Source organism: Lissotriton helveticus, chromosome 7, assembly GCF_964261635.1.
Source record: "Lissotriton helveticus chromosome 7, aLisHel1.1, whole genome shotgun sequence".
In the NCBI taxonomy this organism is placed as follows: Eukaryota; Metazoa; Chordata; class Amphibia; order Caudata; family Salamandridae; genus Lissotriton; species Lissotriton helveticus.
The window spans coordinates 1257141322-1257213410 of NC_136068.1; positions in this window are offsets into that span (position 1 = coordinate 1257141322).

Sequence of the window (72089 nt, forward strand, 5' to 3'; positions counted from 1 at the left end):
AGGAAAAAGTTTCTTATTTAAAGTAATCACCACTTATCTACAGAAAACAACTGAGTCACATTTGGCTTGTGTTGTAACTGCTCCAACTGGGTTAGCAGCACACAACTTTAAAGGAATTACATTTCATCGTTTACTGATGCTACCTGTGGAACATGAAAACAAATTGGAATATCACAAGCTATATGGAGAAGCTTGTTGTGAAGTTTCAAGAGTGCTGAAGAAAATGAAACTCCTGATTATTGATGAGGTGAGCATGGTCTCAAACGTAATGCTTGCTTTTGTGCATTTAAGAATGCAGCAAATTCTTAAATCAGAGTATGACGTGTTATTTGGAGGAAAACATGTCATAGTTTTTGGAGATCTACTGCAACTTACTCCCGTAAAAGGACAACCAGTATTTAAAACACTTGCGCATGAAGACACCAGAAAGTCTCTGGGTAGTTTTGGAAATGTAAACATTTGGTCATATTTTGAATACAAGGACTCATTACAAATATGCGAAAGGCAAATGATGTTGATTATGGAACTATTCATCAAGATGTAAGAATTGGCATACTGACAGAACATGGCAGAGAAGCTTTGCAGAGTCAATTACTTTCCAATTTGTTTCCAAATGAAAATTTTGTTCCTGAGAAAATATATATGAAAATTGCAGAATACAAGTCTGTAATCTGCTTAATGCCAACTCTGCGTGAGTGGTCTATATTCAACTAGCAAGTTTTGAAGCTGGAAAATGAAGAAATAATAAAAATGGAAGCCATTGATAAAATTGACCATGAAGGGATCACTATTATTTTGACAGAAAAGTTGAAAACAAAATTGGATTCCTTAGAAAAATCAATATCTAAAACTGCTGGTTTAGAAAAGAATTTATATGTATGTAGAAACTGTAGAGTAATTCTAAGGCGTAATTTGGATGTAGAAAAAGGTTTAGTTAATGGTGCAATGGGCAAAAGTTGTGGACTTTGTTAATTATCTGAATAAAGATGGTATTGAATTACTAAAAAATAAATTTGATCAGATTGAAATAGTAAAACAAATTAGTCGTTGTTCAGTTCATTTTTTGCTTGTTAAAGATTTATATGTCTGTAGAAAACAGTTTGCAGTTTCTCTGGGATATGCAGTGGCTATTCATAAATCTCAAGGTTTAAGTATAGAAAGTGCTTTGGTGAACATTGAAAATACTGTGTTCAAAGAGGGTATGGCATATGTTGCTTTGTCATGAGTCAAAACTTTATCTGGTTTGTTTTTGATTGATTTTGATGACACAAAGGTTATTGCAGATGCAAACTGTGTAAAAGAGTATAATCGGTTAAGAAGAGTTCATGCTCCTAATTTAGGTCAACATTGTGTATTTGAAAAGCGTGTAGTAGGAAGAAAAAGAAGATATGAGAACATCTGTAGTGAAGGTACAGAGAAGGGAAAAAAACAAGATAATGTTGTGATTGCAAGCAAAAAGAAAAAGGACACTGTTGAAGAGATTGTTGGTTATCAGTTTGAAAATAGTTCAGGTGTCAACTGCTATGCTAATGTAGTGGTCAATGTTGTTGTTTTTCTTGACGGTTTGCAACAGTAAATTATAGAGAATCGGGAAGAAAGATTTTGTTCATTGTTGCATTGCATTTATGAAAAATTGAGAACTGATAAAAGTAAAATACAAAGTGTTTGTGATATTTATACAGAGATATGGACAATATATAATGTTAATGATGCAACGTTGTACAGCTGATATAAGAAAATTAGAAAGTTTAATAAAACATTTTGTAGCAAGTCAACTATCAATATCAGGAAGGACTTTTGTAGCAGTAGCAATAATTTTCCATGACGGTCCTTCCACAACATGTGAACATTACACTGCCTATCTAAAATGTGGAAAAGGCTAGACACTTTGTAATGATGCTCAGTTAGTTTTTAAACAACGTTTTCCAAACGAATTACCTATTTCCTACCTAATATTTTTAAAGCCAAAGTTTTAGGAACAAAACTTGGCCTCTGAGGAATTTATTAATATGTATTAATATGATTACTGTTGCAAAATTTCAATATTACGGATTTCAAGAATACCATTTGGCCTTGAGGAAAGGTGTTTATTTGAATTACGGACTTTTTCTTGCACATTGTCTCGGCGTATAGTTTTAAGCAACAGCATTTACAGTGGTTATAAATTTAAGTTCTAAAATGTTCTTACCAGTAAGCATTTTATATATGTGTTATTTGTATTTTATGGTATTTTATTGAGGATGGATTTTTGTTTTTTTTAAACAATCTTATTGATTGTTTTTTTTGTTTGCCCGCTGTTATGTGATGAGTACGATTGAAATCACTGTTTCTAGTGAAATTCAATATATTCTAAGAACAGCAAAAAAGCTAAGAAAATAATTTGTGAAATGTAAAAATTATTCTGTTTTCTAAAAAGTATAGTACTATGTATTATAACTGTAGTTTTTTCTTCTCTTTTACAGATTCTAATTCTAAAGTATCAAATGTATTCAAATTAATTTTATTAAAAAAAGTCTAGCATTTTTTATTTATATTATTGTGCAGGTAAATTTACCTAAGTATTAATTTGCACAATCATTTCCCTGCACAAGGGGAGTGCGACAGGGTTGCATCCTAGCACCCTTTCTGTTTTCGCTCTACATCAACAACCTAGAGCAGGCGTTGCTGGCTCTAAACTCGGACTGTCCAAAAGGAGGATTGCGTCATATTCCGGTGCTTTTGTACGCGGATGACGCGGTCCTGCTTGCACGTACCCCGAGGGGCCTGCAATGCCTAATCGATGGTTTTGTAAAGTTCATGGGGAGTCTGGATCTGTCGGTAAATTTGAGTAAATCCTTCGTGATGTTAGCAGGCTCTAAACCGTGTAAAAGGTTCTCATATAGGATAGGGAACCACACACTAGAGAAGGTGAAGTATTTTTCCTACTTAGGGTTATTGTTCGACGGGGCACTAAAATTCAGATCTTTAGTGGAGGACCGTTGCTCAAAATTAATCTCCACAAATGGTGCCATAGCAAACTACGGACGTAGGCTGGGTCGTTGGTCTCCTGAACAGATCTTGAACCTTTATATCTCGATAGGTTGTGCAAGAGTAGTGTATGGGTCAGAAAGTGGGGGTTATGTGAATGTGGAGCAATTGCAAGTTGAGGAAAATAAATACATGAGAAGGATTTTAAAAGTCCCTCAGTGTACCTCAGCCGCAATTGTACACAGTGAACTGGGGAGTCCATTTATTGAGGACCAGATTAAGGGGCTCATTAGGATGGTGGTTTTCCCGCATCCTCCGGGCCGTTGGAAGCCACCGACAGCCCGGAGGATGCGGGAAAACCGCCGGGGAGGCACAAAAGACCCACCGCCAAATTAGCATGGCAGTGGGTCTCAAAATCGGTCCGCAGCTTTTCCGCCGCGGTCGCCTTCCGACCGCGGTGGAAAAGCTCTAACATGGCTGGCGGTGTCTATCAGACACCACCAGCCATATTAGGATGGCGGAAAATAGATGCCTTTCCACAGCGGATTCTCCGCCGTGGAAAGGCATACGTGATTTCTTTCGGGGACCGTTGCGGGCCCCCAGGGTTATTGTGTGGGTGGGAGGTGCACATGGGGGGTACCTATGGTACCCCCCTGCATTTGCATGCATGAAGCGGCAGGCACCGCGCGGTGCCTGCCGCTTTGTGCATGCAAATGCTAAGCATGCATATTTAACCTTGCGGCGGGTGCTGCTTCAAGCAGCACCCTCTGCAATGTTAAATATTGAGTATGTGACCGCCAGCCTGGCGGTCACATCCTAATTGCACTGGAGGGACCACCGCGGCACCTGCGGACGGTCCCTCCTCCTCTAGGGTGGCGGACGGACGCAAGTCCGTCCGCCATCCTAATGAGCCCCTAAGTTAAGACCCGTATTGGCATGGTTGAGTACCTGGTCAAATCCCGAGGCAGTCTTAGGTAGACAAATCTTGGAAGACTGCTTGCATAGGGACAAAGGGTTACATATCCCCTGGCTAAATTATGTTAAGATCACCCTGGAAAGCATTGACCGGAAGGATTTGTTCATCAACCCTAAGCTCATTTTACCCTCGGATAAATAAAAAATTAAAAAATGATTATCCAATCATTATGTAAAACGCATATCAGCAGGGGAAACAACTAAACAATCTGTAGCTGCCCTTAGTCTGATAAAAAATGAGGGCATGGACCCATACTTGTATCTGGTACATAACTCACATGATAGATTTCTGATGACCCGCCTCAGGTTTAACCTATTACCACACTTATTAGCGGATCCTGCAGGATTTACATTAACAATTGCGCAGAAGGGTGCTTGCGGCTGCGACAATAGGTCTCCGCAAGACACCCTTTATTTTGTACTTCTGTGCCCCTTTTTTAAATATCCCCGGTGTAAATATTTGGTACAAATTTTAAAGAAGGAAAAATGTAGGCACGCTAAAATGGCTTTACTCTATCTGCAAAGAGCTAATGACCCATGGACACTCTATTGTATTATGAATTTTTTTAGGCTTGCTGTGAGGTTAAGAAATACTAGAGGAGTTAGCTAAAATTACGTGGTTTTTAAGTATGTATCCTTTTTACTCTTTTATCTGTTTGTATTGGTAATTCTAGACTATTTCCAGTTGTAATCCTATTTTACCTTTGTAAATATATTATACTTTTATGATGTTTTTTTTAATCATCGAATAAAGAATTACTAAAAATATGCACAATAGCCTGTGTTTGCACACAGGTGAAGAAAATGGAGAAGGACGGAGTAGATATATGTGGAAAGATGCACTGTGGGTGTTTTAAGTTACAGGATAAAATGAACATAAATACTGAGGGGCATATATAGAAGAATTGCCGCAGCGTGGCACCGCAAGCCCTTTGGCTGCACCATGCGGGAGCACTTTCAGAGCACAGGAATGAGTCATATCTACAATGATATGTCACATTCCTGTGCTCTCCCCTGCGCTGGGGCAGAAACTGCTGCCAAGCGCTGGCGCAGGCATCCTTGCACCATGGTGCAAGGATGCCTGTGCCTTGGGTAGATTGTTTTTGTGCAGGAAGGGCCACCTTCCTGCACAAAAACAATCACTAAAAGCTGTTTCCTCTTTCAATGCTTGCTATAAAATACAGCACGCTTTGAAAGAGAAAAAAACATTTCTCCTTGTTGCGCCTCCCTACGCCATCTCTAGGGTGGCGTAGCATTCAGACACATCTCCAGATTGACGATTTCTCGTAAATCTGGAGATGTGTCTTATTCCATGGGTGTTGCCACCCACAGCAACACCCATGAAACGCCCAATCTCCGCAAAGTGCTGTGTGTGAAGGGGCCATATTTACAAGGAAAGGAAAAGTCATGCAGGGTGACTTCTTCTCCTTGTAAATATGGAGGAGCCTCCTGTGCCACCAGTACGTCATGAAAAGTGACGTACTGGTGGCGCAGAGAGGTTGTAAATCTGCCCCAGAGTGTCATTGGGGACCAACTAACCCAACAGATATGTATAGAAAGCATCCTATACCAACAATATGTCACTTTTTGTAAGTAATAGCGTTAAAAAATCTTTAATATTTACAAGGAGAGGAAAAAGCATTCTGTGTACCTTTTCTTTTCCATGTAAATACGACTTCATCATACACACCACTTTATGTTGAACGGGCGTTCTATAGATGTTGCTGTGCATGTTTGCAGAGAACATTCACAAAACAAGACACTTCACCAGATTTATCAGAAATGATAAGTCTGGACATGTGTGTAAATAATGCACCATCCTCCAGCTGATGTAGTGATGCACAACAAGGAGAATTCTTATTATTTCTCCTCATTTTTTCTTTTTCAATATATGCTAATATGCACACCATACATTGAAGGAGACAAATGTGTTCATTGATTGTTTTTGTGCAGGAAGGTGAGCCTTTTTATTAAAAAATAAAGTACACATGACACAGATATTCTTGCACCAGGGTGCAAGGGTGCCTATGTCACCACATGGATGTAGAGTACGTAGCAGTGCAGAAAGAAGTACAGAGTTGCAATATATTTATGTATATATGTTGCATTCCTGTGGTTCAGAAGTACCTTAGCATGAGGTAGGTAAAGAACTCACAGTATCATGCTACAGCACTTCCTTATAGTTCTGCAGTTATACATCCACCATACACCATAAATGCATTCTTTCACTCAATCGTGTAGTACATATACATTCATATAAACTTTCTTATACCAGCATACAAATGTAGCTTTTTCTATAACCAGAGTAGTTAGTTCTGAAAATAACTTTTTTTTTGGTACTTTTATATATTTTTTTGAATTTTTGAACATTGGTGAGGCCCCAGAGTTACTTGGTATTGCCGGTGGTGGAGGTGCATTTTGGCACAGTCTTCTAAATTCTTCGTGAGCATAGTTCACAGGATGCAGGGATTGGAGGTGCTTGCGCATACTAGCAGTGCCACAGGAGTATTTTTTATTAGGATCTCCTCTGGACAGCACTGCCTGGCAAATCTTGCATGTCACCTTCGTGGCATTACATTTCTTTTGCCCCTCCTGAAAAGTAAAATATTTCCATACGATGAATGTGTACCTTTCGGGAGGGGAAGGTTGTGGTAGAAATTGTTCTGCAACAAAATCATCAGAATCAGATGATTGTTCCAGCGGTGTAGCCATTTTTCTTTCCAAAAAAGAAATTCAGATTTCCAACAAAGAAAAAGTGAGGTTCTTCTCAGAAAAGGTCTTCTCCTAAGGAAGGTCTAAGAAGAGTAATTGAAATGGGTGGGGTTCTTCAATAGTTAGAAAAGTAAGTGTTATAAACCAATCAAATCTCTTTTTTTTGGTCACATGGGATCCGCGTTGAGTGCGTACACGCAACACGCACCTATCGTGACTCTGCGAAATTGCATTTAAAAGTAATATAAGTGTCAAGGAGTCCCTCGCACCCACGGTTGAGCGGCTGCTACACTTGACACCAGCTTGAACACCGCGGTAGAGTGCCCGACTGGGCATTCCCGCAGTCACCTGTGCAGCACCAAAGCCTTATTACACACGTGCTGTTTCCAGGTTCCAGAGGCAACCCCCCCACCCCCATTAGCCACATTCGAACGGTATTGTCGGCCGTTGCTTTGCACAGTGCCCTCCGTTGGCGAATACCGGGACCTGTATTCATACGGAGGACGGTTGGAGCAGAAACCCTACCAGAGAACACTGGCGGCTAATGGGTATTGTTATCTAAACTATATTACTTTCATCCCTGGTGAACTATTGGTCGTGGGGTTACCACGCAATAGCAGGACAGTTGTTTTCTGGTTTATTTTACTTTCCTTTTACCTGTGAACCAATAAATCTATATTGGGGAAAACATCCATTGGTCTAGCCTTGTTGTAGTGTTTTCTACTGTCTCCCCCGATCCCGAGAACACACGGCAGATTACAATAAGTTTATTAAAACTAAAAGAATAGTCTTTTTTTGCCTTAATATTTGGCGGAAGTCGCGCGCCCACCGCGTTGAAGATGTAGATGACGTCATGCGGAAACGCGCAAACATGCCGTGGCGTGATACGTATATGTCGCATTTGCGCTTGAAGTCGCGTACGGTTCGCATAGCGATTGCACATGAAAATACGCATCCATTGCAACCCCTACACGGATCCTACAGAACAATTGTAAAATGGCGGCTACGTTCCGCGCAGTAATCGAGAGAGGTGCTCTTTGGGTGCGGGACTGCTCAAAAAATGTTTAAAAAAAGAAAATATTATAAAAGTATTGTAAAAATATAAAAAATAAATGTATTAAATATTTTTTTTTTAAATATTAAAAATGTGTTATGTAATGTAAAAAATAAGATATCTAAAAATAAATGGATTAAAAAAAATGTAGTAAATCAGTACCAAAGAAATAAATATAACAATTAATATACTAAATATTGTCATTGAAAAAAACTTTGAAATTCACTGAAAAAACCATAGGTTTCACATATGTTATAGTTAGGAATTATCGTTTTAGAAATTCACTGAAAAAACCATAGGTTTCACACATGTTACAGTTAGGAATTAGCATTTAAAAAACCTTTGAAATTCCTTGAGCGACCCTTGACCCCACCAGGTAGGTCTCTCCCCCCCGCACAGCACAGCTTGTGTCTCCCTGCCCCAGCTGCCACTGCTGAGGGAGTTTGAGGCCCTCCACCACCAGCAGGCTACCACCTGCGCCTCATCCCTGGTGGCCAGTGGTAGGCCGTAGGTAGGTTTGTTCATCCTCCGCTTTATTGCTTTTATTGTATTGCCTGAATTTTCATTGTTGTGTCTGTGACTGCTGTTGTCTGTCTTCCCCCGCTGCCTGTACGTGGTCCGTGCCCCTTTTTCTTCCCTCTATTCTCCTCGTTGTACCCGTGCTCACTCTGCCCGGTCTTTCCTTCTGTACCCCTCGCTGCCCCCATGTCTCTGCCTGATTTTCCCTACTGTTCCCCTCGCTGCCCCTGTGCCTCTCTGCCCGTTCTGCCTTCTGTTCTAGCTGCCCCTGTATTTCTGTGTTCTGTATTTTGCCTCTGTGCCACTTGTTTTTCTGGTGTTTCTGTGCCCTTTTTTTTCGTTTTTTGTGCCCGTCTGCCTTTTGTGCCCCTCGTTTTTCCCTTGTTTTTGTGCCCCTTTTGCCTTCTGTTCCACTTGTTTTTGGTGCCCTTCTGCCCTCTGTGCCACTTGTTTTTCCCTGGTTTTGTGCCCCTTTTGCCTTCTGTTCTACTTATTTTTTGTGCCCTTCTGCCCTCTGTTCCACTCATTTTTTTGTGCCCTTCTGCCCTCTGTGCCACTTGTTTTCCCCTCGATCCTGTGCCCCTTTTGCCCTCTGTTCCACTCGTTTTTTTGTGCCCTTCTGCCCTCTGTGCCACTCTTTTTTCCCTCCATTTTGTGCCCCTTTTTCCTTCTGTTACCTTCGTTGTACCTCACTGCCCTCGCCGCTGCATCTCCTGCGGCCCCGCCCCCCTGACGGCCCACTGCCCATTCGCTGCCCCCGCCTCCCGCCTCCCAGCTGCTCCTCACTCCCACCTCCTCATATATGTCGGCCGAATGCGCGCCTAAGGCAAGCCCGTCTGCGCCCATCCGCGCCTGGACTGCGCCCAGCGCCAGAACCCCTGACCCCTGCACCTACCACGACGACCGCCTCCACTACGACACCAGCACTCTGTACGCTCTCAACTCCGGACGGAGCCACACCTGCTTCAAGGCTGCCCCGAAACGCACACACGGCCCCTTCACCTGCCAGAACTGCAGCTACACCAGCCTCAGAGCCGACGAACCACCTGCCAAGAAAGACCCCAACCACCACAAAAGAAAAGGGTATTACGTATACGGGATCTCTGGGCGCTCAAGCAGTATTAACGTATACATTTCGATTGCAAGTTTAACATTTATGGTGCTGGCAGGGAGGGGGGACACCTAAACCCCTCAATTTAGTTGTGCAAGAAACACATCTAGAACATAAGCATAAGTCCTGCGCACTCAAATCAAATAACGACAACAGTGTGAAATATACTGTTGTCCTCCAAACACGTGGTTACCCTACCGGGTTGTAATTATCACCGGACGTGGGCCCAAAAAGTACTAAGGGTTCAGCCTTGGAGCCCTGAAGAGTTGTAGTTACTGTGTGTGTACGGACCTACAACGAAACACGTGTCGGCTGGCTGTAAATTTGTCAAATGATCTGATGACCGAATAAAAGGAGATATGAATGAAACTTCAAGAACCAACGTTGGACACAATTCTTTTTGAATACAATTTCTCACTGTTGTCGTTTTGATTTGAGTGCGCAGGACTTATGCTTAAAGACCCCAACCACCTCCGATGCATACTATTGAACACCCGCTCCACACGCAAACATGCTGTTGAGCTCTGGAACCTGCTCGACACAACAACCCCGGACGTCGCCTTCCTGACCGAGACCTGGTTTAACGACTCCTCCACACCCAACATCGCCGTAGCCATCCCAGACGGCTACAAGATCACCCACAAAGACCACACCAACGGAGTCGAACAGCATCAGGGTCTTGACTAGCACCAACGATGAGCACAGCACCGCCGAACACATGCATTTCCAGATCCACATAGACCCTAACTCCACCCTCAGAGGCACCCTCGTCTACCGACCCCCAGACCCTGCCCCCAGTTCAGCGACTCCATCGCCGACTTGATCAGCATGCACGCCCTGACCTCCACCGACTACATCCTCCTCGGAGACCTGAACTTTCACCTTGAGAACAACAACGACAACAACTCCACAACCCTGATGGATAACCTAGCCAACCTTGGACTGAAGCAACTCGTCACAATGCCCACCAACTCCGCCGGCCACACGCTCGACCCCGTCTTCTCTTCAAGCCTGCATGTCTCCGTCAGTCACAACACCGAACTCCTCTGGACTGACCACCGCTGCATCTACTTCGCCTTCCAGAAGCCCACCACACACCACCGCACGCAACAGATCCCCCGCCGCTGCTGGAGCAAAATCAATGAAGACCAACTACACACAAACCTTGCTCTCAGCCCACCCACCAAACCCTCCAACACCAACGACGCTGCCCACAGCCTCAGACGCTGGATCGAAGACTGCGCCAACACCCTCACCCCGCTGAAGAAACCCTCCCACAGGACATCAGCAAGAGGGCCAGCTGGTTCACCCCAGAATTCCTAGCCTGCTGGAAACTAGAGAAGAAATGGCACAGTGAAAAAAACTCCGTACAGCCACGCAGCACACAAGGACGCCATCCGCAACCACCACCACCTCATCAGGGCGGCCAAGAGGACCTCCTTCAAAGACCGCCTTGACAACAATGCACGCAATAGCAAGGAGCTCTTCAACATCGTGAAGGAACTCTGCAACCCCAGCTCCAACACAAACGACATCCCGCCGTCGCAAGCTCTGTGCGACTCCCTCGCCACCTTCTTCCACCGCAAGATAGCAGACATCCAAGACAGGTTCAACACCCAGACAGCCCCAAAAGACAGCAACACAACAGACCCTCTGCACACCATCGACCATGACCCCCTGCTAGCCTGGGCCAGCGTGAGCATCGATGACACCATCAAGACCGTGCGCACAATCCACTCCGGGAATAGGGCTCTCCATCAGACCTATTCCCGCACCACGTCTTCAACAGAGCAAGCAGTTCCATCGTACCCCACCGGCGCAATGTCATCAATCTCTCCCTCGAGACTGCAACCTTCCCAGAGATCTGGAAAAAGGCCGAGATCAACGCCCTACTCAAAAAACCTAAGGAAGACCCAAGAGACCTCAAGAACTTGCGGCCCATCTCTCTGCTCCCCTTCCCGGCCAAGGTCATCGAGAAAACCGTCAACAGACAGCTAACCAGATGCCTCGAAGAAAACAGAAACCTTGATCCTTCCCAGTCAGGGTTCCGCAGCAACCGCAGCACTCATCCTCCTAGACCTCTCTGCCGCCTTCGACACGGTCTGCCACCGCACACTATGCGCACGCCTCCACACCGCAGGGATCTGAGACAAGGCTCTGGATTGGACCACCTCCTTCCTCTCCAGCAGAACCCAGAGCACCCGCCTCCCCCATTCCTTTCCAAAGCCTCCGAGATCATCTGCGGCATACCCCAGGGATCCTCCCTCAGCCCAATGCTGTACAACATTTACATGGCCCCGCTCGCACACGTAGCCCGACAGCACAACCTCAACATAATCTCCTACGCCGACGACACTCAGCTAATCAATGCCAAAGCCAACCTCCACGCAGGAATGAAGGCCGTCGCCGACTGGATAAAGACCAGCCATCTGAAGCTGAACTCAGACAAGACGAAGATCCTCATCCTCGGCTCCAACCCTTCAGCCTGGGACAACTCCTGGTGGCCGACGGCACTGTGGGCAGCCCTGACACCCACCAACCATGCACGCTACCTGGGAATCATCATCGACTCAATGCTCTCAATGACCAAGCAAGTCAACTCTGTCTCCTCCTCCTGCTTCAACACCCTCTGCATGCTCCGCAAGATCTACAGATGAATCCCGACAGATACAAGAAACACAGTCACCCAGGCCCTCGTCAGCAGCTGACTCGAATACAGAAACGCCCTCTATGCGGGAGCCCCAACCAAGCTCATCAAACGGTAAACAACCTTTACAACGAAACTTTTACAACGCACTACCATTACAACGTGGTCATTACAACGCAAACTATTAACGCATTGCGCTGGGGGGCGCTCTAGGATAGGGAATAGGTTAATTTACTATCCAATAACCTTGCCTAGTGTCCACGGGGACTGGAGTTGGAATAGTAAATTAAACTATTCACTATCCAACACCCAAAAGCACTATGCGTTGTAATGGGCTGCGATGTAAAAACCGCGTTGTAAAGGCAGGTGTTGTAACAGCCTGCTTTGTAACGTCATACATCCTCATCAAACGACTACAACGCATCCAAAACGCCTCGGCACAACTGATCCTCGATGTACCACACCACGGCCACATCACCCCCCACCTGAGAAACCTGCACTTGCTCCCCGTCAACAAGAGGATATCCTTCAAACTCATCACCCACACACACAAGGCACTCCACAAGACCGACCCAGCCTACCTCAACAGACGGCTCTCCTTCTACATCCCGAACCGCCAGCTCCGCGCCGCCGACCTCTCACTCGCCACCGTCCCGCGCATCTGAAGAACAACCACCGGTGGGAGATCCTTCTCCCACCTCGCCGCAAAGACATGGAACACCCCTCCTCTGAGCCTACAACAGACCCAAGACCTGCTGACCTTCAGGAGGATACTCAAGACCTGGCTGTTCGATCAGTAGCACCCCCCAGCGCCTTGAGACCCTCGCAGGTATGTAGTGCACTTTACAAATGATTGATTGATTGATTGATTGATTGATTGAAAAAAACATAGGTTTTAGGGGTGTTGTAGTTAGCTGGACATTTCACTCGTACAAAACCATTGAAATTCCTCCGTTATTGTTAGTTGTACCTACTGTAACTCGAGCGCCCGCAATCCACTGCTGATGATGTCACATATTATATCAATCATGACATGGTCAGTGACATCACTGATGACATCTCAAATGACATCACTGATGACATCACTGGTGCCATCATCATCGTGACAATCAGATACACCTCATCATACACTAGAATAGCCTTTCATCACTCACTGTAAAATACAGGGTACCATATTTGAATTGACACACCAATACAAGTTTCTGAAAACCCACTCAGTGATTCCTAGATCTACACACACATCTAATTACTATAGATTCACTCATACATGCTGTCAATAATCAATAGAACACTATCAAATATACTTATACACCTATATCGACATTACACACCAGCACACATCCTATTCACTTATGCAGTCATCCTACTCTCTTATGCAACTAATGTATCATCCTTACATTTACTCAGCTACACACTTATACAGACACCACTTCATTTATTCATATAGAGTGTATATAGTGTGTTATAAAATCACTATTAAAAGTCTACAGATATCCATACAGTCACTCATACAATAACTGAGTCATATGTATACTTATTTATATATAACAAATGTCATATACACTGCCTTTTATTTTCTAGTTTGTTGGACATGTACCATTGAGAAATATATTTGGTCATCACCACACCCATAAAGATATTCAGTCACCCAAACAACTGTTATAACATGTAGTCTTAACCTCATATACCTACTGAATCAACTATTCACACATCTTTGGGCAGTCACACACCCCCTACCGAACCACACACACATTCACTCCCCCATACAAATATTTAGTTAACTAACCAATAACTAAGATATTCTTTCACGTAGATAGTAACCAACAGGTGCAGCAGTTTACACAACAACTGACAAAGTAATACAGACATTCACACAGTTTAGTCACTATCTAATGTTTTTAGTGAGACACTATAAATTAGTCAAGTAAACAGTCAATCACACTGCTACTAAATCCTCCATTCAGATATTTATATATCCACTCATTCTTCAATGCAGATTGCTACACATATAAGACATATTCTAATAACGAACCAAACCACATTGAGTGGATGATGTCATCAGTGATGTCATCAGTGATGTCATTTGAGATGTCATCAGTGATGTCATCACTGATGTCACTGACCATGTCATTAATGATGTAATATGTGACATCATCAGCAGTGGATTGCAGGCACGCGAGTTACAGTTAGTACAACTAACCATAACGGAGGAATTTCAATGGTTTTGTACGAGTAAAATGTCCAGCTAACTATAACACCCCTGAAACCTATGGTTTTTTCAATGAATTTCTAAGGTTTTTTAAATGCTTATTCCTAGCTATAACATGTCTGAAACCTATGGTTTTTTCAGTGAATATATATATGTATATATATGTATCTATATATCAGCAGAAGGTCCTGTAGCAATTGCAGGCAGCAAAGAACACACGGGCACAGACCACAGCAGCAGGTGAAATGGTGAGTTTATTCACAGCATAAACAGGTCAACATAACGCGTTTCGGCAGCCGACCTGCGGCCTTTATCCCATGGAAACAGCTATAGTTATATGAACTAACTCTAACTTACACAATGCACTGTTTATGGCCTCATACATCACGGAGAACATCGCTGATGACATCATACAGTGATTGTGTTTTCTAAAAATGTATGTGTGTTAAACATATATACTAAGCTACTACAAAAGTTAAGTTAGCATACTTTGGGTCCTACTAATGAGTGATGCTACTTCTAACATATAGTATGTTAGTGGCTATATGACTGTGTTTATCAATGTGTGAGTGTATATCTGAGTGGCTGCATGGGTGTGTGAGTGGCTGTATGGGGAGAAATTGGCTGTTTGAGTGGCTGTTTGGTTAAGTGAGTGGCTGTATTGTAGAGTTATACCAAAGGAAATGATGGACGGAGCGTTGACAATACAAGCACTCACCCCCAGTCAACTGATCTGGGTTTAATCCATCACCATTCTTTAGCCCACTCTGCCACCCCAGTTCAGACATGGCCACATGCAAATCAGTCTGACCCTGTCCCTCATGGGAACAGTCCAGCCCGAACTGCCAAGCCATGCCTTCCCTGCACCGGAAACAAGCTTCCCAGGACCGGTTTCTGGCATTGCAGCCGTCTTCTGCCGGGCTTGCTTGAATCCAGTGGCAAAGTGAGCAAGGGACTCACGTCTGAGCATACCCTGCCAACTTATGGCGATAAAAGCAAAACCAAAGGAAATGATGGACGGAGCGTTGACAATACAAGCACTCACCCCCAGTCAACTGATCTGGGTTTAATCCATCACCATTCTTTAGCCCACTCTGCCACCCCAGTTCAGACATGGCCATAAGCAAATCAGTCTGACCCTGTGCCTCATGGGAACAGTCCAGCCCGAACTGCTAAGCCATGCCTTCCCTGGACCGGAACAAGCTTCCCAGGACCGGTTTCTGGCATTGCAGCCGTCTTCAGCCGGGCTTGCTTGAATCCAGTGGCAAAGTGAGCAAGGAACTCACGTCTCAGCATACCCTGCCAACTTTTGGCGAACAAAGCAAAACCAAAGGAAATGATGGACGGAGCGTTGACAATACAAGCACTCACCCCCAGTCAACTGATCTGGGTTTAATCCATCACCATTCTTTAGCCCACTCTGCTACCCCAGTTCAGACATGGCCATATGCAAATCAGTCTGACCCTGAGCCTCATGGGAACAGTCCAGCCCGAACTGCCATGCCATGCCTTCCCTGGACCGGAAACAAGCTTCCCAGGACCGGTTTCTGGCAATGCAGCCGTCTTCAGCCGGGCTTGCTTGAATCCAGTGGCAAAGTGAGCAAGGGACTCACGTCTGCGCATACCCCGCCAACTTATGGCGAACAAAGCCGTTTTTTACATTTCTTTCATGCTATTTGGTTTTGCTAGATGCTGTTGTGACTTTCTTAAGGGCATTAATATATACAATCTGATGCAGGGGAGCTATAGAAGAGTGTTTGTATATCAGGAAAATACTGCTGTGGTGAGTAAAGCGATTGGTGCTTCAAGCAGTACATGTGCTGTATATTCGTCTAATGGCAGAGTGTCTCTCTTCTCTGTGCATAAGAATTTAAGGGTAAATGTAACAAGCTCAAAGGAAGTAAGACTGAGTCCTTTTTATGTGAATAATCCAGTTTATTGTAGATCAAAACTCCACCCGATCATGAAGCGTCTGCTCTGTGGTAAAGCCAACGGTGACAATAGCCAACCGCAGAACAGCCGTCCATGCGCGAGTGTTACCATTCAATTAACAACATGCTTATAACACGCGCAAGAGCGCGAGTATACATCGCGCGACAGACCGCACGATGTATACCATTAGTATTACACTACATCACCTTTCCCCTTACAACAACAACCAAAAAGAAAAAGAAAAGAAAAATAATTTTAAAATCTAATAAATTAATTAAATCTTTCAGGTGCTCTAATTGGTCTGCCAAAAGAAGAATGAATTTGATTATTTGTAACATTTTGACAATTAACAACATCCCTAGTGCATTGTTGACTACCTGATTGAACAGGTAAGGATTCAGGATAAGAAGGGTATTTTTTACCATTTGATTCATTCAACCAAAAACTCCAATCTAAACCATCCGAAAAATCTTTTTTATGTTTTTCCCCAATGATCTCAGCTTGTTGATCCGTCACTTTCACTAATTGACGCTTATTCCACCAACCCTTCTTGCCAACAAATGCAGCTCCCTTACTAACTTTCAATACCTGAACACGTGCAAAACATTTCGGACGACCTTTGTTACCTCTCCCTGGATTCTTAATTAAAACCCAATCACCTGCAAGAATATTGTTCACTTTACTATCCACTCTACCATCAAAATGTGATTTCATTTGTGTTTGTTTATCCTGAACAGTCTTTCTAATAGAGTCTAAATCTACGTAATTTCTGGTAGAATTCTGATTGAACCAGGAGGGAAACAGAAGTGAATGATTTTCTCTCCCTCTTAATAAAGAAAATGGAGACACCCCTCTAACACAATTAGGAGATGTGTTATAATGCCATACTTTTTGTTTGATAAAATTCCCCACATTGAGATTACATGATACTGCAGTCTGTACACCTTCTTTAATTAATTTATTCCCCCTCTATACTAGAGCATTAGATGCCAGCGAATATAAAGCCACTTTCAATTGTTTGATGTCAAATTCTTTCAGACATCTACACATTTTCTCTGAGACAAAATGTGTCCCATTGTCTGTGACAATTATTTTCGGAGCCCCCTCCAAGTCAAAAATCATTCTGAGAAAAGAAATAGTAGAATCTGAATCTGGAGATTTCACAAACTCGAAATACATCCACTTCGAAAAATAATCAACTAATAGAATTACATACTTATTTTCCTGATTCAGAATGGAATACGGACCAGAAAATTCAACACCAACTTTCTCCCAAGCTGAATCAGGAAATTCAGTTGGATGTAAAGGAACTTTTACTGTGCGCCAGTGTTTGTCAGACATCAAACATTCAGGTCATTAAATTCCTGACCTGACTATCTATCGCGGGCCACCAATAATGTTGTTTAATACGCATATCAGTTTTAGTCACCCCTAAATGACCTTGATCCGCCTTATTGATGATCGAATCACGAAGTTTGAAGGGAGGAACACATTTTTCCCCCCTACGAACTATACCATTCTCCACAGAAAGTTCCTCCGCAACTTGTGCAAATCTGCGCAAATCTCCACTCAACCCTCTGGGTTCTGGCCAGCAACGGATAGAATAATCAATAACTTTCTGTAACACATTATCTACCATGGCAGCCGCCTTCCAGTCACCCTCAGAAATGATATCACTCATTTCATTTACTGCATCCACTAAAGTAACACATTCCACGTCCTCCACCAGAAAATCCTCCTCATCATCCTTGGACATAGCTAACCTGGACAAACAATCCGCTCGGAAATTCTTCCCTCCTTGGATAAGTTTTACTACAAAATTTAATTCTTGCAATTTGGAGACTAACCTCATAAGCCTTGCTGACATAGAAGCCGAATTAGATTTATTAAAAATATAAACTAGGGGCTTGTGATCAGTGACTAATTCAAATTTTCTTCCCCAAATATACATTGTGAATTTGTGAACTGCCCATTGACATGCCAATGCCTCTCTTTCTATAGTGCTGTATCTTTGCTCAAACTCTTTCAGTGCTCGGAGGCGCTAGGTGGCGCCAAACCAAGATGGCCGCACTGGACTGAGGCTCCCGCCCGAACTGGCACTATTAATTATCCTATAGCATCCTGATCGGTAATATTGGACCGAAACCAGCTAAACTTGCTCCGTTGCAGTGTCCTGCATTCAACGGTGTAAACTTCGCCCGAGTTGCGAAGCGGCCTGCCTGGAGAGACGCCGGCGATCTGAGAGCGGGAGGAGGCGACGCTGCGTAGGAGGCTGCCGGCCGGATCTGCTGACTGGGACAGACCGGGGATCCGTGGCCTCTCCGACAGCGACGTTGGACATTGACCTGCGGTCTGCGCCCTGATCCTACCCTCCCCTCCCCCCCAGTGACAGACCTTGGAATATACTGCGGAGGTGAACCCGGTGTGTGGCGCCGGTGGAGGGCTCGGACAACGGCTTTCCTTCTGGCCGAGGGTTGCGCTGTCCGTTTCTAACGCCTGGGTACAGCGGAGCTGACAGAAGGTGAGGGGGTGCGGACTGCGCGCTGCGGGCTGCTTCTCTCACGGAGGAAGGTCCGGACCGTTGGGGAGAGAGGTGCTGCAGCGGCGAGTGTGGACTCAGAAGGGGCGAGAGCAGTCACGCTTCATGCTCCATTAACTCCTGGTGGGCAGCCCGGCATAGGGAATCACGCGTCCACACCCTGCTGGGACACCGCAGCGCCCCCATTAAGAAAGCGGATCCTGCATTAGCTTGGCCGGAGCTGAGGCGGACTGCGCGCTGCGGGCTGCTTCTCTCACGGAGGAAGGTCCGGACCGTTGGGGGGAGAGGTGCTGCAGCGGCGAGTGTGGACTCAGAAGGGGCGAGAGCAGTCACGCTTCATGCTCCATTAACTCCTGGTGGGCGGCCCGGCATAGGGAATCACGCGTCCACACCCTGCTGGGACACCGCAGCGCCCCCATTAAGAAAGCGGATCCTGCATTAGCTTGGCCGGAGCTGAGAAGGAGAATTGCTCACCGAACTTAGCCTCTAGTCCCCCAGTCACACGCTCCTACGTTTGGCCTGGTCCCGCTCTGCAAACCCATTGAAGGCGCGAAACTTTCTGGCCTAGCCAGAGCCCCCGCAGGCCCTCGTGTCGCCGCCAACTGTGTGCAGGCCTGGTGCCCCTGAGGTGACGAGGCCATTCTACCACGCTGAACCGGTTCCCTGCCTGGGAAGCGACAGACCCCCCCCTCCAGGGAGGTCCAGTGAACACTGACCGGACAGTCCTAACGCCTTCTGTCCATGTACTGGGGGATTTCCTCTGGAAGACGAAATTGACGGGAGAGAGGCTTCATAGCGCACTGGTCACCCCTGTAACAAGCCCCAGCAGACTGCTGCTAGCGAGTGCCTGCCTGCACCTACCATATACCAATCTCCTCTATCTGGAATACTGGCGGCCTCTTCACTGGCGGCGGCCCGGACTCCGAGACGCGACATGGGGCGCAACGATGCCAGGCAATCCAAGATTCCGTTTGAATCTAAAAAACCTGCTAAAGGGATGCCGGATGCGGAGGGGAGTCCCGCAGCGCCGACCCCCCAAGATGACGATTGGAAGACGCTCCTACTTGGCATGAAGCAGAGCCTATCGACCATTGACGCCAAGATTGACACCATTAACACCCGTGTGGATAGTGTCGTGACGAGACTGGAACAGCATGACACACGTATCAAAGAGGCAGAGGACAGGATCTCTACGCTGGAGGACGGGGCGACGTCGACCACCAAGCAAGTTTCGCAAATGGATAAACTGCTCAAGGTAATTGCGGATAAAAATGAAGATTTAGAAGCAAGGTCCAGGCGCAACAACATCCGCGTCCTGGGCCTTGCAGAAACAACGAACACTGGCAAGCTAGAGATCTTCATGGAAAAACTGGTGGTGGAACTGTTCGGGAAAGACTCCTTCTCCCCACACCTAATAGTGGAACGGGCACATCGTTCGCTTGCTGCGCCTCCTCCTCTTGGGCTGCCCCCGCGCCCTATCATCGCCCGCTTCCTGAATTACAGGGACAGAGATGCAGTTCTTCGACGCGCGAGGGAGCTGGGCACAGTAACCTATGGCAACGCGACGCTGTCCTTCTTTCCTGATTTTACCCCCTCAGTACAAGATGCAAGACGCAAATTCGCCGCAGTTAAAAAGAAACTACAAACCCAGGAAATCCCGTATGCCATGCTTTATCCGGCGAAGCTAAAGATTACTCACCGAGGCACTCACCACTTCTTCACTAACCCGCAACAGGTGGAAGACTTTCTAAAGCAGCAAAGGAAGGAAAGACTCCGAGTGGAGAGAGAGGAGCGTCGGTCCAGGTCACAATCTCCATTATCCCAACAAGACTAATCAAGTCAGCACTGTACTCATCGAAGTACCACAGCCAGTAGCAACCCTCTGCTGGACTAGATGCAACACTCTCTGGTGTGGTACCACTGCAGGTTTTATCTGTTACCGATCTACAACATTGACACGTGCCGGATCACCCACCTCCGTCCCACGGCCGAAGTCTGGGCCTGGTCCCGGATGCCAGTGGGTGCAAGTAAGGAGGTGGTGGGCAGGTCTGGCGCCTCTTAGATTACGCCTCCAATGGGCAATCCCCATAACACCTTTCCCCCTTCTGGGGTCAGGGTTACTGTAGTTCTGAAGTTGATTTTGGCTCTATTTGGAATGAGGGGGGGGAGGGTTTCTGAATGCCCGGCAAGTTGGGGAAGCCGGAGTGGGAGGGTGGAACGTCAGCACTGTCTCAAAGATAATCAGTCCACTTGACACTCTAGTGGGGGGCGGTCCTTTCAATGTTGCGGGGTGGATGTTGTTCCGGTCAGTTGGGGTTACCGGAGGGAGGATGAGATTGGGAGGTCGGATAGTTCCTAACAATGTTTTAGACCTATTGCAGGTGAGTCCTGGGAGGGGGAGGCCCCCGGGCGGAGGGCTGGGTAATGCCCTAAGTTGTCATTCTGCTATTACTTGTTCGATGCTTGTTGCTACACCTACTGGCTCAGTTTATATGTCATTGCGGGGATGGGTGACGTAACAGATGCGCCCCCTGGGCTACAGCTCCAGGTATTGTCATGGAATGTGCGGGGGCTAAATGACCCTAGAAAGAAAAGGCAGATTTTGGGGTACCTGGACAGACATGGAGTGGCTGTGGCTCTTCTGCAGGAGTCTCACCTAATGCCGAATGGGACCCCCCCATTCACATCCAGGTGGGCCTCGTGCAGAGTCTTTTCGTCTTTCTCCAGTTATGCAAGAGGGGTCACGATCCTTGTGCGCAGAGGGGTGGGCTTTACCCCAGCAGGCACGGACATGGACAGTGGGGGGAGATACTGCATGGTCTGGGGGAAAATGTACTCTCACACAGTGGTTATTGCATGCTATTACGGCCCGAACACGGATGACCCGTCTACACTGCTCACGATGTGGGGCAAAATTCAGACTCTGGGCATAGCTCATGTAATACTTGGGGGGGACTTCAACACAGCCGTAAAGCCTGTTCTCGACAGATCACACCCGCAGTCGTCCCATTACTCAAACACCCAACGCTCCTTACTGGGCATATTGGAAGATCACCGTTTAGTTGACGCCTGGAGACATACGCACCCCGCCACGCGCCAAGGTACTCACTACTCTGCAGTTCACTCTACATGGGCACGCATAGACTACATTTTCCTTACGGCAGGCCTCATACCCTGGATAATTAACACCATACACCTGGCCCGTACTTTTTCGGATCACTCACCTGTCCTCCTTACTCTGCGCGTCCCCCATGAAGTCTCCCCTTATTTAAGCTGGCGCCTCAACCCTGCGCACCTTGCAGACTCGGCCTTTAAGTCAGAACTGGAGCTGGACATACAGGACTTCTTTGACCGCAATATTAACTCTGTTAGCAGCCTTACTACTGTTTGGGAGGCTTTCAAAGTCACCGTTAGGGGCTGGTGTATTTCCAAGGGAGTGTGTGTACTCAAATCCCTGAGGGGAGAGCTACGCAAATTGGAGTCCGAGATACGCACTATTGAGAAGGATGTAGCTTGCGGCACGGGGGAATACGAGAAACGGGCTCAGCTCAGGGAGAAGATCAGTGAGTATTCGGAAGCGGCGGAAAGAGAATGTAAATTCAGAGGCAAACCCTACATGGCGCGAATATATGGGGAGGGGGACAGGCCGGGAAAGGCCCTAGCCACGGCTGTAAAACCTACTAGACATAGTGGTTATGTAACTTCCTTGTGCGACGAACACCAGGTGCCTCAGAGGGACTTACCCGGACAGCTCCGTGTGCTTACGAACCACTACAGGGCGCTTTACTCCTCACAAAGGCGAGAACCTCTGGTGCTCCATACATACCTTGCAGATACGGCTATCGCATGGTTGGGCCCGACGCAACAGAAATTCTTACACCTTGAGCTTGAGCTCGATGAAATAAAAGACGCCATTATGTCCATGAAATCTGGCAAATCCCCAGGATCAGATGGGCTGCCGATAGATTTCTACAAAACTTACATCCACATACTTGCCCCCATACTGAAGCAGATATATTACTCAGCTCTCGAGGAAGGAACACTGCCCGACAGTATGAGAGAAGCATTGATAGCGTCGTTGCTTAAGCCAGGTAAACCCCCGGAGCTCTGTGACTCCTACAGACCCCTGTCGCTTTTAAATACTGACGTTAAAATACTGGCTAAAGTACTCGCGACTCGCCTGAATCTTCTTATGGAAAGGCTGGTCCTCCCAGATCAGGCGGGGTTTGTCCCGAACCGTGCGACTTCGCACAATCTTCGTACCCTGCAGGCGGTCATGCAAGATATAAATCCCAACTGTGAGGCGGCTGCAATATTTTTAGATGCTACCAAAGCATTCGATTCCCTGGAGTGGGACTACCTCTTGGAGTTACTGGAAAGGATGGGTACTCCATTTAGCTTTTTGGATTGGATCAAACTACTGTACACCAAACCACGAGCTTCGGTACTCCTAAACGGGTCCCGCTCCGCACCATTCGAGACACAGAGGAACCCGACAGGGTTGCCCATTATCTCCGGTATTGTTTGCGATAGCAATCGAACCCCTGGCGGCCAAACTTCGCCAGCATCATAACCATAGGTCCCTGATTTACCCGGAACGCCAGCTACTCATCTCCTTATACTTATACGCGGATGATATGACCTTATACGTACATAAACCGCGAGATAACCTCAATCCCCTACTGCGCGAAATTACCAAGTTTGGAGCGATAGCGGGGGTACAAATCAATTGGTCCAAATCAACCTTGTTTCCCCTCACTGACAGCACTCCCCGGTTCCCCCTTGACTTCCCGCTTGAATGGGCACAGGATGAGATAAAATACTTGGGGGTCATCGTAACTAGGAACCGGGATGCACTGATCAGGGCGAACTACGGTACGGCCCTAGATAAATTAACGGACAGCATAACGAAATGGATTCATTTGCCGTTGTCCATGGCAGGGCGAGTTTCCATGATCAAAATGGTCATTCTTCCTAAGCTGCTTTACCTATTCACCAATATACCCTATAGTCCGGGCCCGCATTTCTTTAAGGCGCTGGAGTCCCAGCTCTCCAGACTTATATGGGGGGGGAAACAAGCCCGGCTAAAACTGGCGACGCTAATGTTACCTTACCACCTAGGCGGCTTTGAAGTGCCGAACTTCCGATTGTACTACGATTGCGCACAGGGCCATTTCGCGTCCTACTGGCTTCACCCCCCGCCATTCATGGCGCACCTTGCTGTGGAAGACGGATATATGAGGCCAGAAAAACCGTCGGGGTACCTTTATACGGAGGTTAGCGTAACAGATCGGGACCCGTCCACGGTAGACTGTACAGTGCAGGCATGGCGCAGGATTGCGGAGCGTATGGGGGTGACCCTTATGTATTCCCCCAGAATGATTCTGGCACATGACCCTAGAGTGAGTATTGCCCGAGAAGAAATAGGCCGTAAACTGCTCTCCAAACTGGCCCTTTGCAAGTGGGGAGATTTATACGTAAACGGCCAGTTCCGTACACAGGCTCAATTTTTCGGGGAACAAACGCCCTCTATTATGGACACATTCCTATACACGAGACTTCAACAGAATATCAAATCTGTCACACTGGAGTTCCCGGACGAGCCAGAAACCTTTGCACCCCTGCATGCACTGCTACAACAGGACGCCCCGAAACACGTTGTTTCTACGCTCTATAAGCACACGTATGCTTCCTCCGCTCCCCCGGAACTGCGTGCCAGAAAAGACTGGGCCGCGGACCTAGATCCCCCCCTTACTGACGAACAATGGGAAGACAGCTGCTCGCATACAGTGTCGGTGACGGGAAATGCCCGCCTTAGATTGATCCACTATAAATTTCTCCACCGCCTCTATTACACCCCTGCCAAGCTCTACCGATTTGGTCTTCGGGAAGATGATCGATGCGCCAGATGTAGACAAGCGGGAGCTGACTTTATACACTTAGCGTGGTCATGCCCAGAGGTCGCGCGGTACTGGACGCAGGTGACAGAGGCCATGTCCACAATGATAGGGATAGACCTGGACACCTGTCCCAAGGTTGCACTTCTGGGGCTACCCGCTGCAGCAAATAACAGATTCCGGAAATTTACCGCAATGGGCTTTCTGCTTGCGAAGCGCCACGTGGCGTGCAGATGGGGCCGTGGTCGTGCCCCCAAATTCAAATTATGGCTGGCAACAATGTCAACCTGGCAAGACCAGCTACACAGTTATGCCGATATGCTGCCACACAAATCGCGACCCAAGGACCTATGGGGCCCGCTCGCCGCCTATCTACTCCGCGCCCAGTCGACTGCTGAAGCGAGTATTGAGGACCAGGAGGAAACGGGGCACGTTGGGCAGTCTGGCGGACTGCACGACGGTTCACCTCAATTGTGAGGACGAGACACGGTGCTCCTGCCACCCGCCTGCTAGAGGGTGCCTAGCTGGGATTTGTTGCCTACAATGCTCCTCTACGCGCGATTCCCGGGGCCACCGGGAGGGATGTATGGTGTGGCCCTCAGTCCATTCCTGGGTACACGAATGTTGGTGCTGTGAACCACTAGCGGAGTGATTTGGCCCGGCAACTCTCCCCCCTCCTCCCCCCTCCTCCATTTCCCTCCCCCCTCCCTTTCCCCCCCCCTCCTGTCCTCCCCCGCGCATTCACATGTCTTGGCATTTAGGGGGAAACACCGCCCCCATGGCAGGGGACAGGCACAGACTTAGCATATGACCTCCCCTCCGCGCCCCCTCCCCCAGCGGGAAGCACATGGCTGACCGTTCACCAAGGTATGCAACCACACGCACACTCACTCTACCGCTCAGAGCCACATCACATCGGACTTGGAATTTGGTGAACCTCATTACCACACACCCCCGACGGGGAACTCACTAGGAAATGGGACTGACCTCCTGGGTACTGTTACGAGTTGTTGTTAATGTTTAAAGTGCAACGAAAAGTTAAAATTAGACCTCACGAAAGTGCGACTCGACATTGACGGATAGGTTGCTTGCAGTACTACGCTTTAATCTACAGCTTTATATAACAGTTATCGCGGCAGGCCCAAGTGGGTTGTAGGCGACATGCTGTGTAAGTAACTGGCAATGTGCCCAAAGTCCGGACTTCTGCTCGATCTACGTACTATTGCTGCTGGCCCGACACGTTGGGTTGTAGGCACAAAAGCTGTGTTTTACCTCTGTAACTAAAATAAAGGTCTTCAAAAATAAAAAAAATAAAAAAAATAAAATTAAAAAAAAAAAACCAACTCTTTCAGTGCTCTAGAAGCAAATGCAACAGTTTGCTCACGGCCTTCAACTTTCTGGGTAAGCACAGCACCAAGGCCAGATATGCTAGCATCTACTGTAATAATGGAAACAGCATCCTCTCTAAAAGCATGTATGGCCTTAGCTGATACAATCATTTTTTTTACTTCGCAAAAAATTCTGTCTAATTCATCAGACCACACGAAACTGGAACCCTTCCGCAAAAGAGACCGTAAGGGTTCAACTAACTGAGAATAGGATGGGACGAACCTAGCGTAGTATTCTGCTAAACCAAGAAAAGACCGTAAAGCGTCTTTATCTGTTGGATGTTTAGCATCCTCGATAGCAATAATAACAGACAACTTAGGAGTAATACCTTGATCTGAGACTGTGTGACCCAAATAGTCAATTTTATTACCAGCAAATTTACATTTGTCGCTGCAGACAGTCATGTTCCTGGACATTAAAAATGAAAGAACACGTTTCAGAATCTTATTGTGTTCTTCTAAAGATTTTGCAAAAACTAAGATATCAACAAGATATGCTTGCACCCCTGTAATGTCCTGAAATAAAAGATCCATAGGTTTCTGGAAAATGCTTCCGGCTGAAGCTAAACCAAAAGGGAGCCGTAAAAACTTAAAAGCTCCAAAAGAGGTAATAAAAGATGTTAGTTCTTGAGACTCTTTTGACAATGAAACTTGATGGTATGCTGATTTTAGGTCAATCAGCGAAAACCATATAGACTCCCCTATATTTGCAAGAGGCTCAAGTATCCTAGGAAGTGGGTGACAGTCCACAATAATATTTTTATTTAGGGAGCGCAAGTCCGCACATAGCCTAATCTCTACTGTCTTTTTGCGGGTGACCACAATCGGAGCCACCCATTGGGATGAATTTATAGCTGTTATGATACCCTGATCACATAAGTCTTTCAATGTTTTCTTTAACTCGGTCCTTACACTTAAGGGAACCGCCCGTACTTTATGTGCAACATGTTGTGCTCCGGGAATCAGTCTGATTTTGAGCTCCAACCCTTTTACGCTTCCAACTATATCATTAAAAACAGGTTCGAACTCAGCAAGGATATCAACTATGGAGACAGGTAGATAATTCTTAATGTATTTGGGTAAGTCACCAACCTTAATAGGGTTGTCATCCCCAGGAACCGGATACAAACCCATTCGAGCGAGATCTTTCCACCCCACAATATTCTTTCCTTTCTCTGTGACATAAATCTTAGTTACAGTTTCTCTTCCTAGGCATTGAACTAAACCTGAAAAATAACCATGATATCTTTTTCACCAAATGCCTTGGGATTAAGATCAGATTTCACTAGGTCAACTTTCATATTCCATTTTTCATAAAGCGTTGAGTCTCTTAAAATTGTGAATGGGGAACCAGAATCTGCCATTACCTGCAAAGGAATGCTATCTATTATTGCAGAACATAAAGGACCCTTGATAGAGTCAACGTCCTCATTACAATCTAGAGTCACAACAATATTGTTGAAAGAATTTGAGCATTCATCAACATCATGTTCAATAAAATACACATTTGGAGGTTTTCTAGCAAATCTGCACACTCCTTGGAAGTGACCTATCCTTTTACAAATTGTACAACGTTTTTTTAGTGCTGGGCAGTTTGGAGCATTGCCTATGTGATTCTTAGAGCCACATCTATAACAGAATACATGTTGTTTCTTCTGAGCAGGTTTAGGGACAAACTGTGTTTTGCTCTTCGTGTTGATTACACAAATAGTTCTCTCTAGTTCACAGTCAGAAGAGTCGACCATACTTACTCCTTGCTTAAGAGAGTCCATCACTAACTTACTTGTTAAGGTAGATCGCTCAATACTTAAGGCGAGATCAATTACCTCATTTAAAGATGGATTTTTACAACCTAAAATCCTTTGTTAAATTTTGCTTGATGCACAATTAAACACAAATTGATCTCTGATGAATTTATCTGCTGATGGATCAAAATCACATGTAATAGCTAGGACCCTAAGAGCAGAAATATACTTTTCCACTTTCTCCTCTTCTTTTTATTTCCTTGCATAAAAATTATGACGTTCAAGCATAATATTTGGTTCACCACAAAACTGTTTCTTCAACCGAGCAATAGCTTCAATGTAAACATTCCATGGATTATCACCACTTTCATCTTGAGTTGGGGGTGGAGAAATAGGAGTAATGCTTTTAAATATTCTTTGTGCAGCTTGACCAAGGCATCCAAAAAGAATCGCAAACTTGCGTTGAGGAGAATATTCTGAAGCATCAGTTGCGACCAGATGATTCTCAAATAAACCAAACCATTCAGGCCAAATAATGGGCCTCATTATGATGGAGGATTTTCCGCCTCCTCCGGGCCGGCGGAAGCCACCTCCGGCCCGGAGGAGGCGGAAAATCCTCTGCGGACTCACCAAAGACCCACCGCCGCATTACGATGGCTGGTGGGTCTTGGTTTCTGTCCGCCGCTTTTCCGCCGTGGTCGGATCACAACCGCGGCGGAAAAGCTCTCATTTGGCTGGCAGTGTCTATCAGACACCGCCAGCCGAATTACGATGCATTTCTAAACATGCTTTTCCGCGGCGGTTTTTCTGCCGTGAAAAAGCATGTGTACTTTTGATTTTGGGGGCCCGTGGCGGGCCCCCAGGGTGTTGGCGGGTGGGGGGTGCACATGGGGGGTACCTATGGTACCCCCCAGCATTTACATGCACAAAGCGGCAGGCACCGCGCGGTGCCTGCCGCTTTGTGCATGTAAATGTTAAACATGCACTTTTAACATTGGGGCGGGTGCTGCTTGAAGCAGCACCCTCCGCAATGTTAAATATCCAGGATGTGACCGCCAGGGTGGCGGTCACATCCTAATCGCACATGAGGGAACGCCGCAGCCCATGCGAACGTTCCCTCATCCTCTGGGGTCGCGGACGGACGCAAGTCCGCCCGCGATCCTAATGAGGCCCAGAATCTGGAGTTCCTGGTTTACTTAGAAAAGGGGGTGGTTATGTAATTTGATGCCATTGGTTGTTTGCCATAATCACTACTAATGTAGACTAATGCAATAATTAATTGCCAAGATCCCATAAAATTGTTACTCACTTAAAATTATATCAAATGTTTAAAATAAAGATCAAATACAATCACAGAGTATTTTTGTTGGCGAATTATAATGGCACAATCAATTAGTAAACTAGCATGTGAATTGTATAAAGAATACACCCTAAATTGAACTAATCAAATTGTAAATTAGTGCAACACAAAACAATGAAACAATCAATTAGCAGATAAGCGTGCGTATCGCTGTAACAATACGCTTCTTATTTGAAGTCATTTAAGTGAGAACAAACGTGTGAATCGTAGATACAATGAACCAATTAATTTTTAGGCAAGCGTGCGTATCGCTGAAGAAATGCGCCTTGGCTTTGAATTTGAAAAGCAACTCGAAAAGCAAGCGTGCGTATCGCTGTATCTGTACGTTTAAATGCACTAAATCCAAAGAGCTTCCAATTAAGTTAACTGTTTGCTCGAACTTGCAATTCAATTAAGCATGCGCATCGCTGCAACGATGCGCCAGTATAATAACATTCACTCGATGCATTAGTAACATATTAATTCGTTACTGTTGATTGTCACAAGCCAATCGTGAAGGAGATCTCATTAAAACCAGTCAGTCATTCAGTTAGATGCGATGATATCTCCAGACATGCCTCCAAAATCCAAAAGCCAATGAAAAGCTTGTGGCTTACCAATCACGCTTCACGTCTTATAGACAGAACATACCTTCTCCGAGTAAATAATAGATCACTCCTACCAGGATGATTTCCAGGTGCAGGTGGTGTTCGTGAAACCCGAATCAGGTAATTAAAATGAATAATTTCTTGCGTGGGTGCGGGTGGAGCGATTTCCCGAACGTCGCCAAATGTAAGAAGCTCAAAGGAAGTAAGAGCGAGTCCTTTTTATGTGAATAATCCAGTTTATTGTAGATCAAAACGCCACCCGATCATGAAGCGTCTGCTCTGTGGTAAAGCCAACGGTGACAATAGCCAACCGCAGAACAGCCGTCCATGCGCGAGTGTTACCATTCAATTAACAACATGTTTATAACACCCGCAACAGCGCGAGTATACATCGCACGACAGACCGCGCGATGTATACCATTAGTATTACACTACAGTAAACTCACCTATTCCTCCAAAAGAGATATTTTTAGGCAAAACTCATGAGCAGCTGGCTTTCAATGCTTGCACAGATCGTCCGACCCAAGTCTACTCACGTTTTACTAGAGGTAGAGACCCATGAGTACACTTGTTCACACCCTTGTGTGTCCTGGTGATCAGGAGTGAATCAAGAAGCATATACTTCCTTGCGAAGCCCACCTCAGATCTTTCGACAATGAAAAGGGTTTCACCCGCTGTGACCACGATGGCTACTACCACTGCCAAGAAATCACTTGATTGTATTTGATTTTGAGTTATGTAAAGCGTGAACGAACACACTGAGGCGTCTAGGCGCTAAGGAGCAAAACAAAATAAAGAACACAATTAAGATTTAGTGAAAAGACAAGTTTTTAAGAGCTGGCGGAAACTCAAAATAAAGGGGGCAGATTTCATTTCCATGGGAAGCAAATTCCAGTTCTGAGTAGTGCAGACCACAAAACTCCTACCTCCACAGGAGGAGAGTTTGTAGGATGGCACCACCAGATTCATGGCTATACTGGACCTAAGAGTCCTATTGGCAATGTGTCTTCAAAGTTTTTCTCTTAGAAAGGCTGCACCTAGTCCCTGAAGCGCTTTATAGGTGATACAAAGAGCTTGAAAAATAATCCTTCAATGACTTCATTGAGTGTCAAACTATTTGTGGTGAGATAGTTTGGAGTCCACATATCACATCACTGCAAACAAGGGACAGCACTGACGCCACGAGAAGACCTCTGATCAAAAAAACAGATGACATCAGCTCCATTCAAGTCACACTAAAGATGCTAGGGTGCTTATGCGCAGCAGCATGGCCACATCATCCAGACACTTTTGCTAACACAGCCACCACCATCATAGGACCTCAAGAGCTTTATGATGTCAGCCTTACCTGTTGTAGGTCGGGAAATTCAAGGACAGAATATCAAAAGGTCCCAATACGGTGATCAAAATATTCAGGGACAAAGTATTGAAAGGCATGTTTATATAGATTCTCTATATCAAACTCCACATACACGTAATATATTCAAGATACGTAGATCAGGAGTTAAGAACAGTTAATCCTTACCTCCCTCTGTGCACTTACCTCTTTGATATTTTGTACCTCGATATTCTGGTCAAGCTATTGTGACCCTTCATTATTCTGCATGTGATATTCCCAACCACAATCGCTTCACCTTTGTCCAAACAAAAATATATTAAGAAGCAGTGAGAATAGTTAAAGGAAAGGAAGTAGCAGTTAAGTGTTAAGGGAACTTCTCGGTGCTCTTTGAAAAATTATAGGCAGCCTTTTCAAATTGCATACTTTGAATATTTAAATGGCCTTTAATGATAATATCGCCTTTTAAGCCCATTTTGCCCAAATGTGCACAGTAACTACACTGTTGGCTCCATTTTTATTTTACATTCTTTGGAGGCTGCCTGCACTCCATACCCCCAAACACCCTTCAGGAAGGCCAGGCTCGCTTGGTAGACCATTTTATTTTACCTGCTCGCTCTTCATAGTTTGAGCACCGCATTTGGGGTCAGCGTCTGCTTGGCCCTTGTCATCTCGCAAGGCCCCTCCGCCGCTCTCGTTAAGCTATCTTTCACAGTTACCGGTTTTCTGTCACAGCACTTCATCTCCTTTTTCTGTGCTGTATTCGAAATTTTGCCTGGGGTCTTTTGTAGCTCGATGGCTAATATTTAATTCTCACATCTTATTCCATCGATCATTGTCTTGACCTCAGATCACAAATAACAGACTTCATTTTTCACTTTAATCATATTATCTTGCAGCATAGCCCGACTTGAGAGCTGCCAGGCTTCCCTTTCGGAATTCCTCATGTTTTCGGGATGATGTGATCAGATTGCTTTGCTGGTGTACGCGGTGGTCTTCCCTCTGCAGTTCCTTTTGTACATTTAATGTTAATATATTATGTGTTTCCCTGGCCCCGGCCTGTGCTACTGTGCCATTTTCTTTGTCTCTACTCAGAAAAAGATTTCTTAAAAATTATTCAGGTTGTTTTCTGTCAACTTAAATAATAGGCTTTTTTTTAAATAAATTAATGATGAGTATGGATATTGACTAGAAAGCTATTGATGTTATCTGTCCTTATAATGTTAGTACAAGGTTAAGAAATACCAGATAATGCTGTCCCAGGACCAGTGTTTTGTTCAGCAGAATTTAAGCTACGCCCAATCAGGATCCCTGACCCTCACGGTTTGAAGTCGCTTCCTCTCCTGCAGCCAGCACATGGTAAGATGATGCATGGAGTAAAGGAAATTGCTCTTCCACTGCAGCACACGCAGATTCATCTGCAAATAGAAAAAGCCAGGGCTCAGAAAACAGCTTCACCCCATGGAGAAAAGCAGGTCAGTGCTGTGGGGGTTAGACGTAAGGGAGAGTCAGGCCAGAAACCCTCTCTCCACCTGGAAGTGCTGGGCACTGCTGACTACCAGAGCAGCTCACTGATAAGCAGGTTAATTTATTCAGGTCCTAATTTAGGATTAACTAACATCAAGGTAGACCGTGCTCATGCACCCCATTCCCTGATCTTAGCAATGCATATAGCAAGAGAAATGTAGCCTTTGATGCCTCCAGGGCCTCCTCAATGGAGATGTCAAGCACAGGTTAGCTTGTTACTCACTACCCTAGTAAGCAAAACCTGGAGTGAAACAACCAGCAACAACCAGCAAATAGGACAGGCCCCAAGTGCCTGGGCTTTAGAAACGTATGTATTAGACAACAATATCTCAATCGTATTCAATAAAAAGGCAGGTATACATGCATGTACACGACATTACAAAAATGCAGGCAAAGGAAGAGAGACTCAGAATTTCAGTTTTTTAGAAGGTGCATATAGCATCATATATTTGAGGAGCACATTTTTTACGAGACAGTTAGCAGCACTGTAGGCATAGAATGCGGTGGCAACCCAAGAGGGCTTTGTGCACTAGGTGATAGTGAAGCAAAGAGCGACGATGCAAGTGACAAGTGGGTGAACACAGCGAAGGATGCAGAGTGACCCGGTGAAAAAACAATATGTACAACAGCAATGGTTCTTCCTCAGTGGATGAGTCATTAATATTTGATTGAGAACCAAGGTAGATGGTGCGCCATGAGTCGCGCTGTGAAGTCATGTGCTCTGGCCCCTGTGCCACATCTGTGCAAGTAGTGTCAGGATGTAGTTATAGCTACTTGGATGAACTTTTGTTTCGAACATTGTAGCTTGTGTATGGTGCTTAGGTCCTGTTGTAGAGGCAGTGCGAAGGTAAATCAATACGGTATTTGTAAAGCGCAAACTACTCACCCTTAAGGGTGAGTAGAGCTGGGGATCAAAGCGAAAGGTCTGTGCTGCAAAGTGAGATGGTCTAGCCGCTGCGCCACAGCTGTGTGGAGAATACATTTTGGCGAGGGTCCGGGAGTTGCCGTTATATGGCCCTAAAATAGCGGGCCTAAGTTGTAAGTTATAGGGTGGCTCTAAAAAGAGCCCTTGTGTTCATTAGTTGGAGCTACATATAAGTGTGGATGCACAGCTTCAAGTTATTCAGGAAAACTCAGTTTCCCTGATCTGTGAAGTGTACTCCATCACTTCTGTATATATCCGCCATATCAAAACGTATGTTGTGGTTGTAGATGGAGCCCATTTTGTGGTCTCTGAGGTATGCATATACAGCTTTGTTGACTTTTTTCAGAGATTTTTCAATCTAGGACAAAATTGTTTGGACCATTTCCACTTCTGTGTTTGGCATATATTGGAATATACAAAGACAGTTTGAGGCAAAAGTAACATCATTTGTCCAAAGGTGTCCTTCATAAGCATTGCCTAGGTCGTTTCCACCACAGTGCACAATCATGAGATCAGGGTGTTGGAGATGCAAACAGGTTTTGACCAAAGGCAACAATTGGTGCCACTTCAATCCTCTCTGTCCAAACCATTTAATGTCCACATTTTGTAAACCTAGGTCTAAGTCAATACGTCTCTGTTCTGCATACCTCTTGCACCAGAAAACATAGCTATGTCCTATGATCCACACTAGCATTTTGAAGGTATGGCTGCAAGGTATAGAAAGGTGTCTGTAGCTCATGCAGTTCCTTCGTAGAATAAGAGATATGTTCAAAGATGGGGAACTAGTTTCTTTTCGCATACAAAATGGTACCTGATTGGGAGATGAAAAGCATTGTTTTTTAAAAGTAGGGTGCACATTCATTTTGTGGAAAAGTATCTTTGTGATTGGTTAAGAAAAAGCAGTTTGCACGTGGAGTACATATTATAGGATAAAATTTGCTCAACTCACCCACATCTGCTACTTGCATTTGGAAGACAACGTTCGAGCTTAAAACAATCGTGAACTTTAACCTGCACTTGGCGTTAAATGTTCGAGAAAATGTTGCAAAAAAATATCATTAGGTTTAAAAAATTGATGAACTTTTAACCTCCACGTGTTGTAGAATGTTCTAGAAAGTCTGTTGATAGAATACGTTGCATTTATGACTTCGATGTGTACTGGAATATTAAAAAAACTGTTTATATGGAAAAGTAGAAAGACAGTAATAGAGAGAAGTTTTAAAAGCTATAAGAATCAAGAAACTATTGTAATTTGTTCTTTATTACCTACTGGCTGTTGCCAGTAGGTAGTTATCACTGTTACCGGTCTGAAAGTGCGGTGTTGCTCAGAGTGGCATGTTGCTGATATGATATGGTGCTACACTCGGGTATGAAATCTAGAGTCTAAATCATGAGGTCATTGCTGTAAAGTTATGTGGTCTGGTGTTTGTAGCATATGTGTGCAAGTAGTGTCAGTAGGCGTTTATACCATACAGGGAGTGGGAACCGAACTACTGACCGGTACTGTGTGTTGATAGTATACTGGAAGGGAGAAGCGAAGTAGTTACGCCTACCTGTGTGAAGACTTGGGGATAAAACCAAGCTGATTGCTGTAACGTGATTGGCTCTGGGCACTGTAGGATACTAGCCACTGTAGTATAAGTGTGTAAGTAGTGTTAATATGCGTTTATAATATATAGGGAGTGGGAAGCGAACTACTCACCCCTAGTGGTGTGAAGACTCGGGGATTTAACTGTGAGCCTAAATTATGAGCTCATTGCTGTAAAGTGATGTGCTCTGGGCGCTGTAGCATACCTGTGGAAGAAGTGTTACTTTACGTTTATACAATATAGGGAGTGGGAAGCGAAATACTTACCCCTACTGGTCTCAAGACTTGTGGATGAAACCATGAGCTTGTCGCAGGGTTTCTGTTCTCACACAGAACTGTGCACAGAGGAGTGGAACCTCGGCGAATTAGGGTGTCCCAAAACTCACCTTAGCAACCACCTCACCCCTTACCGAGCTAGCTACAGTGTCCCATTGGACGTATCAAACTCCCAATGTTTAGACAAACCAGAACATGAACTTATAGTACCTCAGGGTACGTGGAACTCATGAACACTCTTTCGTTATATTATCATTACAAACCAGAACATGGAGTAAAGAAGACACATGTGCATTTGAAATGTTTATTTACTAATGCCGTCTTCTCAGGCGCAGTATCTTAGATAATACAAGTATACTTATTATCAGTAGCAAAATTATCAGCATAGTTACTAAGACATAAAAAGCGAATGGTGACAGCATGTTAACATGCTGTAATGAATAAGAGTTAACAACACTTATATCTCACCCTCCCTAACACATATATTATATTATTAGCTAAGAAGGTCTCTTTGGGTTGTTTTAGGGCGGGCCCATACCTTAGTGTCCTAGCATGAAGGAATCACATCAGCATACACCAGCTCTCTCTGCATGTGCACCGCATCAAGTGTGTTATATGTGTTTCGTGCAAAGCAATATCAATCCCGCCTGAAGCCAGAGTTGGCAAAGGCTGCACTTATGTTATGACTATGAAGGCGTGGAGATCAGACCTCATAACAATTCCATATCGTGTTGTTCCTGAAACTTCAGCACTCTTCGTGCAGACATAGTTTATTAAGCAAAGCTGATATCAGAGCAATAACATATTATTCTCACATACACCACGGCAAACTACTAGGTTGAAAGCTAAGTAAACAATTAAGTGTCGTGTGCAGAAGTTGCAAGAAAGAAAAATGGCGTTTAAACCTCAAATGTACCTATGCTAACTTAACACGATATAAGGATATACAGGAGCTATATGACACCCCCCCATGATCCGAGAACGGACAAAATATGATAACAGAAGTGCCATCTCATGAGAGCAGAACTCAACAGTAAACGAGCACGAATTGAAATTAAAGAATAAAAAGGTAATGCTAAAAAATAGCCCAAAAATATAATGTGGCTCAAGCCAATAGGCAAGACAAAATTAAAAATTCATGACAAATAAATCAACGACATGCTATAAATCAGCAAGTCAATATGAAGCATTATCTATGACAAAACTGTATATGAAAAGTAAGTAGCAACAGCCTCCAATAGGAAGTCACTGTCCTCATCCGAAAACAGTTCAGCCATCCAATTTAAAAGATGAAAGGAACATACGTGTTCTTCCAGCACCGGATCCTCTATAACCATCAGAGGACAGCTCGGTGGGTTTTCCAGAAAACTCAGTTCCAAGAAATACCGTGCTGCCGACAACACATCCCAGGGACCAATTAGTCCATGCGCCACTGCCAAGGCCATAATCCTCTCGTCAGAACAAACCAACTCGTGAGCAATGATAGGACTCATCAGTTGATTAAAATCGACGTCAGGAGAAACCGGTCCGCAGAGACACAAATCCATGGCCCACTGGAAATCACAGGTCAGGCAGTGAAAAACAGGCTGGACACAGGTGAAATAGGAGAATCGAAAAGATAATCCAAATGCCGTGCTCAAAGTCGCCAACGGCAGTGTGCCATAATATTCAAGCATGCGATTGCGGAACCGCGTCAGCAGCAGTTGCGCGTGGTCTTGCACAGGATGGGCATCCATATTTAAAAAGACAGAAAACCACCAGAGCGCCAGCCGCTACTGCAAGTAAAAATGGGAACCCTCCAAACAAGGATGAAAAGATTGAATGGAAGAAAGCAGGGATGACTCCAAAAATTTTCTCAAAGGAAGTCACGAGACCACTGCTAACAACTTTAAAAAAATGTGATAGGCCCTTTGTGGAGGATGCGTTAAAGATAGTACGAACCATTGCTCCGAAATGCAAAGGCAAATCAGTATTCAATAGAGCCTGAACTTCAGTACGTGTGTTAGCAACGTGAAGCACGAAAGTTTCACGGGCCGAGCTCAAGGCCACCTCTTTCTGGGACAAAAGAGCTCTTATTCTTGCCATGCCGCTGAATTCTGTTCCCAAGGTTGGTATTCTTGGCCAGATGGAAGAATCTCTATGTTCATGTGTGGGAGGGTAAAGCACATTTCTGCAGCAAATAACCCGCTCACTTACTGTAACTATGAAAGGGATACCTTTAATTAACCCACAACAGTCTTCATTATTGAGCATTAAATAACTTCCATTCTCTAATAATTTAAAAGTGGGGATGATAGCAGGAACAGGCGTGCCTTGTAAAACGCAAGCCATATTCGGCCTGTCCTTGTTGCATGAACCGTGTAACTGTATGTGTCGACACATTAAAGAATGATCTGGCGTCTCAGTACACTCCTCCCCATTCAGATAAACCTCCTGGTCATCCTTAAAACATCTGTACGTGTATGGGAGCGACCAGACTTCATGAAGGAAACCGCTACCCAAAGGTTCATAACGACCTATTGGCACATATTTCATACAAATTGAAAATTTATATAAAGCAAAAGGCAGTGTTATTAAACCGTGGATAAGCCACGTTGCAGCAGAGGCTTCTGCCACGGAAAAAGGTAAAGATTCTAACCTCTCAATATGTAACATAGAAAAGGAAGCATCACGCATTGAAAGCAAGCGTTGTTTCTCAGTCAAATTAAAAGGTGCAAATAAAGAAGAAACGTTCATGTAACCCCAGGGGACTTTACCCATTTTCAGAGTTTGAAGGGTCCACGCAAACTGCATGATTGATCGTAATTGATTCTGACCATGGTATAACACAGATATTTCATCATGCACAATATCGACAACTGACGACACAATATTATCCAATGTGTAAATTCTAGAGGAAAGCACATTAATGCTATTGTCAACAACTGCAAGCACTTTCTCAAGATTAGCCTGATCAATAGCCCTAAGGCGTGTAGCAGCCTCAATCTGTGATAGCTTCCAAATTTCATTGTAAACCCCATATAACCACCTTTTCGACCTGCCACTAGCCGGGCCTTTAATGAAATCATTCAAATCCACTTCTGCATTCAATTTGGAAAGGTGATTCTTAACCGCAGGTAAAGTTGAATGCTTCAGCCAATTTTGACACAACTTGCCTACGGAATACGAGGTGACTGTATGACCTAAGTCAAACCGGGGATCAGATCTAACAGTCTTAAAACCGTCAGTTAAATTTAAAAATCTACTTTGACAAGAATCTGCACTACGGTGCCAAAGCAGCCAACCCTTAGGATTCATACTGGAAATGTTAAAGGAGGAATTGAGAAGCAGAGTCTGTAATTCTCTAACTGACAATTGAGTAAAATTACTCCAACCATCATATTCCTCCAACTCCGGGAAAGACGGGGTGTTTAACCTTTTAGATGTAGCCAATCCAAAGCATGTGGTCTGGGAAATTGTTTCATTTAAAAACAACATATGATTCGGGATGAGACATGCACGGTGCAAAGCCTCAGTGCCTTGTACCTGCCAGGCCCTTGAACCCCAAACCGATTTAAGGTCTATTGTTTCCTTCCATAGCTCATAGCCTCCAGTAACTAATTGATCTAGGAAGGCCTTCGAATACAACAATTTTGTATCGGTAAGTCTAACCTTGGACAGTGGCTGTTTGTGAAATTTAAAATAAAAGGACTCGGGATTGGACTGGTTAAAGTCAGTGAAATAAGTATACTTTTTAAGAAACGTTTCTGAACTCCCTTGTGTAGGTGCTGGGCAATGTTCCCACTGAGTAAAATTAACAGCATCCCTTCGGGATGATGTTTTGTGTAAAAAGTGATTGCCATAATGTTGGTAACAGAACAATTCACCATAATTAGCAGATTCTAAATATAAATCCTCAGCATCAAAGGCAGCATAGTATTTTAAATCAGAAAACAAACTTTCCACAGCATTAACATCCCAGTCATCAGAACGAATGTTTTGTTTCACCACATCCCCCATATTCACTCTAAGTACATTAGGAACATTAACGACTTCCGTGGGGCCATGAATCTGAAACCGAACTGCATCCCATACGATTCCATCAAGGACAGGCCATGCTGTGATGTTAACCAAAGTCAAGTCTCTTTTTAATCTGTGTGTAGAATGTGAAGAGGAAAGAGGGGCCAAAGTTCCATTTAAATGAGTAATGCATGTTCTTTCCTCGACATAATGTCCATTGATGATTCGAAAAAAATAAAACACAAAACCAATTGACATAAAAAGGTAAATCGAAACAAGGACTAGCCAAATGTAAGTCCAAGGCGGTATCAAAAAATGTTTTTTAAACAGGCTTGCATAAACTGCAACACGAGAGGGTTCCTTTGAGGCAAGAGAAACAGAGTCAAAAGAAAATCTGGAGTCTGTGGCTAAACGTGCTTGCAGGTCAGGTATGGACAAATCAGTGGGATAGGCATAGTCTGTCTCATCAATGTTAGTTCCAGGTAAATTATTTAATAATGGACTGGAAAGAGCAGGTAATTCGATAGCCACTTCAGGTTCATTATTAGAAGCAGTAGGCATAACTGAATTTCTCACAATGGAAGGACAGGAAACAGCCGGTGTCATGCTAAGAAGAATCGGCCACTCTGTGTATCTTGACATTGTCAATTGAAATAAACCTGTTTTCCTTACGACCAGGAAGAGGTGGTAAAATGACTGTTCTTGTGCCCTTCACTCCAACGACGGGAACCGGAGCTCGATAGGAAGGACCAAATTCTTTCTTGTTATCGATCTTCTCCCGAACCAGTTCTCCAACTTGGGGTATCCAGCCAACTACCGGGATCTGCAACGCATCATCCGACGTGGAGGGCAAATGTTCCTTTGCAAGACTGTCTCTGGTCTTTTGTAGATTCTGTAAAACATTGCAATGTTCATCTGCGTCAAAGGAAGAGGCGCGAACCACATAGTCTAGACCGTCAAGGTCAGGGACGTACATCTTGATTCCAAAGAGCATTTCGTATGGGGTCCGCCCACCCAGAGACCTTCTAGGGAGATTATTAAGAGCACGCTGCACGCCATAGAGGTGAGCCAGCCAGTTTCTGCCAGTGCCTATAACTCGGGCTGTCAAAGATTGCTTTAAATCACGGTTCATTCGTTCAACTACACTATTACCCTCAGGTCTGTAGGGTGACGAAAACTTGACTTGGACCCCCATCGAAGTCATGGCATCCTTATACGCCTTAGAGGCGAAAGCCGGACCCTGATCCGAATGGAAGGTACCACAGGCAAAAATCCCTATAAAGACACGCAAATCTCTAATGACAGTCCGTGAATCAGCGCTGCGATGTGGCCAAACCCACACAAAGCGTGTGCATGAGTCAACTGCTACTAAGATGTATTTATACGCAGTATCAGATGAAAAAGGACCGCAGTGATCTAAATAAACACAACCTAGCGGTTTATTAGAAATGTACAACTGAGTCTGTGGCGGACGCGTAGCAGTCGAAGGTTTAATCTGCTGGCATATGTCACAAAGCAGGACATAATCACGCATCTGTTTGTACAGTCCCCGCCACCAGAAACGTTGTTGTAATTGAGTTACAGTGGCTGAGACGCCCGCATGCGCAGACGCCACACCTACATGTGCCGCTGTAATCAAGTCTGCTCTGCGATCCGAGTTGGGAATCAGCCGTTCCCCAACATCAGGAATTGTCACAAAAGGAACCTTTTCGGGACTTAAGTGGTATTTGTACTTCGAAGGGAATCCCGCAGGATGTTTACTTCCCTTCTCAGAGGCAGCAATCGCTGCCAAGATGTCGCTATCAATCTTGGTTTTTGACCTAGTAACCGCTGCAACTAAGTATGTAGATACTGCTGATTTCGCTGCTTCATCAGCAAGCGAGTTGCCAACAGCGTGAACTCCTACACGTTGATGACCGAGAGTATGAATCACATAAACGAGAGGCAACATAGCCTTAAGCTCTGCCACTCGAACCCAGATCATTTTGTGTTTTATTGTGCTACCCTTGGAATCATGAAATTCATTTTGAATCCAAAAGAACAAGTTTTCATTGTAAGACTGGACACAGTAGTAAGAATCACTTACAATCAGAGTAGTAACACTTGGATCCGCGTACTCTAACGCTAGTAAGAGTGCACGAAGCTCTGCTAATTGTGCGGTGCAGTCACCCAGGGGCAACGTGTGCACTTCCCTGGAAATGAACTCATCATCCAACATAGCACCGACCACAATGGCGCATGCGGAAACGTAGGCATGTTTAGAGCCATGCGCAACCTGCGCCGACCCATCAGTGTAAATGATGCAATGGAAGTCCTCCAAAGGTCGCATAGCAAGAGGAGCAGGATGAATGAATTCGTACTGCAAGTACTCCTGCGACCGTAAGGAGGCGTCAAAAATAAACGTGACATCCGTGGATGTCAATGACGCAGCCCACTGAATCCACCTAGGGTGCAAAGCTTTTGAATTTGGAACACTGGCTTTCGTGACTGCCTCGAAATGAGGACAGGGTGTTACCACTAACATGCGTTTCCCCTGCGACAGCGCTCGTTCTTTAAGAATCGCCATCTGTACAGCAGTTAAAACTTTCTCCACAGTGGGAAACCGCAATTCAGCCGAAGTGTACAAGTGTGACTTGTAAGCAATAGGTACTGTGTCACCTTCATTAAAAGTCAGGTACGTGAAACCCACCGCCCCAGGAATTATTCTTATTACCAGGTTGGTTTGGTTATCACAAGTCAGTAAGTATTTAGAAGCGAGCAGATCGGCCTGCAAAGATTGCAAAATGGCCGAATGCTCAGGCAGCCAGCATGATTTTGAAAAAGTGGGTTGTATCAAAGCATACAAAGGCTTGATACGCTGGGCATATTCCGGGACATAAGTTCTGCCGAAATTCAAGAAGCCCAGTAAAGACTGTAATTTCTTCAGTGTTGTAGGAGCGCGCAACTGGGCGCATTTTTCCAGGAAGTGAGGAGCCAATCCTCGACCTTCATTGTTCAGCTCATAGCCGAGGAACAACACTGTGTGTTCTGCAATGTGCGATTTTGCAAAATTAAACTTGTAACCCATATCTGCAAAGTTACAAATTATTGAATTCACCCGACACAGATGCATCCAAATTTCGTCGTCTGTGAGATATATGTCATCCACATAAGAACATGCATCTGGATCGATACTCTCCAAAAGAGTGACTATCCTTGAGGTGAAGACGCCAGGACTATTTTTGTAGCCCATTGGAAGTCGCCGGAAGCTTTTTTGCACACCAGCGGACGTAAAACTTGTCCATTGGGAGCTGAAGCCATCCAGTCTGTGTGCATAAAAACCATTGGATATGTCAAGCGTTGTCTTGAAACGCTTACGCACTAGACTATCCACTAGCGCAGAGCCGTGAGTATTCTGTACTGCACAGTTACGGCAATGTGAGTTCAAATGCCGGTAATCCAATACCAAACGATATGATCCGTCAGGTTTGGTCACAGTAAAAAGGGGATTATTCATTGGTGACACACACGTTTCAATAACTCCCTGATATTCCAATTGTTCAAGGATTTCTGCGACGGCAGCTTTAGCTTCACGCCGAATGGGATATTGAGGCTGAGGCTGCGGCTCAGACCGCAAAGGAATTTCGTGGCAAGGGGACAATTTGTCCCAACCACATTGGTTGCGGTAGAGAGCCGGTGCAAGAGCCCGAGCCCACTCTTCTGCAAAATGCTGCGCATGCTCAGTCGAGACAGTGTGCGCGAAACTGGGAAGGATTACCTCCTCCCCTCGCGGCGCTGCGAGCACAAAAGGTGGGGGCCAGTCAGCCTCGGAAAGCAAAATGTCGTACGTAGATGAAAGGTTCTCCCAAAATACCCCTCTGACAGTACGCTGTATGTCACCTTCAATTAACAGGACAATTTCAAAAAGTCTTTCAGGGGGAGCTAATCTCGTATCGGCTGTTTCTATGACAACAAACACTTCAGTCGCTGTCACCTTCAGTAGTGGACGGAGCGCCTCTCTGACTATGGTAATCTCCGCCGCGCTGTCCAGCAAGGTCAGAGCCCACGTCAGATTCCGAAGCCGCGTTCTCACTATCTGTGGCATATCTATGCGCTGTTAAGGCTGCGACTTTCTTTTTCGCAAACTGCGGACGCTTAGGCGTAGAATCCTCCTGCTTCACTGCGCCGTCCGTCTGGCGGGACTGACCACGTCCTTGTTGGCCACCACGTCCACGTCCACCCCCTCCTCCAGTGGTCTTCGGGACCGATGTTTCCTGAAAGGAACGAGGAGAGCGTTGATCAGAACCCTGAAATCGATCAGGAGATTTAATCATCGCGCGATCGCGCAAATCATAAACTTTTTCTGTTGGCGCAGGTGCTTGTATTACAGGAAAAGAATCCTGAGTCTGTTTATTCTGCTTCCCCTGTGTCTGTTTCTTAGGCCAATTTTGGTTTTTGGACTTGGGCTGGACATCTGTCACTGCAGATTGTCCCTGAGGTTGTTTTTTCTCCTTTACTGGAAAATATTTCAGACCTCTACTTGTGCGGCCAATTGTCTTATAAGCGGCCACTACAATTTTTGCCAACTGACGGGGTTTGTCGGCATCGGGTAGAGCAGCCAAAGCATTCGACACCTGAAAGTTAACTGCATCTCCTTTAACATTGGAGAGAATGAGATCACATACAATCTCAAAAGAACCACACAGGCGCATACCCAATTCAACCGCTGCCTCTGGACCGTGATCATTCTGAACACGTCTAATGATGTCAGGCAGGGCAGTCATAGACGGGGTGCCGAAGCACCTTGTATAAACTGCCGCAAATGTTTTTCCCCAGCTTTCACAGTCAACAAGTTCAGGAGTTAAATCCTTCGGTAAAGTAATCGTCAACATTCTATGCTTATCAGCAGGAGTAGAATTCGGAAAAACCGCCTCCAGTTGATCAAACTTCTCTGCTAGCCAGAATGGGAAGTCATCGTTGTCAACTGGACGAGCACCAAAAACCGAATTAACCATCACTGGATTGAGACGCATTCCGCCTCGATCCATGGGAACGGCCGCACCCCCCTGGGGACCACCAGGCAGGTGGCGACCGATGTATTGCACTAATGCACGAATCACGGAAATGGAAACAACATGCAGCCTACGAATTTCCTGCAGGGTACAAGCGCCGTGATTCGGGTGCGGGGTAAAGCCACCCAACGCAGGCCAATTTGTACCTGGAATTGAGAGTGGACCTAACCTCGCAGCGGACAAAGAGTGGGGGAGGGCGCCATCAAACCAAACTCGATGCTGCCAATGATCAATAGGTATTTCCAATGCCCTGTACGGTGTATACTCAGCCGGGACATCCGAGGCGGTGTAGGAGTGGAACAAACCAGTATTAGCGTCCACAGCCGGAAACGTAACCCAAGAGTAAAACAACTCGTAAGGGAACGCCGGATCTGCACATACCACGAAAATCACAGCCATCCCATCTACCGGGACTTGGTACGTCTGAAGATGGTTGCGTACCGCTACGCGACTATGCTGCGCAATAGCCACCGCCGCCATGACAACACTGGAAACAAGAAAACACAAAGAATACTTTGTAGCACAACTGGGTAGTAATTCAAAGAAACCGTTTAAGAAAGAATCAAGCTTGAATAAGACCTATTTTAAAAATAGGTAGGTTTCACCGACACCCCGCTTTCCGGAAACGGAGGTGAAGGGGTTAAGGTACGAATGATAAACTACTCGAGTGTCATGATATAAGACCACCGAAACCGTTGGGCGCCATGTCGCAGGGTTTCTGTTCTCACACAGAACTGTGCACAGAGGAGTGGAACCTCGGCGAATTAGGGTGTCCCAAAACTCACCTTAGCAACCACCTCACCCCTTACCGAGCTAGCTACAGTGTCCCATTGGACGTATCAAACTCCCAATGTTTAGACAAACCAGAACATGAACTTATAGTACCTCAGGGTACGTGGAACTCATGAACACTCTTTCGTTATATTATCATTACAAACCAGAACATGGAGTAAAGAAGACACATGTGCATTTGAAATGTTTATTTACTAATGCCGTCTTCTCAGGCGCAGTATCTTAGATAATACAAGTATACTTATTATCAGTAGCAAAATTATCAGCATAGTTACTAAGACATAAAAAGCGAATGGTGACAGCATGTTAACATGCTGTAATGAATAAGAGTTAACAACACTTATATCTCACCCTCCCTAACACATATATTATATTATTAGCTAAGAAGGTCTCTTTGGGTTGTTTTAGGGCGGGCCCATACCTTAGTGTCCTAGCATGAAGGAATCACATCAGCATACACCAGCTCTCTCTGCATGTGCACCGCATCAAGTGTGTTATATGTGTTTCGTGCAAAGCAATATCAATCCCGCCTGAAGCCAGAGTTGGCAAAGGCTGCACTTATGTTATGACTATGAAGGCGTGGAGATCAGACCTCATAACAATTCCATATCGTGTTGTTCCTGAAACTTCAGCACTCTTCGTGCAGACATAGTTTATTAAGCAAAGCTGATATCAGAGCAATAACATATTATTCTCACATACACCACGGCAAACTACTAGGTTGAAAGCTAAGTCAACAATTAAGTGTCGTGTGCAGAAGTTGCAAGAAAGAAAAATGGCGTTTAAACCTCAAATGTACCTATGCTAACTTAACACGATATAAGGATATACAGGAGCTATATGACAAGCTCATTGCTGTAAAGTCATGTGCTCTGTGTAGTATTCCAATGTAAGTCATAGTAGAATGTTAGTATGTAATTCTACTAGAATCTAAGTATGTAATGTTAGAATGTAGGGTTGTCATGAGGAGAATCTTGTGGAGCTTGTACACGGTGCTGGATTAGATGGTTGCTTTGCTGTCTGCTCCTGTTGGTGGTTGTTTCAGGTGTCTTGTTTTCTTGTATTAAATCTTCTTATTGGATTCACTGCTGTCTGCCTCTTCACTACATAAATTTAGCGACGAGCGGGAGAAAGTAAAAAGAAGGCACCACTCACTAATATTTCAAAATTGCTTGCGTTGTGCTGAAGACCCGTTTTCTTCGTGTAGCTGTTTCTACTCATGCCAGGGTCGTCGACTCATTGAACTATGTCATCCAACTTCTAATAGAATTTATATTTTTACATTTTGCCCTTCCTCTGCTTCTTCACTACAATCTGGTCGCTGTACTACACATGTGTAAGTAACGTTAGTATGCGATTATACTAAGAAATGCATCTTGGTCCTAGGGAGGGCGATCTCTCAGGCGCAGTTCATACAATGTCCCGGGGTGTGCATTCGCGGGACATTTGTGTTTGCTATTAGAGGGTGGTGCATGGCTTCCACCCTGTGATAGCAAATACTTGTTTTACTACTTGAAGCGAGAGGAGGAAAACCTTATATCGCTGTAATAGAGGGGATGCGGATGGTAAAAATGGAGAGAAAAGAAGAAAGAAAACAAAAAAAATGCGGGGTCTCACCCGTTCTTTTAAATGAGGCCCTGGGTGGGTAATGTTCTGTGGCCAATCAAATTATTTTATTGCGGGTTCTCTGTAGGACTGGGGATCTTAATGTCACATGTAAATTAGGCGTGGAAGGGCACAGAGACGTTTTGCAGCCTAGGGGAGCGCCACCTTCCCGGGTATTGTTTACTAATTGTTTGGAGGGTTCGAGGCCAACTGAAGTCCAGGGATTGCCACACTCTGGGGCTTTATTTAAATATGCCGGGTGGGCCTCGGTAGTCCCTGAAGCCTCGGTGGTATTAGGCAGTGCCTTATTTGTACTGTAATCAGACGGGCAGTACTTATGGTGTTATAAAGTGATACACTCAAAGAACTCTTGCAGTTGTACAATTACCCAGGCTTCATTTGCTAATAGTCAGTTAGATTATGTTTGGTAGGTGCACTCTAATATTAAATACGTTTGTCTTTAAAATCTCCTATAAACAGATGATTTTCACAATAAATAATAGACAAGTGTTGTCAGAAAAAGAAGACCTATACACTCAGTTATTTATTTGAAAAAAAGTAACCTTTATTAAAACACAAATAAATAGAAACGTAACTTTAATAGAAGAAACAGTATAATAAAAAAACATGGGTTGGACTCCAGTGGAAGCAGCCTAGGAAACCTGCAAGACAAAAATGAAACATAAGTATGTGTGCTATGCGGAAGAGGTAAAGAAAGGTTGTACAAATGAAAGGACCATAGTGAGAATGGAAGGGAGAGGGAGTGGGTGGATGGGAGAAGGGGAGGGAGAGTCAAAAGAAGAGAGGGAGGAGGATACAGAGCGTCAGCCTATTTCACCCAGCCCTTAGTGTTTACCCTCCCATCACCCTTTTGTCTAGGATGCTGGGGTCCGCGAGAAAGAGTGTGGTTCAGCAAGTTCTTAAAATGAAACACATGAGGCCAGAGATTATGGGCCATATTATGAAGGAATGATTCAGAAAAGGGGGTGGTGATGAACAGAGTGTCTGAATTAGGCAGACCACTCTTACCCAGTCCAAAGATCAGGGCTTGATCCATCACCGTTATTTAGCTCACTGCCCCATCCCAGCTCAGAACCTGGCTATATGCAAATTAGTCTGTCCCTGGCCCAGTGCATCATGGGAACAGGGCAGACCAAACTACCAAGCCAATTCTTCACCAGAAAGGAGACAAGCTTCCGGGGACCGGTTTCTGCCATTTCAGGCGTGGTCGGCCCGGCTTGCTTGAATCCTGATGGAGCAGTGAGCAAGGGACTCATGTCTGAGTATACCCTGCCACACCTATAGTGGCCAAAAACGATTCAGAAAAGGGCGTGGTGATGAACAGAGTGTCTGAATTAAGCAGACCACTCTTACCCAGTCCAAAGATCAGGGCTTGATCCATCACCGTTATTTAGCTCACTGCCCCATCCCAGCTCAGAACCTGGCTATATGCAAATTAGTCTGTCCCTGGCCCAGTGCATCATGGGAACAGGGCGGACCAAACTACCAAGCCAATTCTTCACCAGAAAGGAGACAAGCTTCCGGGGACCGGTTTCTGCCATTTCAGGCGTCGTCGGCCCGGCTTGCTTGAATCCTGATGGAGCAGTGAGCAAGGGACTCATGTCTGAGTATACCCTGCCACACCTATAGTGGCCAAAAACGATTCAGAAAAGGGGGTGGTGATGAACAGAGTCTCTGAATTAAGCAGACCACTCTTACCCAGTCCAAAGATCAGGGCTTGATCCATCACCGTTATTTAGCTCACTGGCCCATCCCAGCTCAGAACCTGGCTATATGCAAATTAGTCTGTCCCTGGCCCAGTGCATCATGGGAACAGGGCAGACCAAACTACCAAGCCAATTCTTCACCAGAAAGGAGACAAGCTTCCGGGGACCGGTTTCTGCCATTTCAGGCGTCGTCGGCCCGGCTTGCTTGAATCCTGATGGAGCAGTGAGCAAGGGACTCATGTCTGAGTATACCCTGCCACACCTATAGTGGCCAAAAACGATTCAGAAAAGGGGGTGGTGATGAACAGAGTGTCTGAATTAAGCAGACCACTCTTACCCAGTCCAAAGATCAGGGCTTGATCCATCACCGTTATTTAGCTCACTGCCCCATCCCAGCTCAGAACCTGGCTATATGCAAATTAGTCTGTCCCTGGCCCAGTGCATCATGGGAACAGGGCAGACCAAACTACCAGGCCAATTCTTCACCAGAAAGCAGACAAGCTTCCGGGGACCGGTTTCTGCCATTTCAGGCGTCGTCGGCCCGGCTTGCTTGAATCCTGATGGAGCAGTGAGCAAGGGACTCATGTCTGAGTATACCCTGCCACACCTATAGTGGCCAAAAACGATTCAGAAAAGGGGGTGGTGATGAACAGAGTGTCTGAATTAAGCAGACCACTCTTACCCAGTCCAAAGATCAGGGCTTGATCCATCACCGTTCTTTAGCTCACTGCCCCATCCCAGCTCAGAACCTGGCTATATGCAAATTAGTCTGTCCCTGGCCCAGTGCATCATGGGAACAGGGCAGACCAAACTACCAAGCCAATTCTTCACCAGAAAGGAGACAAGCTTCCGGGGACCGGTTTCTGCCATTTCAGGCGTCGTAGGCCCGGCTTGCTTGAATCCTGATGGAGCAGTGAGCAAGGGACTCATGTCTGAGTATACCCTGCCACACCTATAGTGGCCAAAAACGATTCAGAAAAGGGGGTGGTGATGAACAGAGTGTCTGAATTAAGCAGACCACTCTTACCCAGTCCAAAGATCAGGGCTTGATCCATCACCGTTATTTAGCTCACTGCCCCATCCCAGCTCAGAACCTGGCTATATGCAAATGAGTCTGTCCCTGGCCCAGTGCATCATGGGAACAGGGCAGACCAAACTACCAAGCCAATTCTTCACCAGAAAGGAGACAAGCTTCCGGGGACCGGTTTCTGCCATTTCAGGCGTCGTCGGCCCGGCTTGCTTGAATCCTGATGGAGCAGTGAGCAAGGGACTCATGTCTGAGTATACCCTGCCACACCTATAGTGGCCAAAAACGATTCAGAAAAGGCCGGGCCGACGACGCCTGAAATGGCAGAAACCGGTCCCCGGAAGCTTGTTTCCTTCGCAGTACAAGAATTGGCTTGGTAGTTTGGTTTGCCCTGTTCCCATCATGCACTGGGACGGGAACAGACTAATTTGCATATAGCCAAGTTCTAAGCTGGGATGGTGCAGTAAGCTAAAAAACGGTGATGGATCAAGCCCTGATCTTTGGACTGGGTAAGAGTGGTCTGCTTAATTCAGGCACTCTGTTCATCACCACCCCCTTTTCTGAATCATTTTGTCCACCATAAGCGTGGAAGGGTATACTCAGATGTGAGTCCCTTGCTCATTGCACCATCAGGATTCAAGCAAGCCGGGCCGACGACGCCTGAAATGGCAGAAACCGGTCCCCGGAAGCTTGTTTCCTTCCCAGTACAAGAATTGGCTTGGTAGTTTGGTTTGCCCTGTTCCCATCATGCACTGGGACGGGAACAGACTAATTTGCATATAGCCAAGTTCTGAGCTGGGATGGTGCAGTGAGCTAAAAAACGGTGATGGATCAAGCCCTGATCTTTGGACTGGGTAAGAGTGGTCTGCTTAATTCAGGCACTCTGTTCATCACCACCCCCTTTTCTGAATCATTTTGTCCACCATAAGCGTGGAAGGGTATACTCAGATGTGAGTCCCTTGCTCATTGCACCATCAGGATTCAAGCAAGCCGGGCCGACGACGCCTGAAATGGCAGAAACCGGTCCCCGGAAGCTTGTTTCCTTCCCAGTACAAGAATTGGCTTGGTAGTTTGGTTTGCCCTGTTCCCATCATGCACTGGGACGGGAACAGACTAATTTGCATATAGCCAAGTTCGAAGCTGGGATGGTGCAGTGAGCTAAAAAACGGTGATGGATCAAGCCCTGATCTTTGGACTGGGTAAGAGTGGTCTGCTTAATTCAGGCACTCTGTTCATCACCACCCCCTTTTCTGAATCATTTTGTCCACCATAAGCGTGGAAGGGTATACTCAGATGTGAGTCCCTTGCTCATTGCACCATCAGGATTCAAGCAAGCCGGGCCGACAACGCCTGAAATGGCAGAAACCGGTCCCCGGAAGCTTGTTTCCTTCCCAGTACAAGAATTGGCTTGGTAGTTTGGTTTGCCCTGTTCCCATCATGCACTGGGACGGGAACAGACTACTTTGCATATAGCCAAGTTCTGAGCTGGGATGGTGCAGTGAGCTAAAAAACGGTGATGGATCAAGCCCTGATCTTTGGACTGGGTAAGAGTGGTCTGCTTAATTCAGGCACTCTGTTCATCACCACCCCCTTTTCTGAATCATTTTGTCCACCATAAGCGTGGAAGGGTATACTCAGATGTGAGTCCCTTGCTCATTCCACCATCAGGATTCAAGCAAGCCGGGCCGACGACGCCTGAAATGGCAGAAACCGGTCCCCGGAAGCTTGTTTCCTTCCCAGTACAAGAATTGGCTTGGTAGTTTGGTTTGCCCTGTTCCCATCATGCACTGGGACGGGAACAGTCTAATTTGCATATAGCCAAGTTCTGAGCTGGGATGGTGCAGTGAGCTAAAAAACGGTGATGGATCAAGCCCTGATCTTTGGACTGGGTAAGAGTGGTCTGCTTAATTCAGGCACTCTGTTCATCACCACCCCCTTTTCTGAATCATATCATGAAGGAATGGCGATAACATTATCACCACTTTAGTGGCAGGAAACTGCAGCCAAAGCGGCAATAAGGGGTTGATAATATGTCCTTGTGAATTCCCATAGAAGCCCAGGTTCTGGGGTGATTAGCCTGCCATCCTAATGGGGCCCTAAGTTATTTGAAGAGTGGGTGTATAAATAAGTGTCTGCTTCTATCAGTGATTCTATAAGACAGTAAATATGTATTAGCGTCTGTATAAATAAATAATGTGGTATGTCTATAAATAACGGATTTGGTTTGTATAACTGTATACATGATTAAATGGGTATATGATTATTTATTTGCATTACTGGCTAGGTGTGTGAGTAACTCTATGGATTACTGGCAGAGTGTGACTGCATGTATAGATGTATGAGTGCTTATTATAGTCCTGTATTGATGAGTAACTACACGTATAAGTGACTGGATGTGTGTGTAGACTTAGGAAATAGTGAGTGCTATGTAGAATATGGCATTCTTCTGTGTATGGTTTCAAAAATAGTAGTCAGCGTTTTAGAATGCGTGTATCAAAGTTTATATTAGAGCATCAGTATGCACATCAGATTGTCACATGGATGATGTCATGAGTGATGTCATCAGTGATGTCATTTGAGATGTCATCAATGATGTCATCAGCGATGTCACTGACCATGTAATATGTGACATCATCAGCAGTGCATTGCGGGCGCGCAAGTAATAGTTATCTCAACGAATTATAACAGGTGAATTTCTCTGGTTTTATATGAGTCAAATGTTCAACTAACTATAACGTCCCTGAAACCTATGTTTTTTTGGGTGAATTTCAAAGGTTTTTTCAATGTTAATTCCTAACTATAACATCTGTAAAACCTATGTTTTTTTCAGTGAATCTATAAATATATACATATCTTCCACGTGAAAGTCTTTTTTTTTTCAATTGATTATAAACCCTAATTAAAACCTGCCCAGATTTTATCAAATATCCTCAAAAAAGAGGGACCTTTACCTTTAGTCTAAGCCATCTCAACTCATAGACATGTCTCAGGGGGGCCCACCATTCAACTGCCTTTTGGGGGACTAGCAGAAATCCATGCCGGCCTATACATAACCAAGCACAGACACTAATTATTATCAATGAGCACTTGATACCCCCATTGGACTCATACATGACCCCCATCAGTATCTCTTTAGGGGATAGTGAAACTTGGAATCCTAGGACAGAGGACATTAGCTTGGTTACACCGTTCCAAAAACCTTGCAGGACTGGGCATGTGGCAAATACATGCACAAAATTTCAGCACCTAAGAAAGTACATTTGGGGCACCTTACTTTATCCCTAGATATATTTGCGCCTCATTTGGAAATCCTCTCAGGAGTGTAATATAGAAGGCAAATAGTCTTAAACTGTTGTTGTTTAAAATTAATGGCTTGTTCGGGCAATCAACGATCTCCAATGCCATCCGAATCTAAGAAGCAAGGATATCGGAGGATAGAAGCTGACTCTATTTTGTTGCCAATACCTCATTATCATCAGTGACATTCTGAGAGAAGTCCTGATATATTGTACTTAACAATGGTCTCTTACCTAATTTATATAGAAGTGACGCTAGCTCTTTACCTTCAACATCCACCAGGTGCTTGCACCCTGACCAAAAAATAGTCCCTCACTTGTAAATACTTGAAGAAATAGATAGTCGTTAGGCAGCCCATGGATGGCCTGCAGATCGGCAAATGAGCAGAAGCCATTCAGATCATACAGCTGCAGAATAGTCTGAACCCTTTATCGTTTCCAGGCCCTACCTACAGAATCCTGAACTACTGGTGGGAAGGCAGGATTATCCCATAGTGGTGTTTCTTTATTTTAAAAAGCTATCGAGTATTTATTACAGAGTTTCTTCCCAATATGAATGGCATCCTTCTATTTATTTCTTTATTTCGGTTAGCACAACCATAAAAGAATACAATACAATATTTGAACATTCATCTTAAAATAAAGTAGGGTGTCAAGAAGCTACAGGGATATATATATAATAGACTATTTGGTTTACAATCAGCTGTCTGGGACACAAAATTTGTCAAAATAGAGGGTCTTCCAGACACAATATAATCCATCGGTCGAGAAGATTTTAAAAACATAAATAAGTACAACAAGTAAGTTAAGAAGCCCTAGAAGATACCAGGAACTAGTGTATTAAAAATAGACGGTGAGCAAACATCCAGTTCATAACAATTTTGAAACATTATACAAGGGAGAGTTAAGAAAAAAGTAACTTTAGTACACAACCTTTTTGTTTGACCTATTATAGATCGATATGTTAATTTTAAAACCAGTACATATATTGTTAATACAAATCTATTACATTTTTAGTCCATGTCTTTTCCTGACTATTGCCACAGCGAAGAGGAAACGACTCAAACTAAATACTATAGTCTGGGATGTATCACCCTTAAAAACCCTTTCCCCATCTTTAATTTTTCAAAAGCCTAAAAGAAGACAGATGGGTTTAATCCACTTTTTCCTAGCTTGCAGATAAGCAGGACAAAGAAATAAAACATGAGCCTCATCTTCCCTTGTGCCTATATCACACAATTTGCACATGTCAGATTTGGTATTTCCTATAAACCCCTTGTCGGAGACCCACTTTGATGTTCTAACTTTGATTTGTTGAATGCCATAGCGATATTTTAGATACAATGATTTTGCCATTGCAGGCAATATTTCGTCCATAAAGCATTCAAATTGACTTTCAATTTTAGCATCAAAAAATGTAAGGGTCAATTTTCCAATATTAGGGTTTTGTAATATACAACTGTGGATATATTCCCAGTATCTTGCTTTCAGTAGTTTTTTAGAAGAATTGGTGAGGGAATCAGGATCTGTCCAATAGTTGTATAGGCCTAATTTTCAGAACCAATTTTCAATGTGCACAAACCATGCCAGCCGGGTAACATTCTTTATTTGCATTATTTCCTTTAGTGCTTCTCTGTAGTCCACTAGTTCATCAGTAGACCACAGATGAACCCAGTACAGCAATGGGCGTAGAGAGGCGTGGTCATCAGATCGGCGTATATTCAAGTCCCAGTATAGGGGAATTAAGGGGGTGCAACTTGGAACAACTAAAAGTTGTCTGAAAAAACTATTTTCTTGTACAGAGAGGTCATCTCTACCTACATGACCCCACAGTTCTGCCCCGTACAGAGCTGCCGATTGAGCTTTGTACTTAAATAGCTCAATTGCTGGTGAGACTGCTCTGACAAAGCTATTCTTGTGCTTCCTAATTATGGGGGCTTGGATTTGTGTTAGTAGTAGCCTCGATTGTTCAGTTTGTGGCTTCCAGTTCATTTTATTGTCAAGGGTGATACCCAGATATTTAAAACTTTGGACATATTCAATCTTTTCATTATTTACACTAAATACTTTGTTGAACCCTTTGTAAGGACTAATCGCCATAACCTTAGTTATGGAAGAATTAATTTCTAGGCTTTTGTCTGTGCAGTAGGATTCAACACATTTTGTAGGCCTTTCGGGGTCTGTGAAATTAAAATTGTGTCATCCGCAAATAACAATGCCGGAACGGCTTGACCACACACAGCTTGGGAGAGTCATGCTCGCAGCCCAAGAGGGTTTCTGGGATGTCATTTACATATAAAGAGAAAAGGGTTGGCGCCATAACGCAACCTTGTCTTACGCCTCTCTTTATGTTTGTTTTCTCTGTTAGCTCTCCATTGGGTCCCCACCTCACTCTTGCATAATTTCCCTTATGCAGCCTAATCAGTTGGTAAAGGATGTCACCGGGGACACCTATATCCCTTATTGATTTCCATAGTTTCCCCCTCGGGATCTTGTCAAAAGCCGCATCCTTCACAATCTTAAACCGTACCCTATTATAGTAATTATAATCTTCCAGCCAGCAGAAGAAAAGCCTAAACTCAGCTCCAAGCGCTAGCTGATAGCAAAAAGCTGCTGTATATTAGTCAGCCGAGATTAATAAACTATGCAGGTGCCCTAACACTTTCTAAAATATGAAATGGAGTGATTTTAGAATTCCACAGTTGAAGGTGCCAAACAGCATTCAGAGTGAGTCCTAGTCACATGCGGGAATGAATTGTGGAGTTCTGAATCTGGCCTACACTGTACGAGAAAATATCCTTGCAGAATTCAAGTGGTACTGTTGCCTTGGACTATTGAGGCAGAAATGTTTTAAGGCATAGGAAAAGTGGGCAATTGCCTAGGGTTCCCACGTTCCAAGCAGCTGGTAAAGTAAGTGGAACAGCTAAATTCCTGCCATAATAATGCTGTTCATAAAAAACTTTCTTTTTTCGGTTTGACATCTCCCTAGCACGCTTAACAGACACTGAGGGCTAGATTGACTGAGGTATTTTGCACCCTTTCTCAGTGATGTTAGCGCTTTGTGCAGCTCTGCACCACTTTGTGTCAAGGGGATATTACTTGGGTGAGACATGCGAAGATAAGGGCAAGAACCCTTAGTTCTTTTATGCAAAGCCCGATCTGCTAAGATAGCCAGATCAGGCTTTGCATTAAAAAAAAAATACCTCCTTGAAGCAACAATAACATAGATTTTTTATTTTATTTCTCCAGGCGTCCACATAGTGCATTTGTGCTGCACTGTTTGTGCGCCAGCACAGGGGCAGTGTGCTTTCTTTACACACAAAGAAATATGACACCATGCCCGCCCTGCCTATTGTTACCCCCCTCAGACAGTTTGGTCCCTTGACAACGGAAGGGAAAGAACTATCCAAAGTCAGATGTAGCTCAGACAGGGACAGTCCCCGCACACCGAGGCTGGCACCAGGTATAAATAAGGGACCTCCAGAGTCACTCATCAGAACACTCCTGGACCTGTGGCAGTTAGGACTGCCCTGCTGCTTAAAGGACTGCTTTACTGTCTGAGAAGTAAGACGGCCTGCTTGCCTTTATCTCAGAATAACCAGAGTGACTCCAAGGGTCAGTTGGCTGATCTGTGTGTGCTATAGGGACACAACAAGCTTCAGAGGCCTCCATGCCACTGTCAAGCTGACCTGCTGCAACTGAACCCTCCTGGACCTGCAACTGGAACTGCCTGAGCCTTGCTGGCTTCTGCTAGTATGAGTCCCTGATCCCCAAGATGTGCATCCCCAGATCCCGAACCTTTGGCTGGCATCACAGAGTACTCCTCTGCAAGAAATCCTTATGTATGAGTTCCTCGCAAGCGCAAACTGGCCTTTTCATGTGGAAACTCTGCCACTGTGAAGACAGCCAATGCCAAGCTCTGGTGAGGACTGCTCTATGCGCCACAGCCACAGCCAGCAATGGCCGGCAACAAGAGTCACACTATGAGCTACAGCAATGACAGCCTGTGGTGACCGTCAACTCGAAGGTACAGCAAATACTGCCCACAAGGACCAACTAGCTTTTCGTGCTACAGCAACGACAGCCTACAATGGGTGGCTGTGCTTCATGCTACAAGGAGCTCTTTGCACCAGACTTTGAAGTTAAATCTTCAGTGGGACTAACCTGGTCCCTGTGTCTGACTAGCACTACATCTTTGTCAGACTGGACTTGTGACTTTATCCCAGTCTAGCGAAACCAGATGACCAAAGGTTGAGCTTTGTACTTTTAGGCTCTATTTTCACCGAACAATTTAAAACTGCATAGCACCTCTTTCTACCACAGTGCTCTCTCTCTCTCCCTACCTAACCACTCCCTTTACTTCACCATTTGTTTGGGACTTCACCTGTCCACCTCACCTTTCTCTCGCTCTACATCTGTTTCCTTTCTTTCACCCTCTATATATCTTTCTCCGTTCTGCCTACCTATATTAATTTACCTCTTTTTCTCTATCAACTCCTCTGTCTCTCTCTTAGTGTCACTCTCTCTCTCTCTTTCTCTCTCTCGCTCTCTCTCTGGCTTCATTAAGTATAGGGAGCCACTTCTTAAAGAGCACAGCCATGGCAGATCAAAGGGTTGTCTGTCCATATATATATCAGTAAAATTGCAGAGAACATTGATCCATTAATATTCTGAAAGAGTAGGCTGCAAGGACTCAAAATCAGCAACTGGAGATCACAGCGTCCCCTCCTGTTACCAATGTCTACATCAACCCAAATGCAAGGGGGAAGAGGTTAAAATTCAATTGCCTTAAACTGATTCTGTGTCACTCAATCAGGGATCATCCCCCAGTAGACTGTATCATAACTAAGAACTTCAATACAAATCTCTTTCAAGGGATCTTCCAGAACATTGCAAACAATCCAGGCTCAGGGGCTGCTTACATAGCCCACTAGGAGAAATCTTGATTTCGCAACTCAACAGTGTGGGCTTCAAAGTATTGAATGGTCATTCCCACAAGAAACACCACTGAAATGGTCAAGAACTGATGGAAAAATCTACTCCTATCTTGATTATACGATTTGTAACACTTGAGTATACCATTTGTAACACTGAAATGATTTCCTTTAGCTACTGCATTTTTCCACGTACCGAGAGTGATTCACCATCCCCAGGTTACCATAACAAACTCCAACTTGTCTCATCATGCTGCGGCCTGTATTACGGGCAAAGGTATATACACAGAGAACCTTAACCCGTTTGGCGCTGCACACATTTTCTCCCTGTGCGGGCGATTTAAATAGTGGGCGGGATTTGGACGGCCCCGGCCGTCCTCCGCACACGGCCACCATGACGCATGATGACCGGGGCTGTCATGCACACCAAAGGGGTTAAGCATCTCAAATAGAGCAGCAAAGTTAGTGGCAACATCAAGGCTGAATGCACAAAATTCATGGAGGTGGGCCTAGGTGCAGTGGCACCGATTATTGAATGGACAAGCCTTACCACTCGGCTCCTCGCAAAAGTTGCATGATCAGCCAGACCACATGGTCCCACTAATCCAGCAATTGTCTTGACAACGATTCAGCAACTAAGGAAAGCCCATAATAAGGCTTTGAGGGGCAGTCGAAATAACCCCGGATCAAAAGAGCTATCGACACACTCAAGCTGGCGCAGAAAATCTTCAGGCAGGCAAATTTTGCAGAGAAACAAAGACATTTACACCACTTCTGGGTGACTCTTTTATGGTTCACTGATAGAATATCGATGGTAAAAACATAGATGGTAAAAATATCAAAAACAAAACATAGATAGTACAAATATCGACTCCCTATACTTCAACAGCTAAGTAGAAAAATATTGAATCAAAAATATCGAAGTTAAAAATATAGATGTAAAAAATATTGATTTAAAAATATAAATAATATAAAATAATATATATTAAATATATAAAATAATATTATCTTTCACAAAATGAATAAAATTTGATTTACATTTTCACTAAATATAACAATTTAACTTAATTTAAAAAATATAAACACACAAACATAATTTATACATATACATACATTTACTTTAAAATAATGTATTAACTTTCTTTATTTAATTGTTAAACTTTTATATTATATAAGAATAAAATATATACATATATCAATAATTTAAAATTAAAAAACATTCTATAATTAATTAAAACATTAAAATATTACAACCTAATTAAAAGTACATTTCGTAATACAACAAATACAACAGTAGGGAAAATGTTGGACAGTGAAATAATTAAAATTACTATTCCCACTCCAAAGAATGCAACAGTAGGAAAAGTGTTGGATAGTGGGGGGGTACAATTTACAATTCCCACTCCAGTGAGTCCAACAGTAGGGAAAGTGCAGGATAGCGAAAGGGTAAAATTATCTATTCCCACTCCTTTGAGTGCAACTGTAGGGAAAGTATTGGATAGCGGAGGGGTAAAAATTACTATTCCCACTCCAGTGAGTCCAACAGTAGGGAAAGTGTTTCATAGCAAAGGGGTAAAAATTAATATTTCCACTCCAGTGAGTGAAACAGTAGAGAAAGAACTGGATAGCAGAAGGGTAAAAATTACTATTCCCAACCCAGTGAGTGCAACAGTAGGGAAGGTATTGGATAATGAGGGGTAAAAATTATTATTCCCACTCCAGTGAGTGCAACTGTAGAGAAAATGTTGGATAGCGGAGGGGTAAAAATTACTATTCCCACTCGAGTGAGTGCAACAGTAGGGAAAATGATGGATAGCGGAGGGATAAAATTTACTATTCCCACTCCAGTGAGTGCAACATTAGGAAAGTGGTGGATAGCGGAAGGGTAAAAATTACTTTTCCCTCTCCAGTGAGTGCAACAGTAGGGAAAGTGCTGGATAGCAGAGGGGTAAAAATTACTCTTCCCACTCCAGTGAGTGCAACAGTAGGGGAAGTGCTGGACAGCGGAAGGGTAAAAATTACTATTCCAACTCCAGTGAGTGCAACAGTTGGGAAACTATTGGGTAGTAGAGAAACAAAATATATATTAACATTTAAACAATTTAAAAAAACAATCATCTTAAAAATAAATAAACAATATTTTAAAAATATTCAATTAAATATATTAAACATATAAAAATAACATTTATTATAACGTGAATAAAGTAGCTGTAATGGATCCCAGAAGGGGCAGACTCCTGTTGTCACACATTCATCAAGGCGGACATCCTTGATGAATGTGTGACTACAGAAGTCCTCCCCTTCCGGGATCCATTACAACTACTTAATTAATGTAGCTGGTATTTTAATGAGAAGGTGGGGTCCATAAGTACGGGGACACCACTGCATGCACAGCACACCTTAGCGTGTATGCTGAAAAAATTCACATGGCTTCATTTTCTTGCCACATCACATTTCACATTGTATTGTCCTGAAGAAAGCCTCATTATTGTTGATGAGGCTGAAACATATCGACCAGTCTTTAGGGGATAACGAAGACCAATTTTTCATCTTCACTATATCCCCGTTCTGTTTTTAACTGTGTCCTAGGACCCCAGGAAAAATACACTATCAGCGGGGGATACCAGAGACATTTTTAACATCACCACTTTGAGCACATATCACACCAAAAAACCAAACCTGCTTCACTGTAACTCAGACTTCCAAGCACAGCTGGGTTGCATTTGGCAGCCCAGATGGGAACCCAATGATGAAGCATGCCACCAACTAGGTTGGTGTGTGAGGAGTCTTCCTACAAACTTATTTGGTTTCTTCCATTCCAGTATATGGTACCGAGTCGTCCTGGTATGAGGATTCATCAGTGGGTCTGTCCACGTTGTTCTTGATTACTGTTTAGCAGGGAAAAAGGACGTAGGTTTCAGGGGTGTTATAGTTAGCTGGACATTTCACTAGTACAAAACCCTTGAAATTCCTCCGTTTAGTTAGTTGTACTAACTATAACTCATGTGCCGCAATCCACTGCTGAGGATATCACATATGACATCATTCATGACATGGTCAGTCACATCACTGATTACATCTCAAATGACATCACTGATGACATTATCCAGTGCATGTGGTTTGTTTCGATATTTAAATATATATTATATATATACCTATCTGCATTGAAGAATGAGTGGAAGTATAAGTGTGTGGATGGAGGATTTACTAGCAGTGTGATTGACTGTTTAAGTGACTAATTTAAAGTGTCTCACTAAATATATGGGATAGTGATTAAACCGTGTGAATATCTGTATCACTCTGTATCTTGTTGTGTAAACTACTACATAAGTTGGGTACTTGCTATGTGAAAGTTTATATTAGTTATTGGTTAGTTAAATGAGTATTTGTATGTAAGAGTGAATGTGTGTGTGGTTGGGTGGGAGGTGTGTGACTGTCCAAAGATATGAAAATAGTTTATGTAGTAGGTATATGAGGTTAAGTATGCATGTGGAAACAGTTGTTTGGGTGAGTGAATGTCTTTATGGGTGTAGTGATGAGTAAATATATTTTTCAACGATACATGTCCAACAAAGTAGAAATATGAAAGGCAGTGTATGTGACAGTTGTGTATAAATAAGTATACGTAATACTCAGTGATTGTATGAGTGACTGTATGGATAACTGTATACTTGTAATAGTGATTTTATAACACACTAAGCATGAGTTACTCTCTATATGAATAAATGAAGTGGTGTTTGTATAAGTGTGTAGCTGAGTAAATGTAAGTATGAGTATGATCAATTGTTTGTATAAGTGAGTAGGATGACTGTACACGTGAATAGGATGTATGCTGGTGTGTAATGTTGATGTAGGTGTATAAGTATATTTGATAGTGTTCTATTGATCTTTGCCAGAATGTATGAGTGAATCTATAGGTAAGTGATTAGATGTGGAATCACTCAGTGGGTTGTTAGAAAATTGTATTGGTGTGTCAATGGTTTCAAATATGGTACTCCATATTTTATAATGAGTGTTGAAAGATTATACTAGTGTATGATGAGGCGTATCAGATTGTGTCAGATTGATGTCATCAGTGATGTCATTTGAGATGTCATCAGTGATGTCATCAGTGATGTCACTGACCATGTCATGAATGATGTAATATGTGACATCATCAGCAGTAGATTGTGGCCGCGCGAGTTATAGTTAGTACAACTAACTATAACAGAAGAATTTCAATGGTTTTGTACGAGTGAAATGTCCAGCTAACTATAACACCCCTGAAACCTATGGTTTTTTCAGTGAATTGCTAAGGTTTTTTAAATGCTAATTGCTAACTATAACATGTCTGAAAGCTATGTTTTTTTCAAGGAATTTCCAAGGTTTTTTAAACGACAATTTTTAAAGGTAATAATTGTCATATTTACTTTTTTGAAACTGATTTTCTACATTTTTTTAACTATTTATTTTTACATATTTTATTTTTTAAATTACATTACATATTTTTAATATAAATGGGAAAAAAATATTTAAATATTGAAATTCTATTGTTTTTTTGTTTTATAATTTAAAAAATATATATTTATATTAATTACTTTATTTTTTTTTGGAGTCGTGCACCCAAAGCGTACCTTTCTCGATTACTGCGCGGAACCTAGCTGCCATTTTAGGATTGTTGTGTAGGATCCGAGTAGGATGTGCGATGGGTGCGTATTTTCCTGCGTGATCCCTAAGCGACCGGTACACGACTCCAGGCGCATACGTGACACATACGTATTACTTTACGTGACGCTCGCACGCTTCTGTCCGATGTCATATACGTGTTCGATGAAGTGGGTGCGCAGCGTTTTTTAATGTCAAAAATGATATATATATATTTTTAATATACATATTAGGGCAAGACATTATCTAATCTAATCGTAAAAATAATATATTTTTACGTTTAATAAACTTATATTACTTTTAAATGCAATTTTGCGAAGTCCCGTTGGGTGCCTGCTGCCTGTGCGCATGGTGCGCGGACCCCATGTGACCTCAAAAAAAAAAGATTTGATTGGTTCATAAAATTTCCTATTGTAATTATTGAAGGACCCCACCCATTTCAAACATTCTTCTTACACCTCCTTTGGAGGAAGATCTCAGAGCTGGGAAGAACTTTTTTTTGCTGATTTCAACAGCTGTTATTCATTTCCATCTGAAGACAATGGCTTATGGACAGCAGCCACCATAAGACTTGGAACACTCTTCAGATGATGGATTTGTTGTAGAACCTCCATGCCCTGAGAGATACACCTCTGTGGTGTGGAAGTTTTTTTCCATACCTGAGGGACAAAAAAAAGTCAACACAGTTAAAGTCACCTACAAAATCTGCCACAGGGTCCTGTCTCGAGGTGATCCAACTAAAAAGTACTCTTGTGGGACCGCCAGTATGATGAAGCACCTAAAGACTCTGCCCCCCTTAAACCTGGTGAAAGAGGTGTCCAGAAGGCTTCTTGACAACCCTCTGCCAGCAGTGGCAAGCACATCTGCGGCATTATCATCTCCTGCTCACCCAGACATACGTCCAGAATTCAGACAAGTGAAAATTAGTTGCAAAAAATGCAACAAACTGCTCTGCAATGGGGAGCAGTCCATTGACCTTATCTCCAGAGCGCAGAAAAATCACCGGTGCTAAACTTTTGTATTTTGTTCCCTGAAGTTGACTGTTTTGTTCCCCCTGATCTCTTTTTTTTTTAAACACCAAAGAAATAGCAAAATCATTCAGAAAACCACAAAAAAAGTTATTTTCAGAACTAACTCCTCTAGTTAAAAAAGAGCTATATTTGTATGATAGTGTGTGAAAGTTTGGTTGAATGTACGCCTTTTGTATGATTGACTGAAAGAATGCATTAGTAGTGTATGGTGAATGTATAAGTGCAGAACTATAAGGAAGTGCTGCAGCATGACACTGTAACCTCTTTAGCTGCAGTGTGCTGTGGTACTTCTGAAGCACAGGGATGCAACATATGTCCATAAATATGTTGCAAGCCTATGTTTCCCTCTGCACTGCTGCTTAAACTGCAGCCATGTGGTGACACAGGTACCCTTGCACCATGGTGCAAGGATATCTGTGTCGTGTGGAGTTTGTTTTTATGCAGGAAGACACACCTTCCTGCACAAAAACAATCAGTGAAGGCATTTTTCTCCTTCAATGTATGATGTGCAATGCAGCATATATAGAAAGAGAAGAACTGAGGAGAAATGAAAACAATTCTCCTTGTTGAGCCTTGCTACACCAATTGGAGAATGGTGCAGCATTCACACACGTCCAGATTTCTGATTTCTGATAAATCTGGAGATGTGTGTTGTTCTATGAGTGTTCTGTGCAAACACACACAGCAACACCTATACAACGCCCCTTCAACGCAAAGTGGTGTGTATGATGAGGTCGTATTTACATGGAGAAGAAAAGGTACACAGAGTGCCTTTTCCTCTCTTTGTAAATATGAAAGAGTGTCTTGCGCTATCACTATGTTACAAAAAGTGACATATTGTTGGCACAGGATGCTTCTAAATTTTCCCCATAAATGCTTAGGTATTGGCAGGATGTTACAATAAGAACATATTGCTAGCTCATTGAAGAATGATTGAAGTGATTGCGGTCCTTCTATAGGTACAGTGGGAAATATTATGAACCAATCAAATCTTTTTTTTTTAGGTCACATGATATCCTATGACAGGGAGATTCCAAAACTACATAGGTATAAAGTGGGTGTTTCGAAGCCTGTATTAATACTTTGTAGCTTCTTGCAGATGTGCTTGCATAGTATATAAAGAAATTAACCTGTACTATCGTTAATGGCTAGGACAATCCTTAACAATATGACTAATAAGTAGAGTCATTTCAGTACTGCAGAGAGAGAACAAGATAAATGTATAAGTACTCAGGTTTTGGCAAAGTGATAGGACATGTTTATAGAGTGGTGAAGAGAAGGAATGGGGCCTGATGTGACATGTGCAAACACACTCTCTGATGTGTTTTATGTTGAGGAATTTAGTCTCTTTTAAACCTGAAAGTCCCTGGGTCCTACTAGCCCACCATGTCTCTCTATTGAACACCATACAGCTGCGTTGCAGAGAGGTGCTTCGAAGCCATTTCCCATTTTATACCTCTTTGCAATGCAACTCTCTGGCACGTTTTGCACATATCTGGTAGGTTAGTTGGCCCTCAGTATTCAAGATAACTTAATCACGTAACTTAAAATGCCCACAGAGCATCTTTCCACACATAACAACTCCGTCCATCCCCCCTTTCTTCACCAGTGTTGAAACACAGCCCATTGTGCATATGAATACTTAGTTAATGTTATCTTCACAGTAATAGAAATAAAAAACACTACACATTCTTTTCAGTTGTTTTTTATAATTTACATTTCTGAAAATGTCATATGTTAGAATTAGGATCTGTGAAAAGAGAAGAAAAAACACAGTTATAATATATAATATTATATTTTTTACAGCACAACATGTTTTTAACATTTTATAAATTATTTTCTTTGCCTTTTTTGCTGTTCTCAGAATATATTGAATTTCACCACAAACAGTGATTCTAAACATACTCATCACATACCAGCGGGCAAAAAAAAAAAAACAATCAATAAGATTGTTTAAAAAAAACTACATGTAACGTATTTATAATATACCCAACTATTTCTGAACATTCCACAAAAACGACATCCTCAATAACAAACCATATAATACAAATTACACATATATAAATTGCTTTCCTCTAAGAGAAATTTCTTAATTGAATATGAAAGAACTCAAATCATAATACAATGAACAATTATTTTTAATTTCCATACACTGTATATAATGTTCTTTAAAAATATATGGTGACAGAATGTGCAAGAAAAAGTCCTTAATTCAAAAATATACTTTTCCTCTAGGCCAAATAGTATTCTTGAAATCCTTTATATTGAAATTGTCCAATAGTAATTGTATTAATACATATTAATAAATTCCTCAGAGGCCGAATTATGTTCCTAAAACTTTTGCTTTAAAAATATTAGATAGGAATTTGGTAATTAGCAAGGCAAATGTTGTTTAAAAAACAATTGAGCATCATTACAATATGTCAATCCTTTATCGCATTTTAAATAGGCAGTGTAATGTCCAGATGTTGTAGAAGGACCAGCATGGAAAATTATTCCTACTGCTACAAAAGTTCTTCCTGATATTGATAGTTGACTTGCTACAAAATGTTTTATTAAAGTTTCCAATTTTCTTCCATCAGCTGTACAACGTTGCATCATTAAAATTATATATTGTCCATATCTTTGTATAAATAATATTGATAACATTTCTGATTTGCATTGCCTCACTCCATGTTTTTATTTTCTACTTTAACTAGTTTGTTGAAAGACACTGATTTACAGTCTGGTAATGTCAAATATATAAATCTTTCAGTGTCTATGTTAGTGCTACATATATACATACAATTTTCACATTGATGTTCCCATATTATAATAAAGGCCAAAAAGATTTTCAATTTCTATGCCTTCATTTTCCAATACGGTAAGCATATACATTAGAAATTCCTGAGCATCATTGTTGGCTATTCTGCGTAAATTGTGTACAACCAGAACATATATCCAAAAGATTATGAATATCAGGAACGCTTTGCATTTTACTTTTATCAGTTCAACATTTTTCATAAACAGAATTCAACAAGGAACAAAATCTTTTTTCCCGATTCTCCCTAATATGCTGTTGCAAACTTTCAAGAAAAAAACCAGCATTGACCACTACATTAGCATAGCAGTTGATACCTGAACTATTTTCAAACTGATTACCAACAATCTTTTCAACAGGGTCCTTTTTCTTTTTGCTTGCAATCACAACATGTTTTGTATTTTTTCCTTCTCTATAACTTCACTACAGATATTCTCATATCTTCTTTTTCAACCTACCACACGCTTTTCAAATACATGATATTGACCTAAATTGGGAGCATACAATCTTCTTAACCTATTATACTCTTTTATACAGTTTGCATCTGCAGTAACCTTTGTCTCATCAAAATCAATCAAAAACAAACCAGATAAAGTTCTGACTCGGGACAATGCAACATATGCCATACCCTCTTTAAGCATGGTGCTTCCAATGTTCACCAAAGCACTGTCTACACTTAAACCTTGATATTTATGAATAGTAACTGCATATGCCAAAATGGAAACTGTTTTCTACAGACATATAAATCTTTAAAAAGCAAAAAACAAACTGAACAACGCCCAATTTGTTTTACTTCTTCAATCTGATCAAATTACATTTTAAAAATGTTAATTCCATCTTTATTCTGATAATTAACAAAATCCATAACTTTACCCATTGCTCCATTAACTAAACCTTTTTCTACATCCAAATGACGCCTTAAAATTTTTATACATGCATATAGATTCTTCTCTAAACCCGCAGTTTTAGATATCGATTTTCCTAAACAATCCAATTTTGTTTTCAAATTTTCTGTCAAAATAATAGTGATTCCTTCATGCTCTATTTTATCAATGGCTTCCATTTTTATTATTTCTTCATTTTCTAGCTTCAAAAGTTGGTCATTGAATATAGAACACTTGTGCAGTGTTGGCATTAAGCAGATTATAGATTTATTTTCTGCAATTTTCATATATATTTTCTCAGGAACTATATTTTCATTTGAAAACAAATTGGAAAGTAATCGGCTTTGCAAAGCTTGTTTGCTATGTTCTGCCAGTACTCCAGTTCTTATATCTTGAAGAATAGTTCCATAATCAACATCATTAGCCTGTCGCATATTTGTACTGAGTTCTTTGTATTCAAAATATGACCAAATATTAACGTGTCCAACACTACCCAAAGACTTTCTGGTGTCTTCATGCGCAAGTATTTTAAATACTGGTTGTCCTTTTACGGGAGTAAGTTGCAGTTGATCTCCAAAAACTATGACTGTTTTCCTCCAAAGAAGACATCGCACTCTGTTTTAAGTATTTGCTGTATTCTTAAAAGCACAAAAGCAAGCGTTAAGTTTGAGACCATGCTTACCTCATCAATAATCAGAAGTTGTATTTTCTTTAGTGCTCTTGAAACTTCATAACAAGCTTCTCCAGATACCTTGTGATATTCCAATTTGTTTTCATGCTCCATAGGTAGCATAAGTAAATGATGTAATGTAATTCCTTTAATGTTGTGTGCTGCCAACCCAGTTGGAGCAGTTACAACACAAGACAAATGTGAGTCAGTTGTTTTCTGTAGATAACTGGTGATTACTTTAATTAAGAAACGTTTTCCTGTTCCAGCTTGACCACTCACATACATTCGAATAGGTTGAAATGATGTGCACGTGCATTCTTTCTTTTCATGAAGAAATTCATGGTCAATCTGTTGTGTCACTTGCTGATATATTTCTTTCTGTTCAACATTTAATTTTTCTTCCAAGTTTCCTAAATCCATAATATCTTCTTGCGCTTGATGCATTGCTGTTTCCACCTCATTCATGGCGATTGCTGCTTCATTTTCAACAATTGGTTGTCCTAGTGTATCTTGACTCAGTGGAACAGAACTTTGACTATCTTGAGAACTGTCTCTAGCAATCTCAGCTGCAATAGTAGCTTCTTGATCAATTACATCGTCCAACACTTTCACATAATTTGTAAAAACAGTACATTCTATGGTATCTTTACAAGCATTGAAGGAATCTTCTTAGCTCTGAAAATCTCCAAGTAATTCAAATTCTGAACGCCACGGTTTGAACAGTTGTAAAAGTGCTAAATAGTAAAATTCCCTTTTATCAGGAGGGTCACAAGTCAGTTTTCTGTGATTAATCACATTTCCTTTCCTTTGTTTAACCAAACATCCTTCGGAACCAATCACTGCATATTTTTCATCATTGATGTTTTCTGTAGTATTCCGTTTAAAAGTGTCGTTTTGCAGCACTTCATAGAGACATATGTTTTCAAGATGATGACTTCTATTTGGATAATATGTGTCCAACATGTTTGTTTTCACAATGTCTGTACTTTCCGGATCTTTTTCTGCTAAATATTCGATTTCTTGAACAGATTTAAGTACTCGATTTCGCGTTGCAGCAAGACCTAGACTCACCCAAATGATTCTTCTAGATTTTAAGTATAAACTCGCAGATGATAACGGATCTGAACATTAATACACTCCAATTTCTCAGTGGGATAACATCTTCAAACTGAAACTGTATAATTTCTTACTAACTTACTTAGACTCTTCTCGTGAGAAATCTCTTCCCACATTTCTTTTGTAAATCTTTTTTGATTTTGTAATGTAGGATGTTACATACCGAGCGACAGCAATGGAATTATCCACTACGTACTGAATATCCATGTCTGCATTCCACATAGAGAGAATAACTGGATTGTAATCATTTATGTATTTTGATTCTTCACTTCTTCTCAAATTGAAGGTATTTTTGGGAGACTTTCTAGTGATAGTATGTCTCATAGCTGGCATAAAACTGTTTACTCTTCCTTTGGATATTACAGGACGTGGAAATCCAAAAAGACATTTGGAATAAAACTTTTCCTTAGACTTGTACTTTCGTTGACAGTATTTTCCTGGCTTTGGAATCGTAAGACTTGTTGTCTTAAGTTGTTTTCTTCTGTTCTTTTGGGTATAGCACATGTGGCATATTCTTCAATAAAAGACAAAACAGTGTCATCGGAATCAGTTCCGAATTTGGGGGCTTCCTTGATCCATATCAGCATATGTATATGAGGAGCACTCTAGCTTGATACTCCTTTCTCCAAAAGAAATCCACAAGTTCTCCAAGGAGGATTCTTTTTATTGCAGATAAAAGGCATCATAGCTTCAAATCTATGATTGAAATACCTGCATACACTAACAGGATCCAATCAGCACAAGTCTCCAGGTGTCTTGTATTCAATATTTTTTATATTCAAAGTTGCCTCTCGAAGAAATTCAAGTACCCTAAGCACAGCTTAGGGTAAGGAACCATGTAGGAGTTCCTAAGTTTCTTACCATACATTTAAGTTCTCCATGACAATGGTACCAATACTCGTTAGTGCCTCGCTGACATGTCATCAGATTAATCAGCTGAGGTTCTTTATACATAAATTCCTTTGCAGAAACATTTTGAAAATGTACTCCTTTTTTCAATATGTGATTGACTACATATGAAAGTCCAGACAAGTCACTCTCAAACAAAAGAGGAAATAGATATGGAATACATTGCCGCAATCTTGGATCGTCTCAATACAATCTTGTTGTCCTATACTCAGATGCAGGAATCTGCACAGGCCATTCATCATAAAATCCACCTTTTCCTGTTGGAAACAACTGCAGAAAACAACGAGCTTCCAAACTTTTTTCCCATATACTTATAGGACTTCCCTTTGCTTTTTTCATTTGGAATAACTCAATGGTATTCCCCATCACTTCTTTTGAATGAAGTGGATGTACACTATAATGTTCATAGATTTCTTCACTTTTAGACATGTCCACTTTTCCAATTTGTCGACATTACGTTTCTGTATCTTCTGCTAAAAGTATTTCTTCTTCTCCCGCATACACATTTTTATAGTACTCAATTTTTTTTATCAGATACAACGTTGCATTTTGCACTTTCCTAACATCCACTAATTCTTGCCAGATTTTCTTACTCTTAGTAGGAACACCGTTAACTAGAATAACTAGTGGTTCATTTTCTACATTCTCTACACCAATAGTTTCAATATTTTTCTTTAAATCTAGAGGTAAATATACAACTCTTCCTTTTAATCCTCTCTGTAAATCTGAAGGAGGCAATTTACCTGTTTTAGGCTCCATACGAACAATAGCTTGAAATGGGTGCACAAAGTGAATGAGAATAGATTCATAGGTATTTAAATCTATCAGTTCTGGAGGAATAGTTACCAACTCTAGATTATTATGCACAGCTCTAGCGGGCATTTTATTCTCATCTAATTTATTATAACAATATCTACAAATACGCTGATCAGAACCCAAATCAAAACAATTCTCTACCAACAAATAAGTTGCAAATTCTTTCCACTTATCATTATTTTTTCTTTCACTTTTTAAATACAGATCAACAGTCCTAGTCTGATTTTTATAGTGAGTTTGCCCGCAACAAATACAAGAATAATTTGGCCTTTCACCTGAAATCACCTTAAACGTTGTAATTTGTTCTTCAAAAAATTTTGTAGAACTATGTTGCACATTGTCTTCAACATTTTCTTCTATTAATGGGTCAGTTTCTGCACTCTCTTGTTCAGGACCAAAGTAACAAAACTCAATTTCATCTCAAAACTTCTTCACATCTGATACTGATCCACGCAAAAGAGCACTGTTCAACTCATTTAACATTAGTGCTGGACTTTTTGCATAATAAAATCTTCTGACTAACTTCTGCATTTGAGAATGATGTACTGCTTATATGCGGAAATGGTGAAAAACACTTTGACATACTTTTCTAGAAAGACAAGTCAGAGAATGACCTTGTAAACCAGTATGTTTTCTCACTCTGCAAGGGTCTAGTCCTTGCAATATCTTAATCTTTTTTTTAACACTTTTTTTACTATATTCTCGTAAGAAATTGTGTAAAATATAAATAGATTCTTGTCGTACACTACTAATACTACTGCAATCCTTAGTGTACACTGGGGCTTTAGGACGTCTCCCTACAACTTCATCAGCTAACACTTCTTCTGCATTTCTTGGAACCATCTTCTCTTTCTCAATTGGACAACCATTTCTAACATCATAAGCTTGACCACTGGTATCAACTGCATGCAATGAATTATTATTGTCTGAAAATAACTCTCTTTATTAAAGAAAGGCTCTGAACTTGAACTGTGTTTCCATTCACCCAAAAACAATCACAAAAATTAGTTCAGTTAATTACTCTTTTCCTCTTACTTTTGACCTTCATTAAATGGATTGGTTTATCTAGTGATCGAATTCTGTTTAAAACTAAAATGAATAGTTTCCTTCCTACTTTAAAAAGCCTTTTGAACAATGGATTCAATATGCTTCTTCTTTTTATAAAATAGTGCTCTTATTCTATATTTTTTCACATCTTTAAGAAAGCTAAAAAAAACACTATTATAAAAAAAGAATTACGTCTTTCTTTATACTGATTTTGCCTTCTTTTACCATACATCGAATCGTTTGAAAATAATTTTTCTTTTTTTCCTTTCCTGTTATTCATAGTTTTTTTACTGATTGATATATTCTCAGTAATTTGCATATTCTGCACACTGTTTCTAGGCTTTGAAAGTTTTTTAATGAATTCTTTTGTTGTCTTACCGGAAGACTTTTTCTTTTTACCCACATGACGTTGGTCATCCAATGTTGAATTTTCTTCAAATAATTGTC